Source organism: Rattus norvegicus, chromosome 14, assembly GCF_021556685.1.
Source record: "Rattus norvegicus strain SHRSP/BbbUtx chromosome 14, alternate assembly SHRSP_T2T, whole genome shotgun sequence".
NCBI classification, from domain to species: domain Eukaryota; kingdom Metazoa; phylum Chordata; class Mammalia; order Rodentia; family Muridae; genus Rattus; species Rattus norvegicus.
The window spans coordinates 9,281,227-9,352,520 of NC_141547.1; the positions used below are offsets into that span (position 1 = coordinate 9,281,227).

The 71,294-nt window shown below is 46.8% G+C and overlaps 5 long non-coding RNA genes across 11 annotated transcripts in view; 3 read left to right on the plus strand and 2 right to left on the minus strand.

Annotated features, from left to right (window-relative positions):
• Positions 1 to 1,614, plus strand: part of LOC102551078 (uncharacterized) — a 2,113-nt gene extending 499 nt beyond the window's left edge. The window contains exons 2-3 of the long non-coding RNA XR_015637288.1: positions 482 to 617; positions 1,409 to 1,614. This is a non-coding gene — a long non-coding RNA (uncharacterized LOC102551078). The remainder of the gene's footprint in view (positions 1 to 481; positions 618 to 1,408) is intronic.
• Positions 1,615 to 11,124: 9,510 nt separating this feature from the next.
• LOC108352711 (uncharacterized) lies at positions 11,125 to 16,485 on the minus strand. 2 transcript variants are annotated; one of them, XR_015637286.1, is made up of 4 exons: positions 16,023 to 16,485; positions 15,084 to 15,345; positions 13,140 to 13,344; positions 11,125 to 12,135 (listed from the first exon to the last, which is right to left on the minus strand). It is a non-coding gene; the product is annotated as an uncharacterized LOC108352711 (long non-coding RNA). The 2 variants fall into 2 exon arrangements; XR_015637287.1 differs by having other exon boundaries at positions 15,084 to 15,199; positions 16,023 to 16,288.
• A 1,931-nt stretch (positions 16,486 to 18,416) lies between these two features.
• LOC148001215 (uncharacterized) lies at positions 18,417 to 22,046 on the plus strand. 4 transcript variants are annotated; one of them, XR_015637291.1, is made up of 4 exons: positions 18,417 to 18,930; positions 19,338 to 19,487; positions 19,858 to 20,026; positions 20,180 to 22,046. It is a non-coding gene; the product is annotated as an uncharacterized LOC148001215 (long non-coding RNA). The 4 variants fall into 4 exon arrangements; XR_015637292.1 differs by having other exon boundaries at positions 18,813 to 18,930; positions 19,808 to 20,026; XR_015637290.1 differs by having other exon boundaries at positions 18,815 to 18,930; positions 19,338 to 19,519.
• Positions 22,047 to 33,632: 11,586 nt separating this feature from the next.
• LOC148001216 (uncharacterized) lies at positions 33,633 to 38,577 on the minus strand. Of its 3 annotated transcripts, none has more exons than XR_015636871.1 (3): positions 37,805 to 38,577; positions 34,698 to 34,961; positions 33,633 to 34,159 (listed from the first exon to the last, which is right to left on the minus strand). It is a non-coding gene; the product is annotated as an uncharacterized LOC148001216 (long non-coding RNA). The 3 variants fall into 3 exon arrangements; XR_015636870.1 differs by having other exon boundaries at positions 37,920 to 38,534; XR_015636872.1 differs by having other exon boundaries at positions 34,698 to 34,952; positions 37,920 to 38,496.
• Positions 38,578 to 51,485: 12,908 nt separating this feature from the next.
• On the plus strand, positions 51,486 to 62,572 carry LOC148001217 (uncharacterized). The gene is made up of 6 exons (XR_015636869.1): positions 51,486 to 51,638; positions 53,888 to 54,079; positions 57,198 to 57,330; positions 59,914 to 60,106; positions 60,292 to 60,371; positions 61,365 to 62,572. It is a non-coding gene; the product is annotated as an uncharacterized LOC148001217 (long non-coding RNA).
• The last annotated feature ends 8,722 nt before the right edge of the window (positions 62,573 to 71,294 follow it).

Here is a 71,294-nt window from a genome sequence, read left to right on the forward strand (position 1 = left end):
GTCTGTATTCTAAACTGCAACATGTGTTTCTTTTCTTTTCTTTTTTTTTAAAGATTTATTTATTTATTATATATGAGTACACTGTCGCTGTCTTCAGATACACCAGAAGAGAGCATCAGATCTCATTACAGATGGTTGTCAGCCACCATGTGGTTGCTGGGAACTGAACTCAGGACCTCCAGAAGAGCAGTCAGTGCTCTTACCAATGAGCCATCTCTCCAGCCCCCAGAGATTCTTTTTTTCATAATAAAAAATCTGGGAACAGAACACAGTGTTCTGTGAGCCTCTGTTTGAGAACTTTCTAGAAGCATGCTGTCCCCACTCATTCAAAGGACTTAAAACAGAGGCTGGAGACACAGCTGGCTGGCAGCTAGTCCCTGTTGGCTCATGGCGACTTGAGTTGATGCTGGCTCAAGGTTTCAGGGAAATCAAGAGGTTCCTTCGAAGCTTTGTTTTCAAAAGGATCATGTCTACTCTCCAGGATTCCAGGATGAGTTAGAGCCAGCACAGTCGCAGAGAGGGAAAAGAGAAAGAAAGGGCGCACACCCCACCACCCGACCATGTCGCAAGTCAGAAGGAAGAGTGCCACGTTTACGGTGAAATCAAAGCAACCCCAGGTGTGTCTGAGCCCTAGAACCGACTGAGCTGCAGAAGCCTTCCAGCCTGAGCTTGCTGAATTTCACGCTAACCATTGAGAGCGTGCTCTCATCTCTACTCCGTATGGGTGGGAAAAGATATTTATTTCCAATTTCCAGGAAAACCATTGTTTAAATCCACACACTATTCCAAGCTCTTGACAAAAGGCATTTTTTTATTGTGGATTATTATTTTGTGCTCAGCATCAGACTCAAGGCCTGGGCTCGCCTGGTGAGAGCTGTACTAACTATGCCGCCCGCTAGGCCCCGGGGATGCTGTGATTCACTTTTTCCTTTTCAGCTGCATTTGAACCCCAGGAAGCATCTCGCGGGTTCTCCTGCTGAGTATCATCCCGCTGGCATTAATTACGCAACTTGAAATTGCAGTAAAACCGTCAGATCTTCTTTCAGTGGAAGGGGATGGAGATGTACTCTTAATTTTTAAATTTTCTCATTCTTTTGTTTTGAGTGAAGTGTCAGCAAGCCCCTGGCTGGCCTTACAATTCACTGGTAGCCCAGGCTGGCCTTACAACTCACTGGTAGACCAGGCTGGCCTCACACTCACTGGTAGACCAGGCTGGTCTCACACTCACTGGTAGACCAGGCTGGCCTTACAACTCACTGGTAGACCAGTCTGGTCTCACATTCACTGGTAGCCCAGGCTAGCCTCACACTCATTGGTAGATCAGGCTGGCCTCAGAATCACTGGTAGCCCAGACTGGTTTTGTGCTTTTAACCCTCCTGCCTCTGCTTCCCAACCATTGTGATTAAAGGTGTGCGTCATCACACCGCGCCTGGAAATTATGACAGTTATGATGAATGAGGATGATACAGCAAAGCCAGCACCGACAAGAAGACCCTCCCGGGGTGACAACACCTGGATCTAGATCTCTTCTCCCTTCACGATGGACTGCTCACAGGCGTTTTCCTTCTGACTTGCCAAACAGAAGCAACAGCAATTAAATGAGTATAAAAAGACCAGAGGAGTATGCACGATTGCTTTGTTCTGTGAGCAGAGGCCCAGCTCTGCCTGGCTTGGCGCCTCACCCTGTGGTAGAACGTGTGTTCTGTGGCCTTCACCGCTCGGCTCGCATGAAAGCAGTTGGGGGCCACCAACTGCCAGGCCCATGACACCTTCATTTCTAACACATAGTAACAAATAACCCTTCCAGACTCTCCTTGTGCGTCCCATTTTAGAGGTGGAGACGCCGAGACACAGGACCAGAAGACAACTACACTTGCCCCCATGTGTTTACAGTACTTATTTTTTTTAAAATCTTGTTCTGCCTCTCTCACTTACCAGTGGGATGATACTCACCAGGAGAACTCAACCAAAGGCCTATCTCTTCGTGGGCAGGGAAAGGAAGTGTGCATGCATTTAATTTTTATTTTTTGTTACCAGACCAAAGCTTATTACCGTACTTCACCATGTAACTCATGTGTGTTCTACTTCTTAAGTATGGTGATTGAGAGAGAGAGAGAGTGGGAGAGAGAGAGAGGGAGAGAGAGGGAGAGAGAGAGAGAGACACACACACACACACGCACGGACATGCGTGCGCACACACACACACATACACACACATACACACATACACACACATGCCCACACACATACACACGCACACACACATGCACACACACATACACACGCACACACACATACACACAGACACACATGCACACACATGCACACACACACGCGCACACACACGCGCACACACATGCACACACACGGGCATGCTCATGAACACAGCAGTGTGTAACATATGCACGTGGGGTGGACTCGGCACTCAGAGTTCTGGTTTTCTGATTCAAATTTTGACGGCTGCGTATGATGGAAAATGGATGGGACTGGGAAATTCTGAATCAGATTCATTTTCCTTTGCTCTTCTTGCATTCATCAGGGAGCCCGAGCAGGACAAAGGTCAGGCTCCAGATAGACTCTGCCTGGATGCGGAGGGCCTCTGCCTCCTGGCCGCTCAGCCCCGCCTTGCCCGTGATGCAGTAAGAATAAGGTGCCGGCGGAATGCTGGAGAGAAGCTCTGTACGCTTAGCACCGTGTGCACCTCCATTGCAGCCTCACATCACACTTTGCCCTGCACCTCCATTTAGTGTGTTTGTTTCACAGGTAGAACTGTGGCTGTGGAAGAGTGAGTTGGCACCCCACCACCACCGCCACTGGGAGCTGTAGAGAGGCCTCAATCTCAAGCCGCCCCTGAGCACCTCGCCTCCTTGTCAGAGAGCTGGAAAGGAGCCAGCATCCTGTACACACCGACTCCCCTGGCCAATAAGTGAGACTCCCTTTCTTCCAGAGACGAGCTTTGTGTTACCTGAAGAGGGTAAGAAGTCTCACAGGAAGCAGGGAGGCCCCATGGATAGTGCAGGGTCCTAGTGTGAACTAAGCTTATGGCCCTGAGCACTTACCTCACAGGGCAACGCTTTTGGGGGTCTTGTACTTGAAAAAGACTAGTAGGGGAAACGATAAAATTAACTGGTTTTTGTTTTGTTTTGTTTGTCAAATATTAAATAATTGGCCATCTCAAGGGTGGCTCTTCCCACACAGGCTGAGAATCCCTTATCAGAAGTGCTTAGGATCAAAAGTGTTTTGCGTTCTGTGTTCAGATATAGGAATGCTTATGTATGCATAATGAGGTATCCTGGGGATGGAGCCAACTCTAGACTCAAATTCATCATGATTTACATATACACATATACACATACATACACATAAAACACACATGCACATACACATGAACATGCACATACAGGCACATACATATGAACACACAGACACACATATAGACACATATACACACATATACACATACATATGAACATACGGACACACATACACATGAACATACACATACAGACACACATATACATGCACATACACATGAACAATCACATATAGGCACACATATACATGTACATACACATGAACATACACATACAGACACACATATACATGCACATGTACATATACATACACATATGAACATACAGACACACATACACATACCTATGAACATACAGACACACATATAGACACATATACACATACACATATACACACATGCACATGCATATACATAATGTGCAGGCAATGTGTTGGCCTGACATCTCACACTACAGAAACAACAGGCGGGGACATTTATTTTAGTTCACAGTTTTAGAGATTTCAATCCATGGCTTCTTGAGTTAAGTAAGGCTTGATGTCACAGTAAGAGCATGTGGCAGACAGAGACGCTCGCCCTGTGAAAGCCAGGGTGTAGAGCAATGGGAGGGGCAGTGGTGTTAAGACATCTCCAAAGGTGCTTTCCCTGGTGGATTCCTCCAACCAGATCTCCCCTCCTAGTTTCCCCTTCTCCCCTCCCCCCAAATGCCACCAAATGACAAATCCATTGATCTCTCAAGACCCAAACACCACTGAATGACTGATCCACAAGCTGTGTACCAAGCCTACAACATACGAATCTGTTGGAGCATACTTCCAAACCATAGTGGCAGTTACAGCCTGGTGTCCTAGCTCCTGTGTCTTGACTGTACCCTGTCATGGAAGTCTAGTGACATTATGGTACTCAAAATGTTTCAGAGTTCAAAGGATTTCATTTTTCAGAGCCTTGGATTTGGGAAGCTCACCCTGTGCTTTGTATGAACACTTCTCCTAGCTGACAGACATGTTCAAGGGTGGATCAGCAGCTGAATAGTGCCATCCTTGGCAGTTGCTTGAAAACAGTCTTAACCTCACCCTTCCTCAGTCACTAAGCTTGGGTCACTTGTCATGTGTGCTGTCAGTAAGGGTTGATAGCATCATCCTGTGACAACTAAGGGTTCTCAACTTAAAATTTTAAAATATTAAATATTAAACGCACACAAACACAAAAATGCTCTCTCTCACACACACACTCACACACTCAAACACAGACACACACACTCACATGCTCTCTCACACACTCACACACTCTCTCACACACACAGTCACAGGTTCTCTCTCTCACACATACTCACACTCTCACACACTCTCTCACACACACTCACAGTCACATGCTCTCTCACACACTCAGACAAACTCACACACACACTCACACTCTCATACACACGCGGTCTCTCTCTCTTGCACGCACACACTCTCACACACTTTCTCTCACACACACAGTCACAGGTTCTCTCTCACACACTCGCACTCTCATACACACGTTCTCTCTATCACACACACACACACACTCACACACTTTCTCTCACACTCACGCACAGTCACAGGTTCTCTCTCACACACACCCTCTCCCTCTCTCTCACACAGACACACAGACACAGACGCACTCCGGCACACACGCGTGCACACACACACACACATACACACACACATCCTGTATAGCCCCTCACTCCTCTCAGGAATCCAGAGAGTGTAAAGAAGCCAGGAGAGCCACAGCCACACCAGGAGAACAAGCAGGAGTCATTTCAAGAAGAGCTTCCCTGAGAAACAGATGAGAATGGGTTCCTTTCTCTTTCCTCTCCCGCCCTTCTCTCTAGCACTACTGAGTATTAGACTGAGTCCTACCTCCCAGAGAGGATTGACTGAGTACTACTGGGTACTAGACTCTAGTACTAGACTGGTGGGCTGTATCCTTGTTAGAGGAGCCGCTGTGTTATACTGGGGTGCTTAGCAGTATAACTGGCCTTTATCCACTAGAGGTCAGTAGTACCCTTCAGGATTCAGTCCTGATAACCAATGAAGTTGAGATTTCACCAAGCCCACAGCCTTGTGGCATGGAAAGGAAGGCAATCTAACCGCCAGAGAGCCATACATTTAAAGTGAGGGCTACGGTCCTCCCTAATGAGGCAGGGTTGTGGCTGCATTCCTGGGCATCCCGCTAGCCAGGGATGGCTTATAATTTGTGTGTATTATATCTTTTCAACCTTATAATAAACCCGTTTTCAACAATTTCCTGTTATGAGTGGAGAATCACCAGGTAAGTTGTTTAGCTGGATGCAGTCCTGGGCTCATCTTAACCACTATGTTCTAGAGCAGAGTACAGAGTACATGTATGCATTGCTGTTTGTGTCTGTGCGTGTGTGTAATGTGTGTATGTGCATGTGTGTGCATTTGTGGGGAGGCCAGAAGTCCACGTCTGGTGTCTTCCTCAGTTTCTTTCTGCCTTATTTTCTTAAGGCAAAGTCTATCCGGGTCCCGAGCTCCCTGATTTGGCTAAGCTAGCTAGCCAGAGCGTTCCAGGAACTGACCTGAAGATTTGAGTCACACCTTCACGCTTGTGTGGCAAGCATCTTGGCAGCTGAGCCAGCACCTCGTTCTGACTTGTATTTTCTCCATCTGTGTCTCTAGCTATGGGTCTGCAAGCCTTTTCCTGTTCCTCTTCAGAATCCTGAGATGACAGGAGAAATAGCCGATAATCAGCCAGTGCCCACAGCTGATTTTTCCAGACCCTTGAGTTAGTAGTTCAGAAAAACAAATACCAGAGAGGGACGCCTGCTTCGATGCCCCCACAGGGGTCACCTTGTGCCCAGGGGTCCTCCTTCTCTGTTTGTTTCCTCTGCCCCTCCCCAAGTTCTTGGTGGAAGACGGCTGTGGCTGCACATGCCTGGATGTCAGAGGCTCTGTCTGCTGTGGGTGCCTCAGGGCCAGCTCACACCACCAGAGGCTGCTGGGTATGAGCCAAGAGGATGCAAACTGGACCTGGATAGTGTTCACTTCAATCAGTCGCTTAGCATTTACCCAGCTGGAAGCTGCATCTGCAGGGGGTTGGCGTTGCTGGCAAAGCAGCAGCTGACCTTGGCTTCACTGTTGGAACGTTGAACGCTGAGTTTGATTGAGCAGGTGGGGCGTGTGCTCTTTTAAAAATGCCACTCCAGGGCAAGGGTTTCCCAGCACCCAGATGACCATGGTGTACAGCCAGGATTTATCTGCTCGTGTGAAAGGGCTTGGGGTTGGGCATTTAGTCCCAGTTCTTTCGTGGAGAGATCTCAAGTTACTTAATGTCTCTGGGCCTCAGTTTGCACCTCTGTGAAATGGACATTCACAACAGTGAAAGTGTGATTGGTAAAGTGACAACCCTGAGCAGTGCTTCTGTGACCCTTGACCTCCCCTCCATTCTCCCTCTGTGTGCTTTTAGGCTCCGGCCATGCCTCGTAGGCTGAGGGACTCTTGGGTTGCTTCTCCCTTCTGGCTTTGCAAATAATGCTACTGTGGATGGGGAGGTGCAAAATATATTGAACTCCAAGTCTTTTAGGGCACAAACCTAGATGTGGAATTGCTGGATCTAAAGGCAACCCCCGTTTTACCACATGGCCACTCCCCCTCACAGCCCCACAAGCAGTGTGTGAGGCTTCCTGCCTCTGTATATCCATGCTGATGTTTTCAATTGTTCGCTTTTTAGATAACTGCTGTCCGAGTGGGTCTGAAGCAGCCACCTATAGACATAAAAATGTAGACATATACGTCTTTCCCAGCCTTGGGGCTCTGCGTTCGCCAGCAACTACACTTGAATGTCACCTCCTTGTAGGCTTTGACTTTTCAAAACCTTCCTTTAATAAGGGTTCTTAAATGCTTTAACCTTCCTTCTAGCCCACCGCCCACCAGAGGCAGTGGAAAAGAGAGGTTCTTAGGACATGGGGAAGTGGACCTGTTTAGAAATTGTTCTTTGGAGCAAATCCAGTCCCCCTTGTCAGAAGTCAGTAGTTCAGTTCACAGGAATCAGCAGTGGCAGCTCGATTCACTCACAAATACGTCATGGATATACCAGCAGTCCAATGTCGTAGTGTCAGGACAGTAAACACGAATCAGCCATGGTGGCAGGACATAGCAGAAACAGCCAGGCCTCAGCCGGATCAGCATGAGTCAGCAGGAGGAAGCAGGACTGGCAGGGAAGCCAGGAGAAGTTCTCTGCGGTGCCTCTCTCAATGAAGTGAAGATCAGCGATGAAGACTTGAGGCCAAGAAGCGTTGCAAAGCTAGCTGTGCAAGCCTCCCGTCACTGTCAGTTGAATCCTACTTACGCTCCCTCTAGATATCCCTTGTCCTCCCTAGGGTCTTGCCTCACCGTGTGAGCCCGACTTGACATAACTCCACATGAGTCTGTATCAGCTGACATCACTCCGACGATGGGCCTGAGTTCGAGGAGATGGCAAGAAGCTGAAGAAACCTCAGGAGAAGTTCTTCGGTGCTTTTTTTCCTCTCTACGGAGTCACAACAAATGGCGCTCGGCAATGTGATGTAAGGTGAACCAGTGCATGTGTGTCCTTAGCAAAGAATTCCTCATCACAGGTCCTTCCACGTGCTTGCTTTATCAAAACATCCTTTCACCTGTGTCTGCTTCAGCGAAACCTGCCCTCATGCGTGTGCCCCAGCAAAAAACTATCTGACACAACTGACTTTCCAGAGAAACCAGAAGTTTCCACTTCATTTCCTCCTCCCACCTGCTCCGATCACATTTCATACATAAGAGATGTATCCCCTGTAGAGCTGCCTTTCAAGCCCCAAATATGTCAGCCTCTTTTAAATACTACTTGCTTCAATTTCTCTGCAGCACTTGACATAATTTAAAATAATTTGGCAAGTGATTTACTCTTTAATCTGTTGTCAGCTTATGGGGAGAGGGACCCTCCATGATCATGTGCCCACCATGCAAATCCAGACCTAAGCTTACCAACTAATACATAATAGGGACATAATAAATGGAGCTCTAATGAACTTGGATACTCTTGTTTTTTGGAAAACAGGCTAAACCAGAAGCAAAAGAATGGTCATGGTGTTTGTGATGGTTTGTTATGCTTGGCCCAGGGAGTGGCACTATTAGGAGGTGTGGCCTTGTCAGAGTGGGTGTGTCATGGTGGATGTGGGCTTTAAGACCCTCATCCTAGCTGCCTGGAAGCCAGTATTCTGCTAGCAGCCTTCAGATGAAGATGTGGAACTCTCAGCTCTTCCTGCACCGTGCCTGCCTGGATGCAGTCATGCTCCCGCCTTGATGATAATGGACTGAATTTCTGAGCCTGTTAAGCCAGCCCCAATTAGATATTTTTATAAGAGTTGTCTTGGTCATGGTGTCTGTTCACAGCAGTACAACCTTAACTAAGATTATGTTGTCAGCAAGGGAATGGATTTACAAACAGGGAAAGACAGAAACTAAAATGGGATTTGGACCATGGGTTTGCTTGTGTTATGAGATGCATGGTCTCTCCTGCTGGACCAACATCAGTGCTCAAGGGGCAGCCAGCAGATATGCCAGCATGGGCCTTTCTGCTCTAGGCTGGCTGGTCTGGGCTCTCTCACTTGCTGCCTCTTGTTTCCTATAAGACAGAGATCACAAAGTCATCCCTCTTTATCCCTGCAGCAAGTGCCCAAGGAGTGACTCTGTATAAAGCACTCAGAGCAAGGCCTGCGATGGCAAGCGCTCAGTGATCTGAGCCATGTTTATTTATTAGCTTTCAATCTGACGTTAGAGAGGTCACCAAGGCTGAGGCTTCTGTTGATTGCTCCTTCTGTCTGCTCTGACTATTCGAGGCGATATTCCTCTCTCCCTCAGATGGTGTCCAGAATGAACAGATCTAAATTTTTTCGTTATCATCTTTCAAGATGATTTTATACTTTTGTACTGCGTGAAGAGTTATTACAACCACATTGCCAATATTGCGCCAACAGGAGAATCAGGATTGATGAGGGACCTGCCTCCCACCTTAGAAGCTCTTGAAGACATGGGCTCTCCCTCTTCTTGTCACTAGCAGCTAGAGCTGAGGCCTGGGACCTGGGCAGAATCAATGAACTTTTCTGTCTCTAGGTTCAGGGTTTTGGTAGCTTTAGATGTAGGTGTTGGATCAAATGGAGGCTTCCCTTAGCAGCCGTGGAAGACTCAAGTGCCTATGGTCTGGAGTAGCAAATGTCAGTGGTTACACTAATGGTGTCTGGGCCAAAATCCACAAAACTGTGCCACCAAGGGTCTCCCTTTTCCTCATGGGTCATTGGCCACTGCCCCACAAAGGTAGCAGATGCGGCAAGCAGGATTCAAACAGCTGTTAAGTATGGTGGAAAGAGATTCCTAGAGTCAGCTTCAGAGAGACAGCTCATTGTGTTGTTCTGGAGGTAGGGTATATAAGGGCTGTTAGGGTTATGGGCAGGAAGCACTGATTGGACATAATGCAGAACCTAATTATCGTACAGGTGGGAAAGGTCTATTGGTCATAACATAGCCACTAATTATCATATGGGCAGGAAGGAAGAGCAGTGATTATGTGCTGAGTCACACAGCACATGCAGGAAGCTCTACGCAGGGACAGCCCCCAAATAAGATCTGTCATCTGTGCTCAAAGACGTTCTCCAGACAAGGACAGGCAGATGAAAGGGATGAAAGGTGGGGATGAAGCCCTGCTGAGAAAGGGGGTCCTCCATTTTGCAGGGAGCTCAGAGAGCCACCCAGACATGGTAGACTGCAACCTTAGTAGCAGGGTTCTGCAGCATACAGCCATCACTAAAGTCAGTTATAAGACATCCCGGTCATTTCTTAGCTCCAAAATCCACCACCAGTTACTCCCTCCTCCCCTCCTCCCACACCTACAAGGCTGACCTTGTGCAATGCTATTCTACTCTCAGCCCTCACAAGGGAGCTCTTCTATAATCAGAATTTAAATCTTCCTTTTCTGGGGAGAAGATTCCTGCATAATAAGGCCTGTGTTAGTTATCTATTGCTGCATAATGTATTATCCCCAAATGTATTGATGTAAAAAGAATTTTTTTTCCTCACAGTTTAGGGTGTGGGGCAGGAATACAGCAGCAGCTTAGCCCAGGGCCCTGCCTTGGGACCTTGTATGAGGCTATGGGGGACCGGAGTGCTGTCTGCAGGCTTGCCTGAGGAAAGATTCCCATCCAAGCCCATTCACATGTCTGTGGCAAGATCCAGCAGCTGTGAACTGGGAGGCTGGGGCCTAACTCCACTGTTGGCTGGAGGATCCCTCTGTTCCTTGCTGCATAGGGCCCTCTAATGTGCCACCTTACTTCATCATAACTGACTTATGAAAGAATTATGCTTACAGATCTTTTGTCATGTACAGAATGCCAAGTCCTGCCATGCTGAAGGGATGGCTTGACACAGTTTCCACTCCTGGGCAGGATTTGGGCCTTCATGATTATTGATGATTGCTAGGCATGAGGCTTTGTTTGTATAATAATGCACATATTTTTATGTTCCTCCTTTGGGGAATGCTCTTCCTATTAAGGTTAATGACTCCATGATAATTAGGAACTGCATGACTCTAGGAAGCAAGAATGTGTCTCTGTAATGCGGAGACCTTCAGGACAACCCTTAAGGCTGTAGGAAAGAACTCCGAAAACATGAGTTCAAAAACATATATAGACAGGATCTCTTAACTATGCAAAATATAAGGATGAAATATAAATTATATGACAGACTTCATGGATCTAAATGAATAGAAACAGTTGCATCATGAGCGAGCTTGTCAGAAAAAGATTAAGGAACTCGATAAAGACACATAGGGAGTGGCACTCAAAGTGAGAGCCCACCCAGGTAAGTTTATTGTTTGTGCTTAAGAAGGAAGGCCGGCAGATCTCTGAATTCTTTTGCCATGCTAAAAAGAATTGTATCTGTTGTATTCTTCTAAGAATCATGGGTCTAAGGTCATAAATTGCTGATTCATGGGATAATCAAAAGGAAACCTGGGTAAACAATTGAATTGATATGTAAATAAGACTTGACTTTTGATCTGCAAGAGATGAGCTGTCTAGAGAGATATAGCAGTTCCTTTTCAGAATTTGTCTGGCAGGCTTTCTGACTTCAGTGAGAAAATTCAAGATTTTTTTCTAATAGATTTTCCGACTTTGGTTGGAACACCCAAGAATTTCGTCTAGCAATTTTTCTGACTTTGATTGGAAAACCCAAGAATTTTATCTAGCAGGTTAAAGTCAGAAAACCCATGACCTATTCATAGAGCTTTTATAATTTTTTTCTAGTAAAAGAGAGCTGTCTCAAGCAGAGAGCGGTCTAGGGAGCTTTTGAGCAGACCACAGAGCTGTCAGTTTATACCCATAATTGACTTTGAGCCATTCTTTTGCTGCTCCCAAACACCCCTTCTTCAGGAACACCTCTCTAAGCCAAGGCTGATCCTTGGCAATGGACCTCACATTCCTTCACATTGCTATGTTCTTTTGGTCAGAAATAAACTACTAGAGGGAACATAAAGCCATGAATTGGTGGCAAACACTTGGTCATCTTTGGGTCATGAGCAAATAATTGCTTCCCTCTCAAGATGTCCTATAGAACTTAGGCATTAGAAACCCAGACCACTTTAAGTATGAAAAGGGAGTGTTTGTTGACTGTGGGAGTTCAGAGGACAGAATCATTAGGCTTCTAGGCACGCAACCCAGAGCTCAAGGTAAGTAGTTCTTCTGGCTCCCGTGGGTGTCCCATCACCTTTGTGTCTTATCTTCAATCTCTGCTTAGCTTGGTGACACGTGATGACTGATGAAAGTTCAAGACCTGGAAAAGAGACAGAGTTGATCCAGTCAGGTTATTTTCATGCTCAGAAGGGCAGGGTTTTGTGCTTAGCCAAACGTGGGTTGCATTACGGTCTCAGAAAACCAATAGCCAACACGGCTCAGTGTGCATGCTAACTTGAACCCATGTCAGTGGTCAGCACATGAGCAGACGAGCTACGCAAATGGACCTTACATTTTTGGAGATTTCCCACAGGACAAGATGATGCCATACTCTCCAGTAAGGGTCTCATTGAGAAACACGGGTTGAAGTGACATTTTGCCCCTGATGTCTTTCATGGAATCTTGGAATTAATTGTATCACACCTGGGGTCTAGAGTCTTAGCTTCCTGGCAAGTAGAATCACGTTGAAATTTTTTCATTCTAGATTTTTGTCTCCTAACTACCTGACAGGATGAAAAGTGAGTAGTAGAGACATAAATGCCAACGATGGCATGGAAAGCAACTTCCATTCCACGGGTTCATGGCCAAGGTTAAAGGATAGTACCAGAGGAGAACAACACTTTTTATTTCCTGTCCTTTCTGTGGCCCACAGGCAGGTTCCTGTTGGCCTTTTGCTTTTAACCTCTCAACTAAGGAATGAGTTGTCAGGCTCATAAAATCGACGTGTCTTCAGGAGTTCATCCAGCTCAGGGCTGAGGATAAATCTTGTGTTCTCAACTCTATAAAGGTAGATTGAGACCTTTTGTAAGGCGTAACATTGTGTTCCTATTAAATATGTAGGCTGACACGGAACTCACCGTAATTCTTCCAGAGAGGAGTTATGCAGACTTGCCCGTTCTGGCCTGGGACTATTCACAACCACTGTGGGGCCTGACTCACACACAGCCCAGCGCCCTTAGTTTGGCAGGTTTTATGACCCTCCAGTGCTAGGTGTATGGGCCACCTTTCTGTAGCCTGACTTAGGGCTTTCTCTTTACCAGATGTGAAAGCGAGCTGCGTCTTCACTGGATAACAGCAAGGTACCGGAGTAAAGAGAAAACTTACGGAATATTTCCCAGAAGCAAACAGTCATGTTGCTGGCAGGTCTCTGTCCTTGGTTCAGAAAGACTTGGGTTTGACTCTTAGCAAACATGCTTCAGTTTTGTGGTGGCTGGTGCCCATTGTCTGTGGAGCAAAGGGTCTACAAGGCTAAGCTGCCTTTCAGGATATGTCTGTCTTCTGCCAACTCCATGACTTTCCAGGTGGGCTCCTGGGGACCAAGTTGCAATGGGAGAGAAGAGAAAGGATGGGTTGGTCCTTCTCTTTGCTTGTCCTAGGCCCGATGGCCAGTTTCAACCACTTTCAGGCTGTACTGGAGTTTTCATTTTTTTAATCTCCTAGAGCTTTAGACACAATAAAATGTGTCTTGGGGGATTTGTGTCTCAAGTCATGCTGCCAAGGAGGGAGGGAGACTTCTCCATTCAGAATTCATGCTCTGAAGGTACTGTGATGCCTGACCATCGGTTCTATATTTATTTTGCGCAGGAACTCCACGGTATCATATGAGTTAGCTGTTACATGGGGCCCATTTTACAGACAAGGAAACTGGTGGGTTTGTTTCTTTGTGTGCTTTGAGACAAGGTCTTAAGTAGCCCAGGCTAGCCTCAAATTTATTATGTAGTCCAGGTTGATTTTGAATTCCTGCTCCTCCCAAGTGATGGGGTTAGAGGCACGCACTGCCACAGGCAGTTTATGTGATGCGGGAGGCAGAGCTGGGGCCTCCTGTGTGCTAGACTGGTAACCTGCAATTATGTAACTTCTCCATCCCCTAAACCAGTGCTTCTGAACCTTCTTAACCTGTGACCCTTTGATACAGTTTCCCATGTTGGGGTGACTCCCAACCATAATGTTATTTTTTTTTTTTGTCAATTTTGCTACTTTTATGAATTGTTAGATAAATATTTTTTGGTTTGTCAAACACAACCCACAGGTGGAGAACCATTGCCCTAAACTGAGACTTAATAAGGTTAAAGAGCCTACTCAATGCGTAGAGGTAAAGGGCGGGGCATCTAGGCTGGACAGACCTGGGCACTCTTTTTTTTTTCTTTTTCTTTTTTTCTTTTCTTTTTTTTTTTTTTTCTTTTTTGGAGCTGGGGACCGAACCCAGGGCCTTGTGCTTGCTAGGCAAGCGCCCTACCACTGAGCTAAATCCCCAACCCCAGACCTGGGCACTCTTATCGGTAGCTATCATGCTTACAAAGCCTTTGATTGCCAGCGCAGAACCACAGTGGGAGGTCTATTAGATCTGGAGCGCAGGACTAGGGGACCTAACACTGACAGATGCTCGCCGTGAGTCACGCATCCTTTCTAGCTCATTCCCCTGTAAAAATAAGACTGTCTTCCTTGCCAGTTATTACATAATCCCTGGAGGCTGCTGTGTGCTAGAGAAACTTAAGAGAAATTTAGATCCTGCTCTCTGCGCTGGAACTGGGTTGTATCCTTCTGGCCAATCCCAGTCCTGGGCCCTCCGCATCTCTTTGGACACTTTCTGAGCTGCTGGAAGTTTGGGCTGCCTGCAGATTTCTGTCTTCCCAATTCTTCATCCGATCCAGGTTGCTTGGGTGGGAACAACCTGTTTTCAAGATCCCTACCCATGTTTGCACACCGAGGGCCTGGTTCATCTTCGCTCATCTCTAGGGAAACGGGCAACCCAGGAGCCTCTTTGTGGTCTCGGCACACAGCTGCTATGGCTTCCTTTCAGACGGGCTTTCCATCCCTCCAAAAGTCAGCCACAGTTGCTTCTCTAACTGCCCTCGCGACTAATTCACTCCCCCATTTTAGGCCTCTCTACAGTTGGGTTATTCGTACAGCAAATCGTTCAGTTGGGAGACTTAATTGGCAGGAAGGGCCTAGAGTACTTGTTCAAGCAGAGCGATGACCTAGTACCAGAGTCCCCAGATACACCCGATACACCCCGCTTAGCACAGAGGACCAGCAGTAGCATCTCACCTCCATTTCTTTGCTCATGCTTTGCGCGTGAATTCTGTGCCCTTTTCTTTGAGTTCGGCAGTCATCTTGTAGCTGGGTCAGGCTTCGTTTATCATAGATTCTGAACTCATTGACGTCTGCGACATCACTCAGGATTAATGATTTTAATTTATTACATCCAATCAGCTTACTGTATTGAGCCTCCAATTACACATTCTCATGGTTATAAAACACTGTGATCATCAGAATGTTTTCCCCAGATGAATATCTTGTGGTTGAGAACCTAAACTCAGTGAGATTTTGTTTATATCAACATTTGAAAAGTTGTGTTTCCATAACAACACATCACAGAAGAGAGAGTGCAACTTTAAAGAAAGTACCAAGGTAGAGGATGGACCCAGGCCTTAGAACAAATTCTTGGCTTTGCATTTCCTAGCTGAGGGCGTCTAGAAATCTTAAGTTTGTTACCTACAAAGGGAACATAATTGCATCACGCTCAGAGTCACTGGGCAACAGGGAGGGTGAGGTAACTTGGATCCAGCCCAGTGGGGAAGCACACACCTGTTAACCAGCACTTGGGAGGCAGGAGGATTTCGAGTTCAAGGTCAGTGTGAATTACGAGTTTAAAAAGTGCTTATATTGGGGCTGGGGATTTAGCTCAGTGGTAGAGCACTTACCTAGGAAGCGCAAGGCCCTGGGTTCGGTCCCCAGCTCCGAAAAAAAGAACCAAAAAAAAAAAAAAAGTCTGTATGAAGACATCCAGTACATATGTCTTCATTTTGTTTTTTATGGGGTTAGCACACTATCATTTATCTGTAGCCCTATCACACAGAAAACCGTGACTGTCTGCTACATAAATAAAAGTGAATGGCTTTGGAAAATACCCTTAGGGATCACATTTGAAGTACGAATACTTTTTCAGGGTCCAAATTAGAGTAAACTTGCTTTAAATTCCCTTACTGTATTTATCAGACATCCACCGCACGTCAGTCGTTTCCCAGACTCTGTGGTCACAGCAGTGAACGGCTTTCACAATCCTGCCTCGCCAGGGCCATTCCATCTAGCGAGATGTTAGAATTCCAACTTCCCAGGAGAAATTCTCAGTGCTTTACGACGGACGTGGGGCCAGAGAGATGTCGCAGCTGGCAAGAGCACGCACTGCTCTTACGGAGGGAGGAGCTGAGCTCGATTCCGAGCATCTACATGGGGTGGCTCTCAACTGCCTCTGACTGGAGCTCCAGGGGATCCGGCACTGCACTCGTGTGCATGAATCCCATGCACAGCTGACACACACATATGCAAATAAAAATAAAATCTTAAAAAAATGACTCTGTGGGGTTCCATCATCTCGCCACTTAGACCTGGGTGAAAGTTGTCTATGTGGTTGACAGACAGCTCGATTCCATGACAGTGTCTGTCTGGTGCTTCGGCGGGGACGCAGTCAGTTTAAGTCATATAAGCTGTGACCAGTCTGGGAGGATTAAAAGAAAAGAGTGGTGTGGCCTGGCAGTGTAAGGACATCTCCCGAGCCCTGACTACAGTGGTCTATGGTCTGCTTTCCTTTTGGCCTCTGTCTTAGGGTTTTATTGCTGTGAAGAGACACCATAACCAAGGCAACCGTTATCGAGAAAAACATTTAGTTGGGGCTGGCTTACAGTTCTAGAAATTTAGTCCATTATCATCTGTAGGAGGAACAGCAGTGGCTGCCTCTCCATAAATGTGGAGGGTGGGGTGGGACGCAGCAAAGGCAACTCCTGCAGGAGGACCTAATTGAAGACTGCTTGAGAGACCAAGGAGTGCTGGCTCAGACAATGCCAGCCAATTAGGAGAAGCTAAACGTTTAGGAGAGAAGCTAAATGGGACCAGTGGGGCGTGGGTGGACGGTATTAAAGGAGCTTGCAGCAGTGTTCAAATGAACTTTCACCTGCTCCTGGGGTCTGTGCCATCGATTCTACACCACCTCACCTCCACCTCCCAAGGGCAGCTAGGGTTGGGCAGCAGGCTGTTCAGGGCACAGGCAGTGATCATCTTGGTGAGAAGCATGGCGGCGTGTAGGCAGACATGGTGCTGGAAGAGCCAAGAATTCTACATCTGGATCTACAGGCATCAGAAGGGGACTGGACTCCACACTGGGCAGAGCTTGAGCATATATAAACATATACACATATAAACATATACACATATATACATATACACAAATATACATATATATACATATATACATATATACACATATACACACATATACACATATATGCATACATGCATATACACATATATACCTATATGCATGTACACATATACACATATACACATATACACATATACACATACACACACACACACACACACACACACACACACACACACACACACACGCGACATCAAGGTCCACCCCCTCAGTGACACACTTCCTCCAACAAGACCACACCTCCTAATAATGCCACTCCCTGTGGCCAAGCATTGAAATACATGAGTCTATGGGGGCCATACCTATTGAATCCACACATGTGGAATGTGGCCCACATAGGTTTGTAGCCATAACGTAATGCAGAATGTGTTCGGTCCAACATCAAAAGTCCCCATAGTCTATCACAGTCTCAAACCTGTATAAGAGGTTCAAAGTTCTCTTTTCTGAGATTCATGCAATCTCTTAACTGTAGTCATCTATAAAACAAAAAAATATAATGGCACAGAATATACCTTACTGTTCCTGAACACGGGGAGGACAGCACAGTGAGGAAGCACTGGACCAAAACCAGCTGGGCAAACCCAGTCACTGCATCGCCATGTCTGATGGCAAACCCAGTCTCTGCATCCCCATGTCCGATGGCAAACCCAGTCTCTGCATCCCCATGTCTGATGGCAAACCCAGTCTCTGCATCCCCATGTCTGATGGCAAACCCAGTCTCTGCATCCCCATGTCTGATGGCAAACCCAGTCTCTGCATCCCCATGTCCGATGGCAAAGCGCTCTTCAGATCTCCAGCTCCTTTCAGCTTTGTTGACTTCAATGCACGTCTTTCGCTGGATCTGGCAACAAATTCTCCCCTTTTTTGTGAGAAATGTCCATTTTTGCTTTTGAAGAATAATTCCCATCACAGAATTCCCAGGACAATTTCTTCGGGCACTGACTTTTGCTGTATTTTGCTTTTGTGCCACTGGCATGGCTTCTGAAGAGAAATCTGGTTTCTCAGCACTCCTGTGAAACAGGTCCAGGGTTCTCATCGCCTTCTCTTCCTTCAAGGTTTTTCTCTTTCCTTCGGTTTTTTGCATTTTGACTGCTCCTAAGTCTTGGCTGTGCACCCTGTCCTGTGTTCCCTGAGCTTTCTACAGAACAGGTGTCTTGATGACTGAGTTCAGTTTTGAATAATCTGTGTTCTTTACTAGTTCAAATGTCTTAATAGTCTCTCTCTCTCTCTCTCTCTCTCTCTCTCTCTCCTTCCTTCCTCCTCCTTCCTGTCCCCTTTCTTCCTTCCTTCTTTCCTTCCTTTCTGTCTGTGCGTATGTCTTTCTCTTTTGGTTTGTTTTTGTTTGTTTGCGTGCTTTTTTTTAAGGCAGGGTTTCTCTGTGTAGCAGTGGCTGTCCTAGAACTCAATCTGTAAAGCAGGCTGGCCATGACTCATAGAGATTCTCCTGCCTTCTTTTCTTTTCTTTCTTTTTTTTTTTTTTTAAAGATTTATTTATTTATTATGTATACAGTGTTCTGCCTGTGTGTACGCCTACAGACCAGAAGAGGGCATCAGGTCCCATTTCAGATGGTTGTGAGCCACCATGTGGTTGCTGGGATTTGAACTCAGGACCTCTGGAAGAGCAGTCAGTGCTCTAACCACTGAGCCATCTCTCCAGCTCAAGTGCTGGGATTAAAGGTGTGTGCCACCACCACCTGGATTTTACTTTCCTTCCTTCCTTCCTTCCTTCCTTCCTTCCTTCCTTCCTTCCTCCCTCCTTCCTTCTCCTCCTCTTCCTCCTCCTTCTTCCATTTCCACTAAACAGGCTCTGCCCTTTGTAAATGTCCCACAGCCTAGACTCTGGGCCGTCTTTTTCATTTTTTTTCCCGGGGCCAAAAAGTTTCTATTAAGTACAGTTTTGAGCTCCTGGATGCCCTCAGCCATGCCGGGTCTGCTGGGCTGCCCAACCCACACAGGTTCTAGATTTGCCACAGGGAATCGATGTGGCAATCCTTGAGTCCTAACATCTTTTTTTTCACCCTGAGTTCCTCCCGCTCTGCAGAGTGCCTATCTGTTCTCATATGGTATCCATTTTTTCCTTACAGCTGTTGTGCATTAATCATACTTGTTTCAAGTTCCCAGGCTGGTCCTTCCAGCACGTCTACTGTCTGAAGGCCTGGCTCTGACGCTGGCTTCACCATTTACAATGCACTGTGGGTTTGTTTTTTTTTTTTAAGCTGGACATCGTGTAGCAGGTAAGAGGCCCTGAGGTGGACAGGGTTTGCTGGTAAGTTTATACTTATCCATTCGGGCTGCATTTACTACTTGCTGGTATGTCAATGGGCTAAAATGTCCTCAGGGGTCTCTGTTTTCCTAGTTAATTCTTAAATATGACGTGTAGGCATGGTGGTTTGCATGGGTTCGGGGTGAGGGACTCAGCTGGGTGTGCGTGGGTAGCAGTAGGGGTGCTGAAAGAGAAGGTGGTAGATATAGGGACCTCAGGGCTGCCCCAGAAGTGATTCACAGACTGCTCTTGGCGCCGAGTTGTTACCTAGAATCCATTTTCACCTGGAAGACAGGGAGCGGCCTACGGGTTCCCGAGGATTTCCCATTTCTTCACCCCAGAGAGATGAGTGTCCTGGATCAACTCTGCCTGCCTGGTGCAAACTGTGTTCAACTCATCGAGTTCACAGACGTCCACAGGGCCATGCACAGCAGCAGGTGGGAGGCTGTTCTCTGGGTCTACGGGACAAGAGGATTGCCAAGCTCTGAGTAAACTCACTGGTGAAATGAGGTAGGACTTTCTGGAATACTCCTGAGTTTACCAATGACTGTAAATGACCTATGGAAAGCAAGATCTTTGATTGGATTTCCCCGGGGTAACAACAACAGAAATTCTCTTTTCTCTCTCTCTCTCTCTCTCTCTCTCTCTCTCTCTCTCCTAAAGATTTACTTATTTATTTTATGTATATAACCGGACTATCCTTGACACACCAGAAGAGGGCATCAGATCCCATTACAGGTGGTTGTGAGACACCACATCGTAGCTGGGAATTGAACTCAGGACCTCTGGAAGAGCAGCCAGTGCTCCTAACCAGTTCTAAAGGAAGTCCCAAGAATGCCTCTTCCAAAAAGAAGTAAACAGCAACAACAACATTTTGTGGTAAACAAAGACTCGTTCCAGTTCTCTGTAATGGTGTAAGAGCAGAACAAAATTGGCTGGCCGTAAACCAGTCTGGTCCTTGTCCGTGCCACGAACATTTCTATTGAGGAAGTTCAGAATCTCTCTGGTATTCTGTGTAACATCATCCAGCTGGCTTTACTGGGCTTTCTAACTCCTGAGCCCAAGCTTCCATAACACATCTGATGCCTACCTCTCTCAGAGCCCGGTAACCCAGATTTCTATCTAGCCAGAGGGGCTGGTCGTCTACCAAAGCCTCTAGCTAGCTGCTAACGATTACTTCTTCATATAAAACTATACGAGAGGTTTTATATGAAACTGACCAGATTTACTAGGCCTCTCCCTCAGAACAATAAATAATAAAGACTACAGGGTCTCTCTCAGTCAAGTGCAGCCACCTGGAAAGCAGCAGGACCGACCAAACTAGAAACATTCCTGAAAGACAAGTTTATACCATGTAATCTCTCAATGAGAGTCTCACAACCCCCAGATCGATGGTCAGATTCACATTTTACATATTATTATTTTTAAAAAGATTTACTTTTATTTCGTATGTATGCATTCTGCTTGCTTCATACACATACACCACGTGCCTGCCTGGGGCAAGAGGTGTCTACAGCGTGACGCCACCTTGCCTACCAGCTGTGTGGCCCATCTGCGTGGGAGTCATGTCAGTGTCTCAGTCTGTGGTTGATAAATGGGAGAGAAAGAGAAGCAGCACAGTCTGAGCTGTGAAGAGACATGGAACTGGAAACAAGGGTTATGAGGGACACCTTGTTGTGAGTGGCCATGGTGAAGTCCCAGCCCAGGACGCAGCTGAGGGCCACGTCTGGGTCCGTGGCCATGCAGCGGCAGGGGCTGGTGACGATGTCTGTGGCTCCACTAGAGGGCATGGAGCTGTCCCTGGTCTGGGAACACATAGATGTCCAAGGGCTGTGCAGAACTGGCCCGGCCGATCACGAGACCAGGCCCCACCTTACATTGGTGTCAGCACTTGGGAGAACAGGCCCTGCACCTTACCTGGGTAGCACAGTGGGGCCGGCTCTGGAGGCGTGGGAGTGGGTGAGCCAGCCAGCCCTGAGGGCAGGAGAGCAGGAGAGCTGACCCTGCTTCCTGCCTATGGCAGCTTCCGGTGACGGTGACGTAGTCAGAGCAGTGCTGGAGCGCTCGCTTTGGTGGTGTCGGTAAGGGAGAGCCGGTGGGCTCAGCTACCACTCAGCCCAGACCCAGGGCTCTGAGTTGTTGTTCGTAATCCGTGAACTGTTGGAGCGGGTGAAAGGGCCGTCCTGCTGATCCAAAGCTGCAGCTTCCCCATGACACAGGGTGATGACAGGAGAACTGGGAGAAGAGCATCGGTGGCGTTAAAGAAGCCAGAGACCTCCAACTAGTCCACTGACTGAAGATGTGTGGACAGAGGGTTGTACTGTGGGACACACGGTAACACGCTACAGCTTCCGCGACGAGATGCTTTCTAAGCTTTGATTCGTTTGTTTATTTATTTATTTTCGCTTGTTTTTTTTTTTTTTTTTTTTTTTCCTTGCAAGGGTGGATGGTGGGTAGGAAGGGAAGGGAAGATGAATGGCACTGGGTCGCATGATGTGAAACTCACAAAGAATCAATAAAAAACAGTTTAAAAAATGTGTAGACCCAGTTCCTTCTGTGCACAGTGCCCTCTAATGACACAGGCATGTGGGAGTCCTACGATCCACCGGTAGCTCGGGAGGGGAGAGGACACATTGTATTAGTGAGAAGTTCCTGCCTGGGTCTGGACCGTCCCCCAGAGGCCCTTGTTTCCGTCCTATGCTATTGGGAAATAGTGGAACTGTCAGGAGGTAGGGTCGAGCGGAAGGAGGTTGTCTCAGGTGGAGGGGCTCAAGGTTAAATCAGGACCCTGGTACCTCTTCTCTCCACCTTTGCTTCCTGGCTACCATGAGGCGAGCAGCCTCCATTTCCACGATGCCACGGGCCCAAAGCAGCAGTGTCAGCTGACTGTGCGTAATATCTCTGAAACACCAAATCAAAATGTCAGACAGAAGGCAGCTTACAGTTAGGTCTTAATTGTTTCTTGTTCCTCAGTTGGTTTTTTTTTTTTTTTTTAATTTCTTCCCCATCCTTCTCTTCCACTCCTCCCCCTTCTCCATCCTCCCACTCCTCCCATCCCCCTTCTTCCTGCCTCCTCCTCCTTCTCTTCCTTCTTTTCAAGACAAGACTTCTCCGTATAATCCTGCCTGTTCTGGAACTAGCTTGGTAGACCAGACTGGCCCCGAACTCAAAGATACACCTGCTTCTGCCTCCCGAGTGCTGGGATAAAGGCACCATTACCACCTCCAGGTTGTTTAGATAAAACTCCCTTGCTTGCAACAGTTTCTTTAGAGAACGGGGCTTATGAAGGGGAATGGAGGGGCCTGGCTGAATCTTAAAATGGCAGATTTCATTTTCTCCCGAAAAAGCCTAAAGCCATTTTCCTGAGATTTTCCTAGTGAGAATTTGATAAGATCCTGCAGGTAAGATTCACAGATGTGCTGGGCCTCCCTGGGACAGCACGGCCCCGTGGATTTAGCTTCCATTGTCCACCCTGACTGCCACATCCATCACTTGTAACATACATGCTCTTTCTTCTGGCTCCCGCTGCAGGCCTCTGTCCCTGGGCTATGAGCTTCCGCATTTGTTCTCCTTGCTAGTTTACAGGGCTGCGGGGATGACCGTGGGGCTCTGAGAGGTGTAAGAACATGTGGTCTTTAGTTCGTTCAGCTTTTAGTTACTGTGAAGATGGGAGGCACGCTCGACCAGAAGGCAGAAATTATAGTGTGATTTGGGAATGGATCAAACTTTACATAAAAAAAAAACACTAAGGGAAACGCACAATCTGCACTTAGGAGTAATTGCATAATCACGGGGTCTGCACTTTGAAGTAATATAATAATCATAACGATAACGACAAACTAACGGAACTATTCAGTGCGAAGGACATAGAAGCACTTCATCAGACACTTTGTACAGTCACTGAACAGCGCACTACAAAGTAGGCACTGTTGAGCCCCTGACCGGACAGATGAGAAAAGAAAAGACGATGCCGTGTGGCTAGTCCACGTCATATCTACTTCAGTGACAGCAAAGGTTCCATTGCAGGCAAGCGGACTTCAGGTCCTCACAGCTAAGCTCTAATGTGTATTCCAACAGAATACGGACTTACCCTTTGTTCAGCAAACACAGGGGCTAAGCACTGTACCATGCTCCAGGGGTCCCTGTCCTTATGACATATATGTTACAGAGAGCACTAACACACACACACACACACACACACACACACACACACACACACACACACACCCCCAACACCCTCCCCACATAAATGAATGAATGCATTCAAATGTATGTATGTATATATGTATGTATGTATGTATGTATGTATATATTTGTGTATATGTATGCGTGTTCTGTGTACATATATGGTGCATTCCAGAAGACGGCATCAGATCCCATTACAGACAGTTGTAAGCCACCATGTGTTAGCTGAGAATTAAACTCCAGGACTTTAGGAAGAACAACCAGTGCTCTTTTTTAAAAAAATTTATTTATTTTATGTGTATGAGTGCTCTATCTGCATGTACACCTACACGCCAGAAGAGGGCATCGGATCCCATTACAGATGGTTGTGAGCCACCATGTGGTTGCTGGGAATTGACTCAGAGCACTTAACTATGGAGCCATTTCTCCAGCCCTGGACATGAAGAATTTAAGGGCAGCAATGTGACATATCAGGGAGGTGTCTTCTTTAGAGAACGGAAGACCTGGCAGAGGACACCTAAGAAAGAAGGAGCAGGGGAAGAGCGTCTGTGGACCTGGCGATACAGCTCGTTTGTAGAGTGTTTGTCTAGCATGCAGGAAAAGGGCAGTGTGAGCTCTAGCACCAGATAAATCACGCGTGTTAGCACACACCTGTCATCCCAGCACTTGGGAGGTAGAGGCTGGGGAAGCAGGGATTTAAGGTCATCTTCAGAGGCATAGTGAATTTGGCGTCTGGGCTATATGAGATCCTGTCTCAACAAAAGAAAAAGAAAAAGATTTCGAAAGTAAGAAGAACATTCTAGTAGCTAGAAGAAAGAGCCAAGGCAGAGTCTAGTATGACCAGCCCATGTCTTGGGAAAGAGAGTCATAAATGAAGCCAGGTGAGGGTGTCAGGGCCACACCCTGTAAGACCCTGCCAGGAAGTTTGGACTTTGTTCTGAATGCCTTGGGATGATAAGAGAGGGAGTGACAAGGTCTGTGAGTTTAATGGGCATAAGAGAGACTCAGACCACAGTTACAGGACCCTGGAGATTTCGAGCTACATTCGGGCCCACAAACTATCCTTTAAGGCTAGAGTTCTGGGAGGTTGTGCACCAAGGAGGAAGCCTACACATGGGGCAGGACCCTCAATGCGATTCCCATTGTCACAGCAACCTGCAGAGGCAGCTGCGCAAACACCAGAACATTGCAGCAGGCAGAAGGACGCCAAGCCTTCCTTCCTTCCTAAAGTCCTGGAGTTCAATTCTCAGCTAACACATGGTGGCTCACAACCGTCTCTAACAGGATCTGATGCCCTCTTCTGGAATGCACCATATATGTACACAGAACACTCATACTTACACACGAATACATACATACATACATACATACATACATACATACATACACACATACATACATCGGGTTTGAATCCTCCGTCTCCTTTCAGGTTTGGCCCCTTCCCTAACCACAGGGGCAAGAGCCACATGGATAACTTCCATTAGCACCCTAGCAACCGTCAGGTCCTCCCTTCCAGAGGGAGGATGTGTTCCCTCCTCCATGTACCAGACAGTGAGTGGCCTGACCTAGACTCCTGAGGAGTTTTCCTTCCTATGCGACTTGGGAGGGGCTTGTCTCATCTTCCTCTCCTGGGAACACCGGGAATACAGGTGGCAGGAGAAGGAGTGTTGTGTCCTCGAGCTGTCCCTTTATCCTCCGTTCAGGATGGCGGTGATCAGTCAAAACGTCCTACCGTTCTCTGACTCCATCGGTCACGGTAGAGAATCTGATGGATGCAGTGGGTGAGAGTGGGGGACTTGGGGAGTGGGAGATGGGCTCCTCTAGCTATTGTGAGAGAGCCAGTTCTACCCATGGAAATTAACTACCCATCCCACGATATGGAGGTTCCCTTTAAAGTAGAGAATAAAATTGTCATCCCTCCCCCTAGTAGTCTCACTTCTTTCATTGTTGGAAATCTAGGTCAGTGAAAAACAGGTGAGAGAAAACCATCCAGCAGAAGATGTCTTGGGAGAAGGAAACCAAGGGAGCAGAGGCAGACCTGACAGAAGGAGATGACTCTGCAGATGGCCCACTTCTCCAGAGGCTGCACAGTGTTCTCCGGATAGAGCAGAGACTTTCCCCCTCTCCTTAAAAAATAGAATTTTACATGTATTTGACTGCATTCATCCTTCCCCACAACTTCTCTGAGATCCATTCCCACTCATCTTTGGTGTTTGTCTGTTATTTATTTATTTATTTATTATTTATTTATTTTCTCTTTTTAACCATCAAGACCAATCTGGGCAACCCATATCTTCCTGGGTGCGTGGCCATTCACTGGAGTTTGGTTGACCTATCAGAGACCACCAGCCTAAAAGAAAACAGATTTTCTGCTTTCCAGAGCTGTCAATCACTGTCTTAGTCAGAGTTTACTGCTGTGCACAGACACCATGACCAAGGCAACTCTTAAGTAGACAACATTTAATTGGGGCTGGCTTACAGGTTCAGAGGTTCAGTCCATTATCATCAAAGAGGGAGCATGGCAGCATCCAGGCAGGCATGGTGCAGGAGGAGCTGAGGGTTCTACATCTTCATCCAAAGAAGCCAGGAGCAGATTGTCCTCAGGCAGCTAGGCAGAGGGTCTCAAAGCTCACCCCCACAGTGACACACTTCCTCCAACAAGGCCATACCTCCAAATAGCGTCACTCCCCGGGCCAAATATATTCAAACCACCACACTTACCAATATTACCTCAGCTGTGAGCAGAAGTTCATTCTTCCTTCCCCTCCCTCTGTGCTAATCACTGTCTACTGCCTCTCTAAGGAGGGGTGAGCTTCTACTTAGGTCTGGGTCACAGTATTTTTAATACTATATTCATTTAGCAGAATAACAGTTCTGGGTTCCTCTCTAGGGTCTATCACCTGCCTAACTAAAGCCTTGACAAAGGTGCTTGGATGCTCGTCTTGGGGCACGAACCAAGCAAAAGATGGTTGCTGACTTCTATGACATTCGTGTCACTGTTGCATCAATGCCAGACCTGTCGTCTCTGTAGTTCATAGCTGACCGTGACTTTTCTCCACCAGTAGAATGCACAGCACCTTCTAGAATCATGAAAGAGGGCCAAGCCAGTAGGGATGGACCTTGTAGGTGCGCACCAGCTTGCTTTCCCCATACCCTGTGGCTTACGTGTGTGATGTCTTCAGTAATAAGGATTTTACTGTCAGGTTCTAGAGGGTCACTGAGAGCGTTGGCAATAGCCCCCTGTAATGTCTGGGCTTTATAGATGATCCTCACTGGCCAGCACCTCCAGAAGAGAGGTAACCTGTTCCTGGCTTTAGGGATCTTATTTGTTATGTAGAATGTCTAGTAAGGCCATTTTCACTGAATTACAGCATAATTTCAGGTAGCTTCTACAGTAGTAAACTCCCATATGACTTTTTGAAAGGTCTTTACTGTTAGTTATGTCTCTCCTAACTCCCCCCACCCCACATCTTGTCCCAGCCTCAACCCAATTATCCCCTTCTGTTCCATGATTTCTCCTACACCCTGTTGTATCACAGTGTTCTAAATTTCCTTTCTTGGGAGCTCCCTTTCATGGCCCCGCATTAATTTCCTGCCCTCTGTGGGTATTCCAAACAAAACACATATATGTAGAGAGTCAAAGCTAATGAAATGAGAGGTACGAGAGAAAACACAGAATGTTTGTCTTTCTGGGTCTGAGTTCCTTCACCCAGAATGAGGGTTTCCAGTTTTATTCTTTTACTTGTGAATTTCGTAAGGTCATTTTCAGAATAATATTCTGTTGTGCGAGTGTCGTACATGCTCATTACCCATTCGTCAGCTGATGGACACCCAGGCTGTTTTCTGTATGAACAGGGCAGCAGTGACGTGGGTGAGCAGCTCTGTCTGTAGTGGATGTAGAGGCCTTTGGTAGACGCCCAGGTATAGCTGCATCATGTGGCAGACCTATTTCTAGCTTTTTGAAGAAGCCTCACATGGATTCTATAGTGGACGCACCAGTTTTCATACCACCATCGGAGGACACGAGTGGACATGTGCTCTGTTTCTCCACATCTGTGTCAGCACTCACTCATGCCCACATCCGTGTCAGCACTCACTCATGCCCACATCAGTGTCAGCACTCACTCATGTCCACATCCATGTCAGGACTCACTCATGTTCACATCCAGGTCAGGACTCACTCATGTCTACATCCGTGTCAGTATTTACTCATGCCCACATCAGTGTCAGCACTCACTCATGTCCACATCCGTGTCAGCACTCACTCATGTCCACATCCATGTCAGCACTCACTCATGTTCACATCCAGGTCAGGACTCACTCATGTCTACATCCGTGTCAGTATTTACTCATGCCCACATCTGTGTCAGCACTCACTCATGTCCACATCCAGGTCAGCACTCATCTTTTTTTTTTTTTTAAATCCTATCCATTCTGACTGGGGTAAGATGAAATCTCAAAGTAGTTCTAATTCACATTGTCCTGATGGCTAAGGATGTTGAACATTAAACACACAGAGACTCACAGACAAACACAGACAGAGACAGACACACATACATATCCACTCAGAGACAAGCACACACCCAGAGACAGACAGACAGACAGACACACACACGCATATGCAGGCACACAGACACGCACACATCCCCACACAGAGACAAACACACACACACACACAGACACACAGAGACACACACAGAGACAGATATACACATACAAATACACACACATATCCACACAGACACACACAGAAACATACACACGCAGAGGTAGCCACATACAAACACACAAACACACACACACATACAGAGACAGACACACAGACACACACAGAGATGCATATACACAGACACACACAGAGACATATTCACATAGAGAGGCATACACACAACATATATACAGAGACACACACAGACACACACACACACAGAGACAGACACACATACACACACAGAGATACACACACACACACACACACACACACACACACACTGTTCTTAGCTATTTGTATCTCTCTCTTTTGAGACCTCTGTTCAGTTCTGTGTTAAAGATTGTTCCGTGCTTTTAAATGGAGCTGTCCCTTTCCTGGTGTTTGGTTTTCGGCTCTTTGTATATTCTAGAGACCAACCGTCTTCCAGAGGAACAGCAGGTAAAGCTTTGCCCATTCTCGAGGCTGCCACTTCCCTTGACTGATAACGTCCTTTGCCACACAGAAGCTTCTAGTTTCACGCTTTCCCATGTACGTGCCATCAGCTTTAATGCCTGCACCATGTGTTACTGTTCAGAATCTCTGTTTCTGTACCAATTAGCTCAAGTGTATCCTCACCTCTCCATCCTTAGACTCGGGGCATCAAATCTTATGCCGAGCTCCTCCACCCGTTTGGAGGTGATTCTGATGCAGGGGCGAGACAAGGATCTAACTTAACTCTTCTACCAGCACCGTCCGCTGAAGATGCTGTCTTTTCGCCAATGCCTATGGCTGGCCCTTTGCCAATAATCAGGTGGCTTTGGCATCAATCCCATGCTACTGATCAGTGCGTCTGTTTTCGCACCAGTACTGTGCTCCTACTGTGTAGTATGGCTTGACGTCTGGATGGTGAGACCCCCAGTAGTATTTCTATTTTCTAAGATTGTTTTAGCGATTCTGGGTCCTTTATGTTTCATATGAAGCTAAATTTTTTTTTAATTCTGTGAAAATTGCATTGGAATTTTGCTAGGGATTGTATTGAATCTATAGATTTTTTAAAGCCATTTTTTCACAATATTAATCATACCAACAGGGAGGTCGTTCCATCTTCTGGTGTCTTCTTAGATTTTTTTCCTCCATTGCCCTAGAGATCCTGTCATGCAAGTCTTTTACTTTTACTTCCCTGACTCGGTTTATTCCAGTTTTTTCAAGGCTAGTTTGAATGATGTCAGTCCTCTGATTTCTTTCTTTCTACCATCTCATTATATCCAGAAAGGCTACTGGATACTTTTGTATCCTGCTTCGTTGCACTTTTGTATCAGCTCCAGGAGGGTCTGGGTGGAATCCTTAGGGTCCTTTAGGTTTAGAATAATGGCATCGGCAAATAGAATATTTTGACTTCTTTTCCTGTTTGTATCCCCTTGATTGACATACAGTATTGCCTTTCTGCTCAGGCTAAGGCTTTGAACACTATTGAACAGGAGGGGAAGGGGACATAGCTGCTTTGTTCCTGATTTTGGTGGAAATGCTACATTTGGTCTGTTTAGCTGAATGCTGGCTGTGGGCTTGTTAGATGGCCGTTTCAATGTTGTGTTGGCTGGTCTCTCCAGGACTGAAGGATCATGAAGGGATGCTGGACATGTGAAGAGAATTTTTAGGGGAATTGCTGGTGGCTAACCCACTTAACTCTGCCCCATTTTCCTTACCAATCTCTTCTGCCAGAATCCCCAACAACTACAGTCAGGGGTCCTGAGTTGCAAGGCTCAGCCCTTCTAACAATGGCGGAATGAAACCCAGATATCTGAGTGTGTCTTGTTGGTCTCTTTTCCCAGCGTGTTGAGGAAGACAGTTGCAAGGCAGTCTTTGACAGACAATTTCTTTCTCTACCTGCTGCAGGGCTGAGCTACAGGCTGTTACAGCGTGTCCCAATCCGCCAGCTGTCCTGACAGAGACACTTCTGCTGCTGCTTTCTAGATTTCCCAGCCTGCTGACGGGCCTGCACCTTGGATGATTTCTCCCCCCAGCTGCCTTCATTTGCATATTTCCTAAGTCAGATCTCATTGCGATCATTTTTACTTATATTTCTAATCTCTCTAGACCTATCTGTAACATCCCTGTCCCCACTGATGTCTGCTGCGGCTCCCAATTTAGAACTAGCTCGAAATGTTATTAACCAAACGTGTAACCCTTGCTTCTGCCGTTAATGAAGATCTCAATGAAACTGGGTCTCACAGTCAGGGTTTCCGCTACCTGCCTCATCCCCTCCCCTCATTAGACACTGGCTCCTGAATTAGCTGTTTTCACCAGCAGCCTCCTCTCATCACAGCTCAGGGCTATCAATTATCCTGCCCCAATTCCTCCTGGCTAACCTCAGGCCCCCTCATAGGAGTGTCCCAGGATGCTGTTGCTATGCCCATTTAGCTCTGAAGATAAACTATCCACAGTGTCACTGAATAAGCAGATTTAACTGATGGCGAGATTTACTGAACGTCATGTGGCGTGTGGACATTTCCAACCTTGCATTAGAAAACTACGGAAAAACCTAGAACCATCTGATTGTTCTCATCCAAGTTCCACCGAATCATCCCCTGTTTTTGGGTAACGCCCTTTGAGGTCACATAAACCATTACGGGCTTCTGAGGAATGCAGGGAGCTGTATAAGAAGTGGCCCTTGTCACGGGGGCCGATCGTCTAACAGAGCTGGCTGGACTGGTGGTGCATGCCAAGGAAAAAGTGTCATACAAGACATCATGGAATTAAATGCAATGGCTTCACACTGTCCGCTCTGGCTGCAGAAACACTGATACAGGCTGGGATGGCTGGAAAAAGTCTAATGTCACACGGGTTCTGAAAGGGTTCTTTGACCCTTTGACCTTTGAAAGATAAAAAGAATTTACCTAAGCAGAGACAGGGGGAAGGTGAGGGACACACTCAGGCAGAGGAGTGACTGTCGTGTGTTGTGTGGAGTGGTGGCACGGTTACGACAGTGCATGGAGAAGTAAATTGACAGGCTTCAGTGTGGTTTGGATCCAGTACTCAGCGTGCCATCGGTGTATACACATGTGTGTGCATGTGTGCACACATGTGCATGTGTATGTGTGTGTGCATGCGTGTGTGCAAGTATGCACACATGTGCATTCATGGGAAGGCCAAAGGATAGCACCTGTAATCTTCTGCAATTTCTGTCCAGCCTATTTTTAAAGACAAATTTTCTCACTGCATCGGAGCTCACCTATTCAGCCGGACCGGTTGGCCAGCCCGAGACTGGGGTCCTCCTGTCTTTACCTCCTGAGGGCTGGGATTACAAGCATGCACTGTGGTGCCTCGGTTTTTAATGAGGGTATTGGTGGCCTGAACTCAGGTCTGCAAGCTCTCCCAGCAAGCACTTTACCGAATGAGCCATCTCCTCAGCCCCAACTAAACGTCATATTTTTAAGATGAACCTTGAAAGATGCACACAATTTATCCAGACAGAAAAAGCAGGAAAGATGCAGCACAGACTTGTGGGAGAGGGAGTGGCCCTCACTTCCGGTGTGACAGCGTCCTTACAGCGTGCCTCATTGGAGGAGTAAGCGAATAGCTAAAGCACGCAGCAGACCCAACACTCCACATGACACACGTGACATTTTTTGATTGTTGTTAGATCTTGAACGCACTGTGTTCAAAACCAAAGTCAGAACCCCAAAGTGTTTCTCAACTACGTTTCCCCCCACCACAAATATGTCAGCCACAACTTCACCATTTCTCTAGCCAACCTCTCATCCCGTTCCTTTATTTCTACTGTGCACACTTCTTATCTCTAGTTCAAGCCACCATCCTGGGCGGGGATGCAACTCATTGGTAGAGTGCTTTGCTAGCAGGTGTAAGGCCCTGGCTTTGATCCCTGCACTGAGAACTGAAAACCTCCTGCTTGTTTTTTTTTTTTTGCCTCAGTACTCACCAGTCTCTTGTTGCAACCAGGGAGGATTGTTGAGAATTAACCCCTTCTCTAGCAAACCAACCAACCAACCAACCAAACAACCAAGCAACCAACCAACCAACCAAACACCAAACCAAAAACCCAAAGAGTTTCAGTGGCTTAGCCTTGCACGTGGGTTCAAATCCAGTCTCCTTGTTCAGTTTAGGAGCCTATGAATGTTCAGGCTTTTGCATACCAATTCTCTGTTTTTGCCCCAATTTAGTGTACCCAATTCGGTTCAAGAGTGCTACTAACCCAGTCATCTGTATGAGGACTTCAGACACCAGATGAAAGAACTCCAGAGTAACAATAGAGTCTCAGCTATACTACTCATTAGCCATCGACAAGCCCAGGGCTTCCCACAACCGTCTAGCTTCAGTAAAAAGTCACTGGAGTGGCCCAGAACTCAAGAAAGTGAAGGGCTCAGCTTTCCTACAAAGGGTACAATGAGATAGCCACATCCGGTAAGGTCTGGAAGAGTCCACAGGTCAGAGCTGCCACCCCCTGTCCCTGTGGGGTCAGGAGCCTCACCTTTCTTGAACATCGATGTGCTCACCAACCGGCGAGCTCCACCAGCCTTCCGTGTCCAGAGATGTTACCAGGATTTTATTGCTTTGGCAGATTGATGAAACCATGTGTCCGGTGACCAAATTCAACCAACGCTGCCCTTCCCTTTCAGTGTCAAACCCCAAATCATCTAATTGGTCCTTCTGGTGATCTGTCCCCACCTTGAGGCACACACACACACACACACACACACACACACACACACACACACACACACGAGAGTCACTTCTTTATCATGACAAAGACTACTCTAGCAATAAGCCCGCCAGAGCTTCTCAAAGCTCTGAGCTAAGAACCGGGAACAACGACCACCTTTATTCCTCATCAGAGTCTGTCTTCTTCTTCCCCAGCCTGCCCTAGCTCTGTGCTGCAGACCCCTGATTTGAAAGTCCTCCCTTCTCAGATGCTGTCACCAACTCTCCCTCTCCTCAGCTCCCCTCAACCCGAGGGCTACAGGGTGAGAAAGGCCTGTCCTGTCCCCATTGACATCCCTGTCAGCTAATCATCTGCCTCGTGCGTGGGTGGGTGGCTCCAGCCTGAGTCTGCACCGTAGTGGTGTTTACTACGTTTGCTTTGTGCTTGTTTTATCTTCCGTAGAACTCAGCTTCCCCCAAGACAGTCTGGATTGCCCTTATGTTGTCTGTCCGTGTAAAACCAAACATAAATATTTGTCACACTGAACGCTAACGTGGAGGCGATAAGAATAACAGGGCCAGATCTTCAAAGGGGAAGATCACTGACTGCTGCAAAGTTCAGCTTTTATGGGAACAGCGGTAGCTTGTCACACAATAAGCAAGAGTGTGGTGTGGGGAATGTGAATGGTGTGGAGAACGACTGCGGGAGCACTCTCTCGCCGTGCTGATGAAAGGACCGTGTCTGGAGGCGGGTACAAAGCCACCACAGGAGCCACAGACAAGGATGAAAGCCAGAGGCTTCACAGAAGGATGCCTTTGAAATGCTTCGCTTCAGCCTTAACTTTCATTTAGAAATCATTCCTGTTTAAAACTTGAATTTCGATGCTCTGGGAAACGGGAAAACCTCATAAAGGGCGTCTGTATCTCCTGCCCCTGGACGAGCGTCTGTATTTCCTGCCACTGGACGGACTAACGATTAGTACCTCGTCTCAGGTGCTTACTCTTCTTCCCTCGTTTGTGTGTGCATGCATTCATATGTTTTCTTTGAAATCTTTTGAGACTGCGATAAACATCCCGCTCTTTCTTTTCTGCGAACCGTCAGAGCGCATTTCCTGGTAACAAGACAACAAAGACAGCGCACTTATCAAGTCCAGCAATTTAATGATGCGGCACTAATCAGAGGCTTAATCCACGACTGTAAGAGTGAGTTGTGATGCCTCGCTCTAATCTTTTAGAATGGAAGGGTCTCTCAGTCTTTTCTTTGATCTTACTGTTGGTATTCTGTCTAAGCTCCACCCCCACAGTTACCTGGCAACAGCCAGGTATGCTCCGCCCCACAGTTGCCTGGCAACAGCCAGGTATGCTCCGCCCACAGTTGCCTGGCAACAGCCAGCTGTGCCTGACCATAAAGAGGTCTGTTTGCCCCCTCCTCTCTCTCTTACTCCTCTCTTGCTCTCTCTTGCTCTTCCTCTTCTCATGCCCTCTTTGTCCCTGTCCCATCTCTCCCCATCCTCTCTCCTTTTCCCTCATGTGCCCATGGCTGGCCTCCTTCCCTCTCCTCTCCTCCTCTTCTCTCATTAAACCTCTCCACGTGGAACCATGTTGGTTTGGTGTGCTTTGTCCGGGCGCAGGCCGAGACCTAACACTTACGATGTTGAAGTCTTTGGAATGGACTTGCCAAGGCCAGCTTCCTCGTAGAATGGCTCAGTTAGGGTTTGCTAATATTCAGGGTGTGCCTTTGTGGGCAGGAATTCTGCTCGAGAGATCTCGCGTTCTTCTCAGCTTTAAGCGAGAGGTGCATGATCCCTCCTCGCTATGTTCTGGCGGCACAAACTTCAATCGCTTGGTGATGGTGGCCTCTGCCAAGTTTCTGTGCTGAAGATGTCGTGACGAAATGGGCGAGCCCTGCAACGCCTCAATGTAAAAGAGACCGTGTAAAAATTCATCCAATTTTTAACCCAATAGTTTTAGCTTACATTGGCAATGCTTCCTAAATCAGTTATGGCCCCCACAGATGCAAAATGGGGATTTGCAGCCATTATTCCTACTGCGTCTGTTGGGTGGCATTCTCCTGAAAGGTTTATGTTTCGGTTGTTGCTGCTTATTTTGGGCCCATGAACTCTTATTAAATAAATTATACTTAATGGCTGTTGTCATTCATTTTAACCGCGTGTGGGCACCCTAGTTTATTCTGCTTGAGGCGTTACAGATAAATTGATACCCCGCGTTTGACCTCATCCATCCAACCTATTTTTTTCCTTTCTTCTCAGTGCTGAGGATTAAATCCAAGGCCTTGTGCCTACTAGGCTAGCGCTTTACCTCAGGGCTGCACCCCTTGCCCAAACCCTCATGTTCAGACGAGTTCCCCAACCCCACAATAGCATTTGTCAATTCCACAGGACTGTTCCCGCCCTCAATCTGCATCAGCCATTTCTCCCAAGTTCCTATTCCTATCAGTGGGGGAGAGTATTTGAAGACCTGGGAGCCAAGCATGCTCATTGCTATTGGAACACCAGACCACTGCCTTAGTCTTGTTTCTTTTTGCTGTAATAAAACAGCTGGTAAATGCAACTTCAGGGAGCAAGGGCTTACTTGGCTAACGATCCTTGGTTTCAGTTCGTCCCTGTGGTCAAGGGTGCAGGAAATGAACATAGCTGGTCTCATCGTATTCACAGTCAAGAGCAGGGAGCACTGAACTGATGAGTGTGTGCAAATGCTCACCTCACTTTCTCCCAGGTGCTTAGGGAATGGTGCCGCCCACAGTGGGGGTAGGGCTTTCCCCTGCAATTGATGTAGTCAAGATAATTCCCAAGAGACATGCTCACAGGTCCACCTCACTGAGATGCCTGTCAGGGTGGTTCTTGATTGTGTCAAACTGACAATTAAAACTAACCACCGTGGCCACTCTTTTTTCTACCAGACTTTTTACAAGTAAAGAAAAAGGAGATCTGGCTCAGGAGAATAGAATTACAACCACTCCCCTGACAAACAATTCCTCTCAACCTGGACATGGAAATTTTCATGAAAGAGCTGCCAGAGACATTTTTGTTGATTACTTTTTATTCTTTGAAAATTTCACACATATGTACAACATATCTTGATCATCATCCAGCCGCTACCTACCTCAACTCACCTTGTATCCCTAGTATATCCCCCTCCAAACTTCATTGTCTTCCCCTCCCCGTCCCTCTCCCCTCCCCCTCCCCATGCCCTCCCCTTCCCCTCTTCTTCCTTTTCTTCCTTTCTTCATCTTCTTACTCTTCGTCATCTTCTTCTTTGTCTTCCTCCTCCTCCTCTTCTTCTTCTTCCTCCTCCTCCTCCCCCTCCCCCCTCCTCCTTTTCCTCCTCCTCCCCCTCCTCCTCCTCCTCCTCCTCTTCCTCCTCCTCCTTCTTCTTCCTCCTCCTCCTCCTTCTTCTTCCTCCTCCTCCCCTCCCCCCCCCCTCCTCCTCCTCCTCCTCCTCCTCCTCCTCCTCCTCCTCCTCCTTCTTCTTCTTCTTCTTCTTCTTCTTCTTCTTCTTCTTCTTCTTCTTCTTCTTTTTCTTCTTCTTCTTCTTCTTCACAATTCGACATGATGCTGCCTATCCACGTCTGAGTGTGGGGTCTTCCACTCAGACATGGGTGATCTATCAGTAGCCGCTCCTCAAAGAAAACTGATTCTCCCACTCCCAGCAGCCACCAAGAGCCAGGAGCTCCCCAGCTAGAACTGAGGACTTGTGAGTCCTTCCCCTATCCATTCAAACCAGCATTGGCAAAAACATTTAAAATGCTTCTGTGGGGCTGGAGGGTGGCCCGTTTTATAAGACGCCTGTTGTGTAAGCATGAAGACCCAGGTTTGAATGCCCAGAGGCCGCTTTAAAGACTAGGCAGAGTGTCATATGCCTGTCACCCAGCAGGGGGGTGGGACTAGAGGCAGGAGGGAAGGACAGGTATATAGAAAGCTCACTGGCCAACTGAGTAGCAGGATTGGTGAGCTCTGGATTCAATGAGATACTCTGCCTCAAACATAGTAAGGTGGGGAGAAACTGAGGGAAGACACCTAAGGCTAGCCTCTGGCTCCATACATATATGCGTAGCCCCCTCCCAATGACATGCCTTTAAAGAGAATCATCCGGTAGTGCCAGCTTATGCCTTTAATTCCAGGAAACTGAGGCAGGTGAATGACTGCAAGTTCGAGGCCAACCTGGGCAACATAGTGAATTTGAGGACAGCTTGGGTGACACAGTGAGGCTTTTCTCTAAACACTGTAAAAAAATCTGACATCCCTTTACTTCTTCACAGACTTTAAAACTTTGTCAGCAAACACCTTTCGAGCCACTTAGATCGGCCTTTAACCTTTCCCCAGCTTCTAAGTAGTCCCAGTGTAGGTGGAAAATCCTACGAAAACAAGTGCTAGTAGCCGGCAGCCAGACTCTCAGAGCCACCTGCCAGATGGTGGACACCTGCGCCAGGCCCCGGTGGGGACCTTCTGGACTAGTTTTACCAGGCTGTAAGCATTGTCTGTAAGTGAGTTAGTGCTGACCCAGTATTAACGGTGGGGAAAGCGTCGAAGGCTCTCCCAGTCTAATCCGTACAGCGTTGGCACATGAGCTGGGTCGGATTAAACTCAGAGCCTGAGACGATTGATTTCCAGTGGCTCCCAGCTCCCAGGAGGTGGGCAGTGAGCCTTTTCCTATTTGACTTCTTGATGGAAGGATGCCTTTGCCCGGAGTGCAGGCACTCACTCACGCACGCAAGCCCTTCCCTCTCCCAAACCTGCCTGTCTCAGCAGATATTTTGACACGTTGGGTCTGGTTTCCTTTTCACGACTTACAGGAAGCACAGACGAGCTATGAATAAAAGTGGAATTCCCTTTGGCTGGGTTTTGATCCCACCTGGAAAGTTCTTTTGGACTTGTAAGCAACCAGAAAAATTGAATTAGAGGACACAACAGCCACACCGCGTCTGCTCAGAAGCCAACATCTGTTTCCAGGGGTGCCAGGGGAACCCCACGCGCTGATCTGTTTTCATCTCTGGGAAAGAGGCACGCTCTGAGCTGTGCGAGGCGAGCCCAGAGCTGTGTGCAGCCTGCCTTCCTCCTGTCAACAGTGGGGACCAAATGGCCTCGTAACTGCCGAGTGGAGCGTGAGACGAAAGAACACACGGCTTGTTTTCTTTCGAGGCTGGGTCTCGCCGAAGCGCAGGTTGGTCTTGAACAAATGGTAATCGCACGTTAGCCTTCAGGAGTGTGACAGCACACCCAGCAGGAATTTGATCACGAAATAAAGCAGGAGAAAAGCGGTCTCAGTCAGGCGGGCTGCTTCAGACTGTGCTTTAGGGCAGCTTTTGAGGTGCACTGCTTTTGCTCATCCCCTGTGGCTGTGAGGAGTGAACGACGTGGAGGAGAATCTCTAGGCGACCAGCTTTGTTCACCGGGGACCTTGCTTGTGGGCCTTATTCCTGACAGGCAGCACAGTCTAGGGCAGAGGGCCGGGTTAAGACAATGCCCTGCACCCCAACAGGGTTGGCATTAGAACTACGAAAACATACAGGGGCGGGAACACGAAGAAGCTCACTGATTGGCTGACTCTCAGTGCTTCATGGGGGGGGGCACAGGACATGGCTCACGCTGAGCTGGGATCATTCTTTCATATGTTTTTCTTTCTTGATTGTGTTTTAATTTTTAAAAGTGTCGAGCTCAAAAAACTTTCAAGGAAGGTATATTGAGCCACTGTATAACTTTTACCTATGGTCTCCAGCTTTAAACTTTCGGTTGAATTTTGAATGTTTGGTATGTGTGCGTGTGTGCGTCTGTGTGTAGGTTTGTGTGTGAGTATGTTTGTGTGTGTTTGCACATGCGTGTGTGCGTGGGTTTGTGTTTGCGTGCGTGTATATATTTGTGTGTGTGTGTGCATGTGTGTATTGTAATAAATAATATAAATAAAATATGAGACACCACCCTACACTATGGCCAGCACTGTAAGGCCATGTGGTATCGGTGGGGTGTTTTCATCTCAATCAGCAAAACCTCTCTACCCGACTGACTAAGTACTCAATTTCCATCCCACTATACTCCCTGGGCCCTACAGCAATCTCACCGCCATGGCTAGCCCCATCAGCCACCATCCATCTAGTTCCCAAGGTGGGTCACTGCCATGCCAGTCCCATACAGAGACCGCCCATCTCATGGCTCTCTGCTGTGAACTCTGCTCACATTCCCAGCATCTGCCCCCTGTGGTTACTGTCACAATTCCCAGTATCCTGGTAAAATCAAAACTCTAGAAGCTTGTAATTTATCAATCAGATTTATATCGGTAAATTTTTACCCCACAAAACGTCCACACAATAAATTCAGAGCCAATTAATACTGATATAAACTGCCCACCTAGATAAGACAAATTGTCCTATAAAAAAATCATCCCTTATGAAATATTCTTAGCTACCTGTGGCCCTTTAAGGCCACACAGATCTGAGTCGTCCTTCTCTGCCTCCATTTTGGTTCTTCTTCTCATCTCTCATCTGCTCCTGCCTTTCTTTTTCACTGTCCAATCACAGGCCTTGCCTTATCTTGTGCCCGCACTCACCTGCATATAGACATCAATCCACATGTGTGTTTGTGCATGCGTGCGTGTGTGCATGTGTGTGCATATGTGTGTGCATATGTGTGTGTTTATGTGTGTGCATGTGTGTGCATGTATGTGTATGTGTGTGTGCATGTGTGTGCATGTGTGTATGTGTGTGTGCGTGTGTGTGCATGTGTGTACATGTGTGTATATGTGTGTGCATATGTGTGTGTATGTGTGTGTATGTGTGTGTGCATGCGTGTGTGTATTGTGTGTGCATGTGTGTGTGCATGTGTGTGTATGTGTGTGTGCATGTGTGTGTGCATGTGTGTGTATGTGTGTGTATGTGTGTGCGTGTGGGTGTGTGCATGTGTGTGTGCATGTGTGTGCATGTGTGTGTGCATGTGTGTGTGCATGTGTGTGTATGTGCATGTGCATGTGTGCACACAGAAGCATCTTTTTCTAAGCTATCAGGAAGTTAGTTACACGCTCACCTCTTTACGTCTCAACACTGCACATCTGAGTACAAGTGCATTCCCTCCGTATCACAGAACAGCAGGCAAACTAGGAGACCTGATCATCATAGGACTATTATCTATCATACAGACCACGTTCAATGCCCACCATCAATGTTTAATTTTTGGAAGATTCTTATTAAGCATCTTTCCTCTGCTTTGTAGTCCTGGCCATAGAACCCAGGGCCTTCGTGCCAGGCAAGTACTCTAAACTGGAACTTTTCGGTTCAGCAAGATAGGGACTTTCCAACAACGACGTGCTCCCTAACATTACAAGAGAGCAAGCATCTGACGTCTGACAGCATCGATGACACTTCCATTTGCAGATGATAATTAACAGAGAACCAGACCCAGTCAGAGCTCAGGCGAGGAGAGATTGCAGACCGCTCAGCCCTAGATGGGACGTCTATACTGCACCCCCTCTTCCAGGAGGGCTCAGAGATCATTGCTAAAGGGGGGCAGACGGTGTGTGGGCTGGAGACAGTGGGTGGCTACAAAGACACAGTGTGTTCTGGACACGCAGGGAAGCTGTACACGTGGACTCACAGTGGTTGTGACACTGTCTGTGACCTGCGCAAGCCCACACCAGACCAAATCCCATGGGGACAGGGCATGCAATCCCATGGGGTCCGGACATGAAATCCCACCCTGGGGAACTACTGGCAGTTCGTGGCTGCTGGGAGAGGGAAAGGCAATGTTCCCTAAGATTGTTGCCCCTGGTTAGTTGACACTGTGCTACTGGAAAGCCTCTCATCCAAGAGTCTTTGGGCAACACTAATTGGTCTTAATGGGCTTTTTAGTTACTTTTCTACAGTGATAAGCTGTAACCAAGAGAACTTATGAAAGAGAGGGTTTAACTTGGCTTACGGTTTCAGAGGATTGGAGTCTATATGGCAGCCAAGAGCTAGCAAGAGCTAACCGAAAATGGCGGACTTGGATCGAGTCTTTTGAAACCTCGAAGCCCACCCCAGTGACAGACTTCCTCCAGCAAGACCGGATCTCCTAATCCTCTCAACCCACGCATTAACCGAAGACCGAATTAATTCAAACCTGTGAGGCTGTAGGGACTTCCTCATTCAAACCATCACAACAGCTTTAATTTTTTAAAAGGACACAGAGGGTGTGGGAAGGGAGAAGTGGATAGGTCTGGGAAGAGCTGAATGTTGAGTGAATATAACCCAAACAGTTCCCTTAAGGAACTGATAGAATATTCTTAAAGTGTATATAATAAAGGTTTAGGAAATGAAAACTAAAAAGAGGATCCCCTACATCCTGGAGAATCCCCTTCTCATCCTGGAGAAACATGGTCAAGTTCACCTTATAGTTTCCTTCTCTTTTCCTATGCGTAAACACACGTTTTGTTAAAAATGGGTTAACAACACACATACAGTTTTGAAATTTTCACAGGACCGCTTTGATGGTCATTCTGTCATCACACAATATCCATTTTGTTAAAATTTTAGCCACAAAACCAATCGGCCTTTAGTCACCACAGAGCATAAGAGGAAAGAGAAAAAGCATTTCTTCTCATCTCCGCCTTCCAATTTTCTCTCTTGAAGCGGCTCTGAAATGTTTCTTAACCATTTCTTTCCAGAAACTCTCTATGTGTACTTTATTGTGCATACGTAGAGAAGCACACTCTCTGCTGTATGAGTGGTACTTACTTGATTAATATATCACAAATCTACTATGTGGAATCTCAAGAGTTTCCCCCAAATTCCCACCCCAGTGACTATTCTTGTGGCTGGGTGTTTGTATACAGACACAACTCTTCCCTTAAGCCAGCGTCCGGAAGAGGATCTGCTATCTTTTTTTAATCTTTATTAACTTGAGTATTTCTTATTTACATTTCGATTGTTATTCCCCTTCCCGGTTTCCAGGCCAACATCCTCCTAACCCCCCCTCCCCTTCTACATGGGCTTCCCCTCCCCATCCTCCCCCCATTACTACCCTCCCCCCAACAATCCCGTTCACTGGGGGTTCAGTCTTGGCAGGACCTAGGGCTTCCCCTTCCACTGGTGCCCTTACTAGGCTATTCATTGCTACCTATGAGGTTGGAGCCCAGTGTCAGTCTTTGGGTAGTGGCTTAGTCCCTGGAAGCTCTGGTTGGTTGGCATTGTTGTTCATATGGAGTCTCGAGCCCCTTCAAGCTCTTCCAGTCCTTTCTCTGGAGGATCTGCTATCTTAAATGTCACAGACCACGTAAGAACATCTGCCAGTCAGCCCTGCCAGTCGGTCCTTTGTGCTGGTTTTGCACTCATACCAGCAGGCAACACACACACACACACACACACACACACACACACACACACACACACACACACACACACGAGCCTCACTGTACAGCGCTGGTGTAGCGAGCGCTGTCTGGACTGGAGCTCACCATGAAGACCAGATTGGCCTTGAACTCTCAGACGCCTGCCCCTCTCTGTGTGCATGTACCATAGCCTCCAAGGCAGCACTGAATTCTTTTTTTTTTCTTTGTTCTTTTTTTCGGAGCTGGGGACCGAACCCAGGGCCTTGCGCTTCCTAGGCAAGCGCTCTACCACTGAGCTAAATCCCCAACCCCCAGCACTGAATTCTTAAAACCTTGGAAAAGTGAAGTGCAAGATGTCTGTGGGAGCTATGAGTTAGACCTACACAGTCTGGCATGGTAGCCACTGGCTATGGGTAGCTACTGAGCACCCAAGATGTGGCCGGTCCGAATAGAAGCATTCTATGGGGGAAAATACATAATCTATTTCTAAGACCGGACAGAGAAGACATAAGGAGAAGTCCTTCAATGATGATGATGATGATGATGATGATGATGATGATGATGATGATGATGATATTTCTGTCTCTGTCTCTCGCCTCTGCCTGTGTGCGTGTGTACGTGTGACCATGCATGTGTGTGTGAAGACAGTCCTGAACTCAATACTGAAGTCAACAATCAAGGTCAGCTGACTTCCTCTAGCTCTCTCCACCTTGTCTCATGAGGCAGGGCCTCTCACTGAGCTTGCAGCACAGTAACCCAGTCAGACCAGCTGGCCAGTGAGCTGCAGGGAGCCTCCTGTCTCCATCCTCTCAGCGCTGGGGTTTTAGGCCTGTGACACCACACAGTTTTACAGTGGTCTCTGGAGGTCCAGCTCTCATGCTCACACAAGCACTGTAGCCTCAAAGCCACACCCCCTTAAATGATTTTTACACTCATATTGAAATGATAATATTTGGGGTACATTGCATTAAGTACAGCATATTACTAAAATTAGTATTACTCCATTTCACAGTTTAATGTGGCTACCTGGGCGTTTATAAGCACATGGGTGGTTTGCATTATATCACATCACACTTCTTTTTTTTTTTCAGAGCTGGGGACCGAACCCAGGGCCTTGTGTTTGTTAGGCAAGCGCTCTACCGCTGAGCTAAATCCCCAACCCTCACACCGCACTTCTATTGGCCATCATAAAGTAGGACCATGACGTGGCTTCTTTGTGTGCCCTCTCGATTCTCCTACTTCCTGTTCCTGTCCCACTCACCCACCCGCCTTTACCACAGTTATTCCCCGGTCCCTTAGAGCCAATGTCAGTCCTTGAACACTCCAGGACTTTCTCAGGAGTGTTCAATAAACGTGTCGAGGTTAGGATGTGAATGTAATGTCCATTAAGACTGGCCTAGCAGGACCCACCTTTACCCAGTCACGGTGCTGGTCACAGGCAGGCTCCTGTCTGCCCCACCGGCTGCTCCCGTCACTCCCAGTTCAGGTGGGACGAGAGAGGCCTGCGGGTCAAAGAGACGACCCGATTTCTGATTTCTTTTTCCAGTTCTATTGTTGGCTCACAGTTTGTTCTTTGAGTCCCTTTCTCACTGCTCTCAGCTTTGTGGCTACAAACACAGCGGGAGCAAAGCTGTACCTTGAAGTCTTTTTGGCTCACTTCTGTGCTTCTTTGGAATGGGGCCCAAACCCTTCCTTCATTCCGTTGTTACCTTCAAAAGCCACTGTATGGAAGCCATTCGGCAAGAGGACTTAAAATCAAAGCCGTCGTTCAGACCTGTCAGCATCTCGCCTTGGTTTGCTTTTGTTTCATTTTGCCTTTGTGCTAGGTTTAATTGGGAGAGAGCAGTGTTCCTAGCCCTTCGGAACGCCCTACTCAGGTCTCCTTAAAATATGAATGCATTAGAGAACTGCTATGCTCTTTTTAAAAGAACGAGCATTCTCTGTAAATGAGTCCCCGACACTTGATGAGGAAGGGGTGTGTCTTAAGGCTCCATAACTGTGTATCCAGCTGATGAACTTGGGGGAAATATCGTCTAAGCCTTCATGTTTGCACCAGTGAACGGGGAGCACAGTGTCCTCCTTCTGTGTTCAGATGGCGTCGATAAGCTCAGAGAAAAAGAGAGAAATGGATCCGTTCGCTTCAGTAGTCTTGATTGACACTTGAAAGTCTTTCCTAACCCCAAATTGTGTGATCATAATTAATTAAACGTTTTCACCATTTCCAACCACCTTATTTTTACACTGGCAAAAATCCTGAAGGCCTCTTTGCAGTTAGAGTCGGCTGTCGTTTTGGCAAAGCATTGACTTTGAGACAGTTCTGCCCCTGCTCACATTCAAAGTTAGCATATATTTCTTCCCATCACTCGTTATGTAGTTCTTTTTAAGAATTAACTTTTATTGGTTTTAAAATGATGTGTGTATGTGTGTGTATGTGTGTGTTTATGTGTGTGTGTGTGCGTGTGTGTATGTGTGTGAGTGTGTGTGTTTATGTGTGTGTGAGTGTGTGTATATGTATATGTGTGCGCATGTGTGTGTGAGTGTGTGTGAGTGTGTGTGTATGTGTGTGTATGTATGTGTGTGTATATGTGTGTGAGTATGTGTTTATGTGTGTGTATGTGTGTGTATGTGTGTGTATGTGTGTTTATGTGTGTGTGTTTATGTGTGTGTGTGTGTGTGTGTGTGTGTTAACACAAGTGCAGGTGGCGGAGAGTGCAGAGGCACTGGAGTCCCTGGAGTTAGAATTATAGATGAGCGACTCGATGTGGTTAATGGGAGGTGTACTCAGATCATCTGGAGGACCAGTAAATGCTTTTAACCACTGAGCCATCTCTGAGGGCCCAGATTTAGTGTGTCATAGTGACGCTATTGGGTGAACACTGTTGGGTAGACTTCTAGCACCGTTGGGTGAGCCAAGTAACTCCCAACACCCGGAGCCTTCTTTGGGTGAACAGTTGCTTAAGGCCTTTCCCCGTCAGCAAGACAAAGCCATTATCAATGACGGAAGGTTCTAAATCAGAACACCAAGTCCTGAATTCTCGTGGTTCAAAACCATTAGAAAGAGGACGGTTTTTGCACCATTTACATTTTCATTTTCAGATGAACTTTCCTGCCTAAACCAGTTTCATTTGCCTTCCTAATGTTAGCGAGTGTGGTTATACGAATGATAATCCAACACACACATATAGTCTTATAACAGTTACAATAGCCCAGTGACCCACTCAGGACTCCAGGTACCCTACCGCTGGCTCCCATGACCAAAGGCTCAATAGGACATCGCATGGTGTGCAGTGATGCTTAGGAGTATCAGGGGGGGTCACCTGACCTAGTCACGTGACACACCAGCCTCCTCACAGAGCCACAGCTACACCCCTTCACCTGCGGTTACATTCAGTTGGAGCGTCCGTCCGTAAACAACGTCATCATGTGTGCCTCGGCCTGTAGGGAGAGACTTTTAGAGACCCACAGGAGCAGCGTGGTGGTTTTTATACTCCCTGTTTCCTTATAGAGTTCACCAGTGTCAGGAAGGAAGGCAAAAGGTCCAGGAGCAGAGTTGACTTGCCTTTGTACTTAAGGTTAGCACTCTCCTGGCAGTCTGGTGTCCTCACACCAGATCTCTCTTTCCTCAGTAGAAATAGCCTCTTGGGACTTGAGATTCTCACCAGCACTTTGTATTTCAAGTCTCTTTCTAGTTCCCCCAAACACCCCAAACTCTTCCTAGCTTCCTCAGCGATATATCCCAGACTCAAGCTTACATCCTGCTGAAGGAGGATCTTCTCCTGCTCTGGTGAAAAACTATCCCAGACCACATTTAGGGGTTGCATGTGAGTGGTAGAGACGGTGTGGGGACAATGTGGAGACAAGAGAGCAGAAGTGGGCAGGGAGAACAGGGTGGGGTGGCTGGAACTTTCCAGAGAGGCAACCTACATGGCAACACTTCACCTGGGCTCTGTTTTCTCTCTGCAGGAGAACGACATCTTCAAGTGGGTCAGGGACTTTCTAGCCCACCACAAGAGACAGATGTAGACCCCCACAAAGCCCACCGAGGCGTCTTCTCCCACATTGGGTAGCTGCTGGTCTGCAAAGCATCCAGATGCCATTGAGAAGGGCAAGAAGTTCAATGTCATTGATCTGCCTGCTGACCTTGCGGTCCGGTTCCAGAGAAAGTGAGCGAATGGATATCAAAGGGACCAGAGGAGGTGACAGAGCAGAGTGCTACAGTCATTCACCAAGCACAGTCCCCTCCAGCTGAGCCTTATTCTGAGATTTCTGTCTGTTCATTTATTAAGTCCTGTCCATGTTTGTTTTGAATTTCAAGTTTCGTACGTAGTGGGTTTCCATTAACCTGGCTTCATTCCCTCTGACTGGTCTTGCCTGGCTGATTTCATGAAATTTGTCTGTTTCCCTTCTCCTCTGCCTGAGCTTCCTTGAGGTGGCAGAGGGAGGGTTCCAACCTTATACAGTGACACACTTGACTCCAACAATGTCGATTCTCTCCTGGTGTCTTGCCTGTTCTCTCTCAGTGCTCCTGCTGCCCCATGGGAATGTGGCACTGGTAGGTTACTGGTTTGTAAAGAAAACAGGACCACACATCAGGGTGCCTCAAAGCACCCACGTGTCAGCCAAGTGCGTTCAGTTGACTGCCAGGTGAAACTAGTTTCAACAAGCACATGAAGAAAGATTTCCTATAAGGTCAGCAAGAGGAAAGTGTTCTTCTCCTTCTAGCCAGGCACCTTCATGCTTCCGTATACAGTGTTCGTGTTAGTCAGGGTCTGCAATCGTGGCCACTCCAAGAGCATTTATAAATGGGCTTGTTGCTCCTAGAGCAATGGGTTTATGTGTGATGACAACAACCTTAGGGTCACATCTTACTCAGGGCTTTCTTTGCAGTGACATGGGGACTTGGTGGTTATTCAAGACCATCTCAGACAGGCTGGAGTCAACTGGGGACCTTTCAGTCCAGAATCTGTTGAGGCTGAAACTGGGAACAGATGCTATGCCATTGGTCAACCCCAAAATCCTTGCATGAAAGGAAGTGAGATGAGACTGTCCTCCTGAGCAGAGGAGTGGGAAAGCACTCAGAGGGAACCGCCCTGATCTGGCCATGCTCCCACTGGCCAGTGAATAGATTACCCGTATCTCCATTCCGTCACACAATAGAGTAGCGGTGACGTCCCACACAGCTTTGCGAAGACACATTGCGAGTAGAAGTATGGCCGGCACATCGTCAGAGCCTGTGCACATAAACCACGGTATCATCCACAGGTAGCTGCTGACCAGGATGCAGAACTGCTTCTCTTGTCTCACTGTAGTCTCTGCTCTTTCGGGCAAACATACCCAGTGCCACGAGCCAAAAGTCTTACAGCAGAAAATAGCACAGTGTTCTCAGTTAGCAATGATGTGATTTTTTTTCTAATTTTGAGTTTTTGCCATGAAAGTAAATATTAAAAGTCATGGGGCCAGAGATACCGCTTAGTGGGACATAGGAATCCATTACGTGTGAGGCCGCAGGTTCAGTACTGAGATTGGAAACTGCCAAGAAAGAAAGGGGAGAGAAGAGAAAGAGAGGGAGAGAGATCATTCGAGAAAAGCATAGGGAAGTCGAATCACCCGCGATCCTAACAACACAAACACTGCCACTGTTAATATCCTGCTGCCTCTGTGTTTGGGCATGGATTTGATGTATTTGGTGTGATGGCAGTCACGCCGCGCATGTGATTTTATATCCTGCCTTTAACTTCAGATTACACTCTACACATCATTATCGAAGCCTTCAGGCCAATCCTTCAGCTGAGTGTGTCATAGTTTATCTAGCCAGCGTCATGGTTAGATATGTATGTCCCTTCCTGCTCTGTGAGATAAATGATGTCACTACACAATTAGTCATGCTTTGGGATCAACCCTCGGATTGATGTGGAGAGCCCGGAGGAGAAGGCAGAGTCTCTTCGGTATTACTAACGAAACGGAGACGATATAATAGCAGTCCAGATTTCCCAGACCTCTGCAATCTTTTCCCTTCAAAAATGTTGGAATATGGGCTGGAGAGATGGCTCAGTGGTTAAGAGCACTGACTGCTCTTCCAGAGGTCCTGAGTTCAAATCCCAGCAACCACATGGCGGCTCACAACCATCTGTAATGGGATCTGATGCCCTTTTCTGGTGTGTCTGAAGAGAGCAACAGTGTTCTCATATATAATAAATAAACCTTTAAAAATGTTGGAATATGATTCATTGTGTGTGTTCTGGCAGTGCACACATCTCAAGGCTACTTCTGAATGTAGACCAAAGAACAAAGACTATTCTGTCAAGTTCCTCAAATAATTATTCCCTTTTTGTCCATTAGGCCATGTACTCATGTGGAACGGACTTCAGCAGCTCAGCTCCTTTCCGTTAGTCCTCACAACTTGGGCTTCTCTGGGTGGCATTCCTTTTTGAATAGTGCCCATTCTCTTGATGTCTACAACATCACTCTTCTTGTAGATTCGCACGTCTGTGGGCAAAGGAACAACTCCATGTTTCCTAAAAGGCCTAGAGAATATAGACCGAGTGCCTCTCCTCTTTTCCTTTGTGTTTGTCATTTTGGCGAGTTACTGGAAGATGGCTGATGTGCAGAAAGCCACTCTACTTTTGTTGACCATATCTGTCCTCAAGGGAAAAGGGAAACATATATTCTTGGTGAATACACTGTGGCCTTGAATAAAATCCTGATTTCTTTGTGGAGGAGGAGGAGGAGGAGGAGGAAGAGGAAGAAGAGGAGGAGATGAAGAAGAAGAAGAAGAAGAAGAAGAAGAAGAAGAAGAAGAAGAAGAAGAAGAAGAAGAAGAAGAAGAAGAAGAAGAAAAGTTTAGAGGTTGAGAAGATTATTCAGTAGATGAGAGTGTTTACAAGCACTAGGACCTGAGTTCAAATCTCCAGCACCCATGGAAAAAGCCAGGTGTGGCTGCACATGCCTGTAACACAGCTTCGCAGAGGGGGACAGAGACAGATGGCTCCTAGGAGCTTGCTGGCTATTTTGCCAAAAGTGTCAAGCTTCTGATTCAATGTCAGACCTTGTATACACACACACACATACACACACATGCATATGTACACATATACACACATATGCACATACACACACACATGCACAAGCCAAGCACACTCACAAAGGTGGTCCCATATACTCCTACCCAACACATGCATAGCGTCCCTTTTGTCAGTATCCTTCAGCAATGGCGTGCTCTACATGATAAGTGACACTGACCATCACTGAGTCCATAGCTCACATAAGGGCTTAATCTCAATGTTGTAGTCTATGGGTTTGGTCACATGTACACTACAAGGCCACATGTTCAGAATCATACAGCGTATTTCACTACCACAGCAGTTTTTCCCTCCATCCCCCCACAGTCCCACAGCACCTCCAACATGTACCTCATGCCTCTGTAGTTCAGTCTTTCCAGATGTCACAGGGCTGGACTCCCAGGGGATGTAGCCTTTTCAGGTCCCCTTCTCTGAGGGAGCGATGAGCATTTAGGTTTTCTTCCCATTTTTTCGTCACTGGATAGATCATCACGTCTTAGCACTAAATAGTGATCCAATAACTGGTCTGGATGTCCCTCAGTTTACCTAGTCACTAAAGGACATCTTGGTGGCAATTATTAGTAAAGTTTCGCTAAACACCCTCAGCCAGGGTATTTCTGTGAACATATGTTTTAGACCCACTTGAGTAAACGCCAAGAAACACTACGGCTGGGTTATACAGAAAGGCAATATTTAGTTTTAGAAAAAAAAATAATCAAGCTGTCTTTCCCAGTGTCTGTATCATTTTGCACTCCTGCTGGCAGTAGGTGAAGGTGTGGCTGTCCCACACCCTCACCAGCACTTGATATTGTCACAGTTCCGGACAGAGCTACAGTGATGGATGTGTACACCTCATTCTCACAGTGTGCCCTTACTTGGTGGCCTATGACTTGTGACCTCTTCCCGTATGCTAATTCTCCACCAGTGATCCTTTCTTGGTGAGACGTGTTCAGATTCTTGGCACATTTTTACTGGTCTGTACTTTTCTTTTTCAAAGTACTTACTTTACTTTATTATTTTTATTCTTATTGGTCTTTTAACCTTGTTGGTCTCATGGCCTGCGTGTATGTCCATGCACCACATGTGTGCAAAGCCTGTGGAAGCCAGACGAGGGCGTTCGATCCTGGAGTTACAGAAGGCTGCGAGCTGCCACGAGGTTGCTGGGAACTAAATCCAAAAGAGCAGCCGGTGCTCACAACCTCTGAGCTGTCTCTCCAGCCCCTGCCTGTTTTCTTATTCTTAAGTTTTCAGAGTTCTTTGTATATTTTGAAAATCGGCTCTTTACCAGATAAGTCTTTTGTAACTATTTCCCCCAGGGTGTTTGGTAGAGGAGAATGCTCTCTCTCTCTCTCTCTCTCTCTCTCTCTCTCTCTCTCTCTCTCTCTCTCTCTCTCCCCCTCTCTCCCCCCTCCCTTTCCCCCCTCCCCCTCCCTCTCCCCCTCCCCCTTCCTCTCCCCCTCCCTTTCCCCTCTGTCCCCTTTCCCCCTCTCCCTCTCTCAGATTATATTTGGGGTTATACCTAAACTTCACCCATCAAATCCAAGGTTAATTAGCTTTGCTCCTTTGCCATTTTCACACACTTCGACTGTTCTGTATTTTATCTTTATGTCTGTGGCTAAATGCTGATTTTTAACACGATCATGTCTTGTTACCGTAGGACTCTGTAGAAAAGAGTACATGCGTGTGTTCTATTTTATTGCCTCAGATCCTCTGTTGTGCTCGGCTGGCTATTTCTGAGGGTGTATTTTTGGACTACATTCTGTTCCATTGACCTGTTAGTCTGTCTCCCCAGTGCCGTACTATCTTGATCACCGTAGATGTACAGTACATCTTGGAGTCAGGGGGTATCACTCCTTCCCTTTGTTCTTTAATATTGTGTTGGCTACTCTGTTTCTTCTCATGTACAAAACTACAGAATCAGTTTTGCAAGTGAGTTGCTGGGCTTTCATTTGGAATCACAGTGACTCTGGATCAAACCAGGAAGAGCGGGTGTCTTGACAACGCCAAATCTCCAAGTCCACAAGCGTGAAGCGTCTTCATTTGTTTATCTAACTCTTGGATTTCTTTCATCAGAGCCTTGTCGTTTCCCTCAGATGGTGTGTGTGTGAGTGTGTGTGAGTGTGTGTGTATATGCGTGTGCCTGTGCGTTCAGGAATCTGTAGAAGCCAGAGTTTTGAATTCTCCTGAAACTGGAGCTGCAGACAGTGTGAAGTCATCTACTGTGAGTACCAGGATCCATGATCAGAAAGCACTCTTAACTGCTGAGCCATCTGTCTAGCACTTCTGTCTGTCTGTCTGTCTCTTGAGGCAGGGCCTTGCTGTATAAACCAGGTGTCCTAGAGTTTATGATCCCACTGCCTCAGTTTCCAGAACGTTGGGATTAAAGGCAGGGACCACTGTATCCGGTCTCCTTTTATGATTTTAATATTTTAATATTTTATCATTGCAGCGTCTTTCTTTGGTTAGCAGGCCAGTTACACTTGATAAAAAGTTTTAGGGGTTGCCCTAAAGTTTATAATGTATGGCTAACCCGAGTTCACTTAGAAATGGTTCTATGTCACGTCACATCTAGTGTTCTGTGTTTAATGCAGAACGTTGACTCGCCCCCTTGTCCCTCATGCCATGGCTCCTAGTCATTTCACTCATACAGAATCATACACACAGGGGTTCTACATACATGTAGACATCCATTTGTGTAGAGACACAGGCAGATGAGAGTGTGTAAGTAGACACATATCTGCTTTTCTGACTTTGAACATCCTGGTAGACCCATAAGGGACAAGAAACTCAGGGTTTCTTTTACAGTCACCAATCCTTCCCCAGTGCTTTCCTTTCATTTTGCAGACTGTGTTTCTGAGTCCTATGGCGCTCTCTCTCTCTCTCTCTCTCTCTCTCTCTCTCTCTCTCTCTCTCTCTCTCTGTCTCTCTCTCCCTCTCCCTCTCCCTCTCCCCCTCCTCATCTGCCCGCTTCCCCCAGACTCCTTTTCATGTTTTGTGAAATGCAGGCACAGGCCACTGACGCCCTCCATTTTCTTTGCCTGAGAATTTTTTTTTAATTTATTTTCATTTTTCAAGGATAGTTTCAGTTAATGTTTTCTCTGCTTACAACTTTAAGTACTTCAGTCTACTCTCCTCTCGCATGCTTGGTGAGGTTTTTTATCTTTCTTCCTGTATAGGTAAAGGGTTTTTATTCTTGCCTCCTGGCTTATGTTTTTCTGTAGCTTTGATTTCTTTTGTCAGCCATGTTCAAGATTATTTATTCCTGTCTGCCCGCCTCCTGCCCACCCCCATTTGCTCTGAGGCACATCCTCCCAGCTGCCCGGGGACTCTGTCATCACTGCTTTCAATACCTCTGTCCTGCCTCTTTCTTCTCTCCTGCTGTTCTTCTGCCCCCTCCGCCCCCTCCAGCGAGTTGCAGCCTGTACAGTTGATTCATAGCTCATGGGGACTCTCTCCCCAGCTGTGTCTACAAACACTAAAAAGCCCATCAAAGGTCTCCACTCCTGCTACGCTATCATTTCCGGTTCCTGTGAGCCCTTAAGGCTGTGATCGTGATTTCTCACTTCCCAGGCATACTTGCCCAGTGCCTATTCTATGCAGCGGGGCCCCTAGTTGTTACATGGTTGCTTTAAATTCCCCCTGACATCTCTGCTGAGGCGGGTCCTGACGCTCGAGCTGCTGCCTCACTCTGCTGGCTTTCAGTACGCCTTGGGCCTTTTCTCTTGCCCTCTAGACGTGATGTACCGAGTACAGGTAAAAGTAGGCCTGGCTTTGGGTGCTGTGTGTGTGTGTGGTGGGGGAGCTTTCTGTAATTCTTGACTGGGCCTTGTCTTCGTGTAACTGTGCCCTGGGATTGCGCATGTCGCGAGTGGCCCTCGTTTTAAGGATCTTTTCAAACAAGGCAGATAGAATGATCTAGAACTGGGTGTTCCCTCCTCAGTGTAGAAAGCTATAGCGAGTTTCAGCTGGATGTTTTCCTTCACCCAGGCTAACTAGGCTCAGATAAAGCAACAGCATGCCCCAGTTAGCTAGTCTCTCCTCAAGGAGGACATTGTCAAAGAACAGAATAGACTGGTGGATTTAAAAATGGCTGCCTCCAGAGACTGGAGCAGCAAGCTCAGGGCCAACAAGGTTCTGCCCATCTCCTCTGCGTTTCTAGTCTAGCTTCCAGTCTTATTGCTTTTGTGGGGCTCATGAGCATGGGAAACGGTGGGTGTCTCATTCTTGTGCCTTCTCTTGGGCCTTTTTCCTTCTGTTGGTTTTCCTTGTCCAACTTTCACGTGGTAGTTTCTGTTTTATGTTTGGTGGTGTTTGGTTGTTATCTCTTAAAAGCCTGTTCTTTTCCATGAGAGACAGAACGAAGTGGATCTGGAGGGGAGGGGAGGTAGGGAGGAACTGAGAGAAGCAGAGGGAGGGGAAACTGTCATCAAGGATTTGTTCTGTGAGAAGACAATCTATTTTCAATAAAAGGGGAAAATGTCCCCTTCTTCCTCCCTCTGCATACGAGTATGAGAGAAACTCCTGTGGCGCTCTATCCTGGAAACCTAGATCAAGCTCCTGGAGTTAAAAGTCATAGAGGCATCAGGGCGACTTGTGACTACGTCACGGGAGTGTCAGCTCCCACGTAAGCGTCCCACATCTACCTCACAGAAACTCTGTCAGGTAAGTCCCAGTTTTCCTGTCTCAGCACCAGAACCTCTAGGGGACCAACACAAAACACGTATTTCCAGTGGCCTTAGGAACTCCAACCATAAACTTATTTTCATTGCTACTACATAACTGTAATTTCACTCCTGAGCGGTGTCCCAGTTCCTAAGACCACTGGAAATACTGTTCTGCGATGGTCGTGACCCAGGGCTTGGGAGGCGCTACTGCAGAGGCTTCTGACCCACGTGCTGTAGGTTCCCGCATCGCCCAGTGGGTTCCCAGTGTTTCGCAGCAGCTTGCCCTGCTACCCTATTTCTGAGTCGCTGAATTTTCAGCCTGTTCGGCTTTTCGCTTTGAAACTTCACATTTTCCTACACTCCAGGTGCAGTCCTGCGCTCCTGAGCGTGGTGTACCCAGGGCAGAGCAGTTCGCCGTCGGCACCAACCCCTCCTTACTTCCCCGCCCGACCTGTGCTACCTTCCACTTTGGGGATCTCTATGGGGAAGATAAATAGTCTGGAGATGCATAGCCATCCTGCCCCGGTCTTCGCGGCCAACTCCGCTGCCTTTAACCTCAATTCTGCGTAGGGCTCTTAGGAAATCTGCGTGTTCTGGGTCCATCTACCACGGGTCTTTCCCTACCGGTTGTTAGGTCGACAGACTCGTTCCTATTCAGACACCAGCAGTTCTGAAAGACTGAGCATATTCGAGATTTCGGTGTACTGTTTGTATTTTGCGGAAACCGTAGAAATAACCTCCAAAGGAGGCTCAAATAGCGATGGGGAGATGTGGATATACGAGATGCTAAACCACGACCATGTCCCGAAGCCACTTGACCCTCAGCCATCCTTGGCTTCCCATTTGGGTCCTGGGGTGTCCCTGCCTTGGGGAACCCCAATTTGACTCAGTTACAGCAGCACCTCATTCTTGGCATCCCTTCCGTTTAATAACGCACACCAAGCACCGCGTGGCATTTTTTATCCTCACTAGGCTTCCCTCACGTGTCCCTTGCTCGCCCTGTTATCCGCTAACCTTGCCGAGCCCTCGTCGTATCCCAGACACTGCTGAGCTGCCTGGGGACTGAACAGCAAGCAGTAGAGGAACATTTGGGGAACCATTTGGTCTTCCTCTCTAGAGCTGTTCAGCTTGGATCTGGGATGCAAGGGGAGGGGGTTCCTCTGCCAAGTGCCTACCCACCACTGCCTGAGGTTTTCTTCCCTTTCCTTTGTTTGGGCCCTTCCACCATTCTATCCCTGCAGCAAATCTGTTTTTGGTTACCTGTCCTGTCTGTCTGTCTGGTTGTTTCCACAGCTGGCTTGTTTCTGTGCCCTGCCAGTCAGTTAACTGTGCCTTTTGCTGCCTTCTCTGCGTGGGGCCTTTCCTCTGAATGTCACAATGCTTTCTGGGTCCCACATTGCTTCTCTGACTTTTCGGCTTCGTGAGAGAAAACTCCACTTGTCCCGTCCCTCAGCAGACTTTTGTCTTCGATGGGCAGATGGAGGTTTCTCACCCTCCCAGAGTCTCTCCTCACTTCGCCATCCTGCCTTGATTTTTGAACATCTCTGTGAGTGTAATTATTTTTTCTCCTTAGTCTCCTGTCCCGTTTGAGGCAGGCAGGCTGCCTTTGGTTTCCAGCCCTGAATCCAGACACATTCCCTCTCCACCTACCTCATGTTGCTGTGTCTTCTCCGGGCTCCACAAACCTCTTCGAGTAAAGTCTCTTTATTTCCCCTGCACCCAGGTCCAGTTGTCAGAGATGAAAATTCTGAACATTTAGTCTCCAAAGACTTAATAAATGTCAACTAAAGTGTATCCCGTGTCTCATTATCCCTCTTTGTTGAAAGTGGGTGGAAGAGATTAAACTTACTTTCCCACTGCTTAGTCAGGGCTCGATCTTTCGAAGGAGATTTCAAGCGCTATGGAGAGATGGCTGAACTATCCGGGTGCAGGACAGCGATGATTCAGTGCCCAGGTTACAGCCTCAGTACAAAAGCTCTCCTCTTAGTGGTTCAAAACTTGGGCAGAAGTCAATGTGCCAGACAATTAAATAACTTGTTTTGACTTTTAAGACATTTCCAAGTCATAATGTCACTTGTCTGTCTCTAAGTGTAGGAGGTATTTCCCCTACTGGAGCTTTGGGAGAATCTGTGTGTGTGTGTGTGTGTGTGTGTGTGTGTGTGTGTGCCTGTGCATGCATTGTGTGTGTGTGTGTGCACATGTATGGTGTGTGTATGTATGTATGCATGGAGTGCATATGCACGATGTGTATACGCATGGTATGTGTGGTGTGCATGGTGTGTGTGTGTGGTGGGTGTACATGTATGCATGATGTATGTGTGTGTGCATGTGTGTGTGTGTGTGTGTGTGTACATCAACAGCATTAGTACTCACTTTTCTTTCCCCACATTGATCACCCATTTCTGTGTGCAAGAAAAGAAATTCCCCTGGAAAAATGAGAAAGTGCTTTCCACCACAGCATGGGAGACAGTCTTGAACAGGAATCAGGGAAGGGGGCCCTATGGTCTGAGAGGAGCTGTCTTGATGTCACTGCTGATATCAGTAAGGGCATCTTCATGCATCATGATTCACTTTGGTTGCCAGTGATAACCTCATCTGTTAATTCTGTACTTACATTTGCTTGTTACACAGGTATTCCTGGTCCGTTCAATAAGTTTGCCGTGCAGATGAAGGTTCTTAGACCCTGGACCGGAGTCATGAGTACGCCCTCTGCACGGCTTTGGATAACCATGTCAAAAGAATAAGTGGTGGTTCCCACTAGCTGTTCTCGTTCAACAAATAAATAATTTCCAGACTAAAGAGAGATTAATGTTCTAGTCTAGCTTGGGTATTTGCTTGGAATGCAAAATCCTTCCAGACCAGTAAATGGCTTTAGCTCCAAGTCTTCAGGCAAAGATTTTCAACAGCACTCACAGGAGGTTTTGTTTATAACTTAATTATTTTCTAAGAAGTTAGACGTGGGAGGGAGAAGTGGCTCAATGGGTAAAGACCCTTACTGGTAAGCCTGGTTTAGGTTCACGGTACCTGCAGGGTAGGAGAGAAATGGTAACTGCTGGTCACCACAAAGAGGAGAACAAAGAGAGATCAATGTCATTGAGAATACTTCATTTTTTCAGGCCGTTACTGTGTGGATGAGTGTCAGGGGACGCAGAATGAACTGACTACCCAGAGGATGAACGGCTTCTGGATGCTGCTGCTGCCCTCCTTCTCATGGGTGCACCATGAGCTTCAGGAGTTGGCTGCTCCCAGGTGCTTGGATCCCACAGTGACAAAGCAGTTTTCTAAATCTGCAGTCCTCGGCTTTCAGATGTCCAGGCTCATGCTGTATCTTGGAGTCTACCTGCTTTTGTTCTGCTGCCTGAAAGTTCTACTGTTTGTCTCTCTGTGTGTGGTTTATCGTAAAAGAGTGGGTTTCTTTACTCTCCTGTCCAGGATCAGCCCCAGCCAAGGCACACTTGTCTGAACCTTGGGATCATGGTTAAGCCTCTCTGTCTCCTCCCCAGTAGTCAAAGACCCATGCTTTGGAGCAATAGAGAATCCTGGACAAACAGGATCTCCTGACCCTTCCTTAGGGACCAAAAGTTTGTTTGTTTGTTTTTTGTTTATGTTTTTAGTTTTTTTCCTCTCTATCTGCTTCAACACCAGTGGCTTATGGCCTTCCCGAGCATAGTTTTTACCCCTTCTCCAAACTTGATTTATTACTTGCTTAACTCAAAATCCTTTTGCCTCATCCTAGAAGCCAGGCTTTCTACTTTCTCTGGGCAGTGTTTGGCTTTTGCCTCACAGTAGACAGCTCTGGGAGAGCAGACAGGGTTTCTCACTGGCCCCTAGCACGGCTGACCACCCTTGCAGGTGTATGCAGCCAAGGGCAGGGGTTGTCTCATATCCTGTTCCCAACTTTTTCTCATGATCTCCAAGTGAGAATCCAAGGGAAGGAGTTAAGGGCAAGGGCATGGTAGTGGCTGTTCCTGGCTGTCAACTTGACTATATCTGGAATGAACCACAATCCAGAACTGGAAGGCTCACCTGTGATCCTGATCTTGAGGCTGGGAGATACAAGTTTCTGGCCTGGATCTTGGCATGGAGATCTTGAGGCATAGTGGCCATGAATCCCAGGAGACTAAGGCAAGGAGTCCAAGGTCATCTGGGACAAAGCAAGTCCCAGATCCAGGCATGGTGGTATAGGCCTTTAATCTGGGACACACTCCCTGCTGGAGACCTACATGAGGACATTGGAAGAAGGAAGAACCTCTCTTTGTCTGTTTGCCTTGTGGGACTGAGCCACCGCTAGATCCTTGAACTTCTTTTTTTTTTAATTTAGAGAATACTTTATTAGTTTTTGTAATCAAACCCACGTAGATAAGACCTTACATATTTAATACAGTGCATTACCCCTGTACAAATGGAAAAAACTTAAGTTCAACATTTCTAGACCAATATGGCTGTTAATTTCTGTACAGTGCCAACTCAACACAGTAAACAGGGATACTTTTTTCCAAAGTTGACAGCACAGCTAAAGTTTCCAAAAATTCAAATTATATATCTGTATATATATATATTTATATTTATATAAAAAGACCAATAATAGCAGTGTGTTATGCATCAACAGCAGCAACAGCTTTTCCAGGTTCTGCAGTCATCTGAACAAAACTGTAGAGACATCCAGCACACTCCATTAAAAAAAAAAAAGTAAAAGAACAAAACCCGAGAAAACAGCACAGTTCTGTTACTCTTGTGGTACCTGGCACCATTTTTTTTTAAATTAGCTTCTCAATCATCATCTGGAAAGAAAACATTCTGAGCAACATCATTAAAAACAGCTCTGATAAAGCACGGTCACTACTACGTATCATAAAGCAGGTACAAGCTATTTTACATCCACAGAGGTATGATACAGTACTGTCCTACATCTATAATACTAGAGATCCTTGAACTTCTATTCACAGCTGCTGATGACCATTGCTGGGGAGTTGGACTAAAGACTGTAAGCCATCAACAAATTCCCTTACTGTATAGAGACTACCCACAAGTTCTGTGACTCTAGAGAACCCTGACTAATCCAGGCATACTCTGCCTCTTGCTGGAAAAAGGACGCACAGGCACAAAATCTTGTCCACGGGGCTGCGTGAGCTCCTGCTCCTACAACCCAAAGTCTACATGCAATACCAGATCATTAGTGATCATTTGCCCCACACTTTCTAAAGAATCAAGCTAAGACAAAGCTGGGAGAAGCGTCATAGGGAAGTTGTTTTTTAAAAGGCTCGCAGAGCCACAGTGCACGTGTCTAAGTAAGAGACGGACTGGCTCACCGTAAAGTAACTCGCCTCACAACTCCTTAGTCTTTCCAAGAAATGATTTAGGAGGTTAACGTCCTTCATGACGGCTAGTTTTGTTAATACTAAGTGACTCTGGGCTCCCTTTCAGACTGGGAAGGACGTAATAATGTGTGTGTCTGTGAACTCCAAGTGTATTTTTCTCTCTTAAGCCACATTATTGGGGAGACCCTTTGTGGGTTGACTGCTGCAGTACCCCGAATGACTATTTAGATTAGCCACCCGAAGGCTGTCCTGTCAGAGCTCCTGAGAGCTTTCCCTTCTGACATACCATTTTCAAGTCCTCGGTCCCATCTTACTCTGTTCTAGCCCATCCGATGTGTCAAGGGAGGACTAGGTCGAGCTATCTGGGGTTTTGTTTGGCACAGTTTTCACAGGAAAACTGAAGGAGCTAATCCTTGTCTAAGTACGAGTGTCAGCCATTTTCTTTTCTCTTCCTCTTCTTTCTGCTTCTGCTTTCTCCTTCTCCCTAAATTCACACAAAAATGTCCCCAAACAGGGAGAAGCCCTCAACCAAGAGGCCATGTTACGGCACGATTTGTGAGTAGCATCAGGAGTAGACACTCAGAGTATACGCTCTAGCTGTCACATGGCCACCAAAGGCAGTCTACAAGTGCTGCCAGCTTCCACGTGACCCTTCCACATGCCAGAGGAATCCTGAAGGTCAGAGGGCAGATCCACAGCGAGACTAGGTGAGAACATTAAATCAAATAACAGATGGGAAATAAAAAAACCCAAACTGTATGAATTCTTTGGTCTTGGGATAGTTAGTGGCTAACTTAATCAGTCCTCACAGCAAGGCAGCTGCGGACTGTGAGACAGTACCAAATGAAAGTGTCTGTCTGCCCGTTCTCTCTTTGCGTTTCTGTTTTCACAGCGATAAGAAAGGACGGTGGTCCTAGCTCCCTTCCAAAGTGGATGAATACGTTACTTAATACGGGTGAAATTACCAAAGAGGTAAGTGTGAAATATCTGTTTTTAACTGCGTGCACCTAGAAAAGTTTAGGACCTAAAAGATTATTGGTATGGGTTTTTACTTAAGACCAAATCCTACTTCATAACCCAAGCAAGACTTGAACTCACAACCCTCCTGATTCAGTTTGCCTAGTTCTAGGATCATAAGCACACACTACCACACCCAACTTTCATGTCTGTTTTCTCTCCTTATAACATACATTACTCTTCTTTTTAAAAAAAAGTTTATTTTAAATGATATGCATATGTGAGCAGTTGGACACATGAGTGCTCCAGTAGAGGCCAGAGGCATCGGATCCCCCTGGATCTGGAGTTACAGGTGTTTGTGAGGCATCCAGCATGGGTGCTGGGAACTGGACTTGTTTCCCCTGCAAGAGCAGTATGTGGTCTTAACTGCTGAGCCGTACCTGCAGCCCCTACATTCCATTCCTTAAAAATCATCCCCAAATGACTAAGATCCACGTAAGCTACTGATGTCCAGATACATTTTCATGGCTAAAAGCATCGGAGGTCCTGAGAAAGCTTTGTGTCCAGGAGCGAGCTTCTCTTCCTTCCTGGCGCTGCATGCCTTCCTCAGTGAGGACTTCTCTCTACGGCATCCTTGTTATTGGAACCCAGAGCCTAGGTCCTGACGGCCCTAACCAGATAGCCTTGAGCACTTCAATATGCCAATTAAAAAGACAAGCAATAGTGAGAAGCAGAAGAGGAAGACTTACTCAATGTAACCACATTGGGAAGAGGTCTAGGGATGGCCTCCCCTACAGGGGACTTGGCCTGATACCTTAAGTAGGGTGTGAAAGAGTAAAGCTAAGCAGTCTTGGTCAAGGTATGGTCCTGCCCATAATGGACACAGCATTGTCTCGGAACCTGGCTCCTGGTCTGTCCTACAAGTTGACAGCACTTTGTGAAATCTCTTTCTGAAGGACAAGTTCTTCCCCAACTGGGCACCAGACTTCAAATCTCTTCCTTTCCCAGGGTGAGACTGTTGAAGAAACTCTAGTTCCTTGGGAAAATTTTCATTACTGTCTCAATAGTCTAAAGGCTGAAGAAAAAGGCATGGGCTTCTTTCATGGATGTCTCTCCTCAGAATGCCTGCACTCCAGCAGGGATGGTCTCACCTTCATGCTGTCTGACCATTTGCTCTTCTGTTGCTTTGAGGGCCTGGATTGTGTAGCTCTCATCCCCTAGAGCTAAACTTGGCTTCCGTCAGTCGGGTCATCCCCAGGCTCTATCTTAAGTTCCCTTCCAAATGCTTGGCCTTTACCAGCACTAACACAGTGTAGGCCAAGATCATTAATTGCTGCTGACATTTGCAGAGACCTCAGCAGGGTTCTCTCCACCTCAGTCATTATTCACTCTTTGTCTTAAAATCTCTTTCCTATTGTGCCACAGGTTCCCTGCAACATTTAGCACTGTGCCCTGTTTTGCAAATTTGAAAGATTATCTCTACTTTTGTTTCCATCCTGAGCACATGTCTCTTTTTAGTAGTGTTTTGACAGACATTCACTGCTTTTATACGGTTCAAACTGACAATGTGCCGACTTTCGTAAAATATTTCAGACTGAGTACAAACCGTGGGATCACACTCCTGAGTAGCCAGCGATGTGTGACTGCTAGCTCCATCTGCCATGGTGGGCAGTGTGGGTGTTCCAAACTCTGTTTTGTTCATACCTGTGGCCATTCTCATTGGGAAATTTATAAACAGAAGCGTTTCTGTACTAAGAGGTATGAGGGACACAAAGGGAGAAATGACACAGACCTTGTGGGTCTTTGTTGGGAGCAATGCCCTTGAAGCCCTCCATTGTTGATGTTATTATTATGGTTAGAATTAAGTATGACTGGGTTCATAGAAAATCACCAGCCAGCTGCAGAAGACTAATACAAATTTGGTGGTCAAAATGAATAATAATATAATAAAGTTCTCTTGCTGAGAAATACATCTGACGTCAAGATGCCCAATGTGATGACCTGTAACCTTTTTGAAAAACCAACATCCTGCTGACTAATAGATATGACAAACCTGTGATCTTTCTGACATCCTGTCAACATCAGCTGATTCCCTGACCACACGAATATTGTGTCCTTGGCCTGCGTAAATGTTTCTTACTTACCCTCTCCCTCTGTTACCCATGTTGTGGTATAAATTCAGCCTTGGGGAAAAATAAAATTGTCGCCTTGATCAGACTCTTGTCTTGGTGTCCTTCTTCGAGTCTCTTGTCCCCCATTCTCTTCCAGGTACCCAGCCCCCGTCATTGACAGGTCTTGCTACTGTGACTGGTAAGTAAAGACACATGCGGGGCTGGGGATTTAGCTCAGTGGTTAGAGTGCTTACCTAGGAAGCGCAAGGCCCTGGGTTCGGTCCCCAGCTCCGAAAAAAAGAACCAAAAAAAAAAAAAAAAGACACATGCATGAAGAACAGCCAGAGACATCACCACCACCCAGGCTGCTTATGAAAGTGTTACTGAAAACCTTGGAGAGACCCACGTTGGGCGCCAGATGACGAGAGGGAAATTGGAGCTCCCCTTTCGGGTTCTTAGTCTCCTTAATAAATAACTTTTAAAACAGAATCTCAATGGCCAGACTTTAAGACACAAGTACCAGGGTGTGCAAACTGTGAATGTCAGCAGCTGCTGGAAGAGAAGAGGAAGAGAAACATGCCTTTTCGTGCAGGCTGGCGTGTTCCGCTGTGGATGTCAGCAAGCAGCATCATGACTTAGCAGCAGTCAGGCTACCAGAGCTGCATGATGGCAGCTGTATGCATGAGTGAACAGGCATGGGTAAGGGCAGGGTTCCCGGGAAGGAAAAGTACATTACCTCATTAAGGGAATAATTACTCCTTCCATCTCTTTAACTTGGCTTTAGGTGATGTAGCCTCCCTAAAGGGTTGTCTTTTGTCCATGTGATCAACAGACCCATCTGGATTAAGTCTGAATGGAGGATACAATGTCTAATAGTCTACTCTTTGGAGCAGTTCATGATGTCATATCTTCACCCAGGACCAGAGACAGATTCCACTAAGGAAGGTCCAGCCTGGAAGTTCTTTAACTCTCTTATAACACCAATCTATTAACTGGGGAGACTCTAATGTCACTTATGAGATGGGCTAAAATTGGGGAACAGATATAATTCATTTCTATCAAGGAAATTCAGAAATCCAGCCCCAAAGCTGACCATCAGGGGAAGTTCATGTCTGGACTGGAGTCTGAATGGCACAGATATAACTTCTAGACCAGTGGTTCTCCACCTGTGGGTCTCATCCTGCATGTCAGATATTTACATTATGATTCATAACAGAAGCCAAAAATACAGTCATAAAGTGACAATGAAATAATTTTATGGTTGGGGGTCACCACAACATGAGGAACTGTATCGTAGGGGAGCAGCATTGGGAAGGTTTGTGAGCTGGTGCTCTAGGAGGAAGGGCTCATTTAGGAGAGAGAACAAGGAACCAAGTGCCAGAGTTGTATTCTGGCCTCCAGCAAGGACTTTGCTAGGTCCGCTGCTCTCTGAGATCTCATCTTAGGCTGCCTAACAGTTTTCTATCTTCTGTTCTTATTGAAAGTGACACTCTAAGATGAATTCATCAGGAACTGAGGGACTCCCTACTGTCAAGGACCAAAGGGGACAGAAGTCCTTGCAGAAGTTTTATGGAGAAAGACATTCCTTCTCCTGTCTATGCTTCTCTTCAGGAAACTAGTCCATCCTTCTGTTAACCCTTTCTGTATGTATGCATGTGAGAGGTGGGGAGTGAGCCGTATCGTGCTGGGCAAGTGTCTATCACTGAGCTACACGCCCAGCCCCATCAATAATGCCTGCTTCTGTAAGTGTTTAAGTTCCTTTAGTGTGGGCTTACATGGTCCCTACTTGTTTCCAACAGCATAAAATCATTGTTGTCCTCATTAACAGAGATTACTGAATTTTTTTTCACATGAACAGATAGGTACTCAGACACCCGGCCTTGCCCCCCTTAGCCTCTGTTAACCACGAGTGGCCCAGGCAAGTTGCAGAGTGCCAAGAGAGCTGTAGCCTGCAGAGGCTGTCATCTGGGCAATGCCTGGTGTGATTCCTACAGGAGGCAGAGGGCTCCTAGTAGATACCCGCTGTCTGGATAGCTGACATAATTCAGCCTTGAAAATGAAAATTCACCTTCCTCTTTTCCTGTCTTAAAGACGTGTTTCACAGGTTCATAAATTTGAAAAATTAAAGATTGTGGGCAAACTCCCTTCTTAGGGAGAGAATGATTCACTGCATAGAGTTCTGAGTTGTTCTTTTTTTAAAAAAAGATTTATTTATTTATTACATATAAGTACACTGCAGCAGTCTTCAGACACACCAGAAGAGGACATCAGATCTCATTGCAGATGGTTTTGAGCCACCATGCAGTTGCTGGGATTTGAACCCTGGACCTCTGGAAGAGCAGTCAGTGAGCCATCTCTCCAGCCCTTGAGTTGAGTTCTTAAGATCAGTCAGGATTGCATGGGATGAAGGAGAAGCCAAAGCAACCCCCATCTGCTAGCAGCTGGGGATGAGCCTTGTCAGGTTTCTTAGGACCGGGCACTGTACACTTCTCTGTACACTGCCCATTTCCTGTGAGACAAGTGTGACACACACACACACACACACACACACACACACACACACACACGGATAAGGATGGGGGCTGAGGTAATGCGATTTTCCAGAGCATGATTCTACTCAACGGACGTGCAGAGCCTGCTGCCATCTGGTTCTCTCTTAAACTGCCATTAGCTGCTTTCATGCCAAAGAAGGTCACAAGTAATTACCATCAAGAGGTAGAAAGGAACTGTGTGTGTGTGTGTGTGTGTGTGTGTGTGTGTGTGTGTGTGTGTGTGTGTGAGAGAGAGAGAGAGAGATCTGTTTACCCATTTGCACGTGTGTCTGTCTGTCTTTCTGTGTGTACCTGTGTGTGTCTACCTGTATCTCTTTCTCTCTCTCTCTCTCTCTCTCTCTCTCTCTCTCTCTCTCTCTCTCTGTGTGTGTGTTTGACAAATCTGTTTACCCATTTGCATGTGTGTCTGAGTCTGAGTCTGTCTGTCTTTCTGTGTGTACCTGTGTGTGCCTACCTGTGTATGTTTGTGTGTGTGTCTAGTTGTGTATGTCTCTGTGTGTGTGTGTGTGTATGTGTGTGAGAGAGACAAATCTGTTTATCTACTTACATGTATGTCTGTTTGAGTCTGTGTGTGTTTGTGTGTGTCTTTCTGTGTATATGTGTATGTGTGTGTCTAGTTGTGTACGTCTGTGTGTGTCTGTTTGTGTGAGTGTGCAGGTGTGTGTGAGTGTCTGTGTATGTGTGTGTATCTGTGTCTGTGAGTCTGTCTTTCTTTTTTTTTTTTTTTTTTTGGTTCTTTTTTTCAGAGCTGGGGACCGAACCCAGGGCCTTGCGCTTCCTAGGCAAGCGCTCTACCACTGAGCCAAATCCCCAACCCCGAGTCTGTCTTTCTTAGTGGACCAGTCTGAACCAAATTATAACCTCGAGGTTATAATTTGATAATTTCTTCCTTCCTTTTCCTCCTTCCAACCATTCCCATATGCCTTCCATTCTCAGGTTCATGTGCCAATCCCCCCAATCGCTATCAGGTGCATATACACACGACACATGGACTTTTAAGTTCTCTCAGTTAAGAACTTGGAGTTTGTATCAATATTTGCCCAAATGGGTGGCTGGGTCACATCGTGAGTGACTTTGTTGTTGCGTTTTTTAAAAGATTTATTTATTTATTCTATATAAGTACACTGTAGCTGTCCTCAGACACACCAGAAGAGGGCATCAGATTTCATTACAGATGGTTGTGAGCCACCATGTGGTTGCTGGGAATTGAACTCAGGACCTCTGGAAGAGCAGTCAGTGCTCCTAACCACTGACCCATCTCTCCAGTCCTCCTTCCCCCACTTTTTGTGACTTTGGTTAATTTGAGGGCAAGTGTGGAATATTGAGCCCTCAGACTCCCAGGTGGTAGTGAGGGGATTTCTGGACATTAAAGGCCAAGAAACACAGAAAAACAAAACAAAACTAAAGACTGGAGAGGAACAGGAATAGAAATTACAAAATTAGAAGAATCCTCTAACATGGGTGCTCACGCAAGAGGGAGAGTCTTAAAACTGAAAAGACCCTTAACAGATACACTCTCTCCCTCTCAGCCCTTCATGCCTTTGCCTCGGGGAGAGAGGGCAACAAGGGAGAGGGATAGGATTCACACCACTCCCCCGTGTATCGAAAATGGGGTCACGCTTTGTAGGAAGCAGGGCTGATTTCTTTGAAGTACGAGCCTTCCCCCTGAGTGGCCAGCAGCTTGCTTGTGCCCCACATCCTTTTTTTCTGAGACTGTCTGTGAGGGACACTGTCTTGCCTATCGTAAGGAAAATAAGTCCGCGTGCAGGATTCCCCTCTGCAGGTAACCTGCTTCCCCTTGGACCTGCTGGCAGGGCCCTGCATGGCAAGCAGGACACTGGAGTATTCCAGAGTGAGAGAGCACAGCTCACCATTTAGCGAACCTAGACACAAACTTATCTGTGACTAGAGACAAAGCAAAACTCAAGTTAGACCAAGCTAAAGAACGGTGTATGCTGAGAAGTACCACACAGTGTTTCCAGCCAGTGGAATCGCCATTTACCTTACCCGTGAAAACGTATTGCCCTCCTGTAATTGCAAACTCTGAAGGGAGGTGATTGGAAATGGAAATAGTTGTAATAAACCTGATACAGGAGCCATCTTGTCCAGGGTTAACTCAGCTGGCTTCAGAGCGGTCTCCTCACTATGGCGCTTCATGGGTTAACGAATTTCCTCTAGGTTGAGAAATAAAACAGACTTGCAAACCTTCAGAGCTCACCCAGAACTTGTATGTTTTTCATCTGCACACAAATTGGACAAACCCAGATCTCTGGTTTTCAAATTCTTCTCCGACTAAGAGAAGTGAGTTCAAAGGGGACGGAGACAACATGGTGGGTAGAACTCTGGCAGAAGTGGCAGTTGTGATATAAAGGGTCAACAGAATTTGCTAAGTAGGGGTTGGAGGAGATGGCTCGGTGGCAAAGAGCATCTTCAATGTGGACTCAATGCCAACCACCCTCTGGGGACCGTCCAAGCTGTCAGTACTGGATTAGAACTGCTAAACTATCTCCCTTCTGTATCAGGAGCGTGGTTCTTCATTTGCCAGCATTCGGGTCAGCACTGCTGGACTACCCAGCCTCTGTTGTGTAAGCCAATCCGATAAGTCTCTCTTGATATTAAAGATACATTCTATAGTTTCTGCTCCTTTAGAAAAGTGAACAATAATTTTACACACACACACACACACACACACACAAACACACACTGCTTGTATGGGGGCAGGTTCTCATTGTATAGCTTAGATTGACCGGACTGGTCATCTGGTCATGAACTTGTGGCACCCTTGCTACAAGTCTTCATGTGCTAGGATTACAGGTCTGTGCTAACATCCCTGCTCGTAAACATGTCTTTTTGTAAGTTTATGTGACCGATCTTTCACTGAGCAGGAAAACCTTGGGGTCTCGGCGTTCTCCAAGCAGAGGTCACCGAGAATGCAGGAGATCACAGCACAGGTAGATCTAGGGAAACCGGCTTCTGCAGTTTGGAAGAACGGCACAACTTGAACACAGGAATGGAGCCCATGTGACATGTATGAAGGGTGTGCCTTCACGCATGGGACGGAGTGGTCATGAGAACAATTCGACCATCCACATAACCAATTCAGCAGGGGTAGGCTGATTGATCCTGAAGGCAGATCAATGGCTGCATTGGCTCTTTCCCCTCAGAGCCTGGCTGCTTGCCTGTCACTGATAGAGGTGGCAGGGTCTGCTGGCTGTTGTTCCTCCAGCACGTGATCTTTACATAGAATAATGGGGGGGGGGGGGACACACACATGCTGTTATCCAGTGTCAGCATAATTATTTCCCACTCTCTTTAACCGCCAAAGAAACTGGCGATAGCGATCTCGTTTCCGAAAAGATCAGACTTTAAATTGAATTAAATTCCTTCTGTAACTCCCCAAACAAAGAAAATCACAGTTAAGTAACTGCACCACCATCAAAGAAAACAGTAGTTTTGCTACAAATGCACTCCCTCGAGGATCAGATCTCTCCGATACGACGGTAAGAGGCGTAGCTTTTGCCCCCCAGAAAGATGGCAATCCACAAACGAATTGCATTCAATTTCACGGGTCCTGAATTAAGAGAAGCAGTTATGTCTTTTCCTGCGGTGATCAGTTTATGCCAGGAAGGCAGGGTGAACGTAGGAAGAGGTTCTAAGTGTGACGGAAACTGTAAATGCGTGCGCTCTCTTTAAAATATTACTCTGCAGATGATTTTAGTTTGTCTCCGTGATCCTGTACCACAGGCGGCTAGCAGGTGGGCTACTGTTGATATAATTTATTGAAAACAATTGATAACTAAGAAGAAAGGGGGGGAGAGACAGAAACAGACAGAAGAATCAGACAGGAAAAGCCAGAACGGAGAACAAGTAAGTGACTTAGCTGTTTTTACCTAGGACAAATGCTTAATTGACCCCAGTTCTTCCTGATTCCGTGTAATCAGGCAAACAAAGCCAGTAGTAGAGAAAGCGTTGACTCTTAACTCTGTTTAAGTTGAAAATAGGCCTTGACTTTCATGTGCTGTGTCGTTAAGTAAAAGCAAAAATGATGACTGTGTTCAAAGTATTCTCCCCTCTGGACCCGGGTTTGACCCTAGAGAGTCGCGAGTCTTGACATCACTTCTTCAGCATTACGCCAAGCAAACATTCCCATGGAGGGAACTCTGTTCACTGGACTCGCCAGAGTCCAATCCTGGTCTTCTGGCTGCGTCTCATCACCAGTGGAAGAAGGATCTAAGACAGCAAGCCACACTTCCCAAGGACTCTTTCAAGAACCTTGCGGATTGGCGGGGGAAATGGAGGTTGCGTCACTCGCAAACTGCCCGGGTGTGTCGTTTGTCCTATAAATAAATGTTTAGGACACCCCCGTTATATTTCCTGGTGCTCAGTAAGATGCAAGAATTGAAGGGGAAACGAGTTTCCGGTGAGGCTTTAAACGAAATCACAAAAGCAAACGTGTTTAATCAAGTGGTTCCGGCAGCTCATTGCTCGCCATCAAGACACATTCAGGGGGCTGTAATCGCGTTTGCGGCTCTCACGGTTCCCAGGTGGCTCCCTCCACTCCGCGCTCAATAGATTTCTCTCTCAAGATCTCGTCTGCCACCGGCTTGGGACTGCTGTGTTTAGGAGCAACCAATAGGTAGGAAAATGCTACGGCAATTGCTTTTTCCGTGAAAAGGAAGCTGAGAGTTTTAAGTTTACCAAGGCCAGGGTTGGGGATGGCGAGAACTCGTTTTTTGGAACAGTTTGGTTCTCGAGGTCACTGTGCATCCCAGCTAGCCTTGAACACGTGACCCTCACGCCTAGCCTCCCCCAAGTTCTGAGATTTTCAGGTGTGTACAAGGCTGTGCCTCAAGAAAACAGACTCTGTGTCCTGAACTAAAATCTGAGAAACATCTTTTCCGTTGTGGTACTGGTGCGGTAAGGGATAGCGTGTTGCTGGGACCAGAGTCTCCGGCACCTGGCGACATCCGGCCACCTAAGCTGCAGTCTTCACGCAGCGGAAAGCAGCTTTAGAATCAACCGCAAGGTGGTATGAGCGACTTTATATTCCTGACTAAATAGGTGGGTCTCTCGCTGTGTTCTCAGATCCCTGAGGCTAGCCGCTGTATTCCGTGGTCGTTGTTGATTCTGTTGTCACCACCTTCTCTCTAGTCTTGACCTTGTTACTTTTCTCCTGTTGATCTCAAAGGTTTTCTCCAAGTTCAGAGCCAAAAACGATCTCAGGAAGACTCTGCCAAGCAAAACTAAACTCATGGGAATGAAGGTTAATTCTACACATTATTGTTTTTTTTTTTTTTTTTTTGGTTTTTTTTTACATAGTTTACCGACTGGAGAATAACCTAGAAGTTCATTGTCAGAAATGGTTCTTTTAAAGCAAGGATTGGAAATCTCCCAATGAAACCTGTTGCTGGCATGGTGTGAGAAAGCCTCTGGTTGGGCTGTTAGTTTCGTGTGTGCAATCTTGAATTGACAACCCAAGAGGTAACCTATAGAGTCCCAGAACAGACTGCTCATTTATGGTGTGGTTGGGTCTATAAAAACAATAACAACAACAACAGCAACAACAACAAAATCCTTGATACTCAACCTATTTGCTTTATTGAAATCACTGCCATGATCTCATTTTCTGAGAAGAATTCATCATTTATTAACCAAGGTCTCATTTGGTCAGTCCACAAATATTTAGGAGCATTTTCCATACCCTTGTTTGAGCTCACGGAGTCTCCCTGCCTGCCACCATGTAGCCATGTGGCAAGTTTAGGCACCTGCTGTGTGACAAAACTTCCTGGGGAGACACAACACATGTGCCTATTTGCCCTCAACAGGGGACCCACAACCAACCAAAGTGCGACTTGGTGAACCAATAAATGTTATTGGGGTTACTTACAGGAGTGTGGGTGAGGGGCTACCTACAGGAGCAGAAATGACTCAAAGGCAGTTCCACCATCAAAGCCCACCCCAGCGTGGGTCACAAAGCTTGGAACCTGGAGGACACTGCACAACCGGCAGGCAGCTCAGTGGGTTAAAGAGTGCCCTTTCTAGGTACATCAATTGATCTAAATCTCTTCAACCTGTCTGGTTTCTGCTTCTTACAGGCAGCTGGTCTAGCCTGAGAGTCTTCTTTGCAGCTTGTCTTGTCTGAGAGGGATGCTCCACTTTGATTGCTTACTCTGGGAGGGACTTGGTGAGTCTGGTCAGTTTCAGGGACTTCCTGAAGCTATTTGGAGTTGTTTACCTTCCTGCTTTAAGGAGCTTCTTGCAGGATAGAGTGCCTC